Consider the following 72,089-nt stretch of genomic DNA (forward strand, 5'->3'; position numbering starts at 1 on the left):
TTTGTTGAATTCTTCGGGGCACAATCCGTTGAAGAGAATATCACAAGCTTGAGCATTGTATTGCAACATCTTCAACTCATCCGCGGTAGCTTCACGGTTTGGTTCTCTCCCATAAAAGAAGTCACCTTGCAAACCAACACACACAATAGCCCAAACGGCGGGGTTATGTCCAAGAATATGCATTTTCATTTTATGCTTCCAACTGGCAAAATTAGTACCATCAAAGTAGGGACCTCTACGGTGGTAATTTCCCTCGCTAGACGCCATACTCTCCTAGGTTGTGAAACCAAGGCTATGACCACCAAAGCTATGGAGATCAAAGCAAATGGAGACCAAAGCTCTGATACCACTTGTAGGATCGAAAGTATGTCTAGAGGGGGGTGATTAGACTACTTGACCAAATAAAAACTTAACCTTTTCCCAATTTTAGTTCTTGGCAGATTTTAGCTATTTTAGGACAAGTCAAGCAATCATCACATAATTCAAGCAAGCATGCAAAGAGTATATTGGCAGCGGAAAGTAAAGCATGCAACTTGCAAGAATGTAAAGGGAAGGGTTTGGAGAATTCAAACGCAATATGAGACACGGATGTTTTTCCCGTGGTTCGGATAGGTGGTGCTATCCTACATCCACGTTGATGGAGACTTCAACCCACAAAGGGTAACGGTTGCGAGAGTCCACACAGGGCTCCACCCACAAAGGGTAATGGTTGCGCGAGTCCACACAGGGCTCCACCCACGAAGGGTCCACGAAGAAGCAACCACCCACAAAGGGTCCACGAAGAAGCAACCTTGTCTATCCCACCATGGCCATCGCCCACACAGGACTTGCCTCACTAGCGGTAGATCTTCACGAAGTAGGCGATCTCCTTGCCCTTACAAACTTCTTGGTTCAACTCCACAATCTTGTCGGAGGCTCCCAAGTGACACCTAGCCAATCTAGGAGACACCACTCTCCAAGAAGTAACAAATGGTGTGTAGGTAATGAACTCCTTGCTCTTGTGCTTCAAATGATAGTCTCCCCAACACTCAACTCTCTCTCATAGGATTTGGATTTGGTGGAAAGAAGATTTGAGTGGAAAGCAACTTGGGAAGGCTAGAGATCAAGATTCATATGGTAGGAATGGAATATCTTGGTCTCAACACATGAGTAGGTGGTTCTCTCTCAGAACATACGAGTTGGAATGGTGTATGTGTTCTGATGGCTCTCTCCTCGAATGAAGAGGAGGTGGAGGGGTATATATAGCCTCCACACAAAATCCAACCGTTACACAGTTTTCCAATCTTGGTGGGACCGAATCACAAACTCGGTCGGACCGAAAATGTAAACCTAGTGACCGTTAGAGATTTTCGGTGGGACTGACATGCAACTCGGTAGGACCGATGTGGTTAGGGTTTGGGCATAAAGTAATCTCGGTGAGACCGATTACACAAACTCGGTGAGACCAAATTTGGTAATTAGCTAACCAGAGACTTGGTCAGGCAAACTCGGTGGGACCGATTTGCTCTTTCGGTGAGACCGAAAAGTTACAAAGGGGAAACACTGAATTTACATTGCAATCTCGGTGGGACCGATTCGCTCTTCCGGTGAGACCGAAAAGTTACGAAAGGGAAACAGAGAGTTTGCAATCCCATCTCGGTGAGACCGAGATCCCTATCGGTAGAACCGAATTGCTAGGGTTTGGCAGTGGCTAATGACAAGTGAAACTCGGTGGCGCCGGATAGGAAGAATCGGTAGGACCGAGTTTGGCTTAGGGTTTAGGTCAAATGTGGATATGGGAAAGTAGTTGAGGGTTTTTGGAGCATATCACTAAGCACATGAAGCAAGAGGCTCATTAAGCAACACCTCATCCCTCCTTGATAGTATTGGCTTTTCCTAAAGACTCAATGTGATCTTGGATCACTAAAATATAAAATGAAGAGTCTTGAGCTTTTGAGCTTGAGCCAATCCTTTTTCCTTAGCATTTTCAGGGTTCCACTTTCACATCCATGCCATGCCAATCATTGAGCTTTCCTGAAATAATCATCTTGAAATAGCATTAGCTCAATGAGCTATATGTTGTTATGAATTACCAAAACCACCTAGGGATAGTTGCACTTTCAAGAGGAACTCATCTGTTGGCAGCCCCAAGTCCTCAAGTATATATAGGGGAGAGGGAGGGGTGCGCCCCACCTAGGGTTCCACCCTAGGGGCGGCGGCCAGCCCCAATCCCATCTAGGGTGGCGGCCAAGTGGAGGGGGAGAGGGAGGCGCACCAGGCATGGGCCTTAAGGCCCATCTGCCCTTAGGGTTTGCCCCCTCTTCCCCTTAGGCGCATGGGCCTTAAGGCCAATCTGCCCTTAGGGTTTGCCCCCTCTTCCCCTTAGGCGCATGGGCCTTGGTGGGGAGGCGCCCCAACCCACTTAGGGGCTGGTCCCTTCCCACTATTGGCCCATGTAGGCCTCCGGGGCTGGTGGCCCCACCTGGTGGACTCCCGGACCCCTCCGGTGGTCCCGGTACACTACCGGTGATGCCTGGAACACTTCCGGTGGCCAAAACCATACTTCCTATATATTAATCTTTACCTCCGGACCATTCCGGAACTCCTCGTGATGTCCGGGATCTCATCCGGGACTCCGAACAACATTCGGTAACCACGTATATCTATTCCCTATAACCCTAGCGTCATCGAACCTTAAGTGTGTAGACCCTGCGGGTTCGGGAGTCATGCAGACATGGCCGAGATAACTCTCCGGCCAATAACCAACAGCAGGATCTGGATACCCATGTTGGCTCCCACATGTTCCACGATGATCTCATCGGATGAACCACGATGTCGAGGATTCAATCAATCCCGTATATAATTCCCTTTGTCTAGTGGTACGATACTTGCCCGAGATTCGATCGTCGGTATCCCGATACCTTGTTCAATCTCGTTACCGGCAAGTCTCTTTACTCGTTCCGTAACACATCATCCCGTGATCAACTCCTTGGTTACATTGTGCACATTATGATGATGTCCTACCGAGTGGGCCCAGAGATACCTCTCCGTTTACACGGAGTGACAAATCCCAGTCTCGATTCGTGCCAACCCAACAGACACTTTCGAAGATACCTGTAGTGTACCTTTATAGCCACCCAGTTACGTTGTGAAGTTTGGCACACCCAAAGTATTCCTACGGTATCCGGGAGTTGCACAATCTCATGGTCTAAGGAAATGATACTTGACATTAGAAAAGCTTTAGCATACGAACTACACGATCTTTGTGCTAGGCTTAGGATTGGGTCTTGTCCATCACATCATTCTCCTAATGATGTGATCCCATTATCAACGACATCCAATGTCCATGGTTAGGATACCGTAACCATCTATTGATCAACGAGCCAGTCAACTAGAGGCTTACTAGGGACATGGTGTTGTCTATGTATCCACACATGTATCTGAGTTTCCTATCAATACAATTCTAGCATGGATAATAAATGATTATGATGAACAAGGAAATATAATAATAACCAATTTATTATTGCCTCTAGGGCATATTTCCAACAGCTAGCTATTTTGGTTTTGTCTGTTTCACGTACGAGTGACCCGGTTTCTTTCATGCGCCACTGAATCGTCCTATGCTTGTCCAAAGCATTGGAACAACACGTGCTAGCCAAACAACCACACATCTAGTATTAATTTTGGACAAATAGAGATGAAATGTATACAAGATGATGCTCTTTTTATCACCAACGAAGGATGAAATTAGGTCGGCGCATATAGGGCAACTCCATTTGAGTTGTTTCTTCCAGCCCAAGACCCAGGCGGTGCAGCATAGCAGCCTATAATAGTCTTTCTATTTTGGATCATCAATTAAATAGTACCACATAGTTTTCTTACTTTTAATTCTACAAGTTTATATACGATAGCAAATTGCCATGGGAATCAATAAGCAGCCTAAAAAACATTAAAAAAACTCAGAGAGTGAGGTATGCAATGAGGACGCATATTTTGAGGGTGATCAGATCTGAGTATGGGCCAATGAGAGCAATACAGACACGATTAAAGATCTGCGATTATGGGCCAATGGAACTAGTGAAAACCCAACTAAATATCTGAGATTATAGGCCAATGAAAGAAATGAAGACCCGATTAAAGATTCAAGACTATTATGGGCCAATGGAAGAAATAAAGACGTGATTAAACTTGCAAGCTCATGCCGATGTGTATGGTGCATAATTAAAGGAGCCATGGGCTAAATCATTATAATTTACACCAAAGGCGAGAAGCAGATGGGTAGGGTAGACTGAGGAGGCATTGAAGGACGAGGAGGAACTCGCAATTTCCACACTTGACGCATACAACCAGCTCGTCACCACACTCACGAAACATGAGATCATTGGTGATGACACGCCGAGGTGTCCACCAAAGCCCGTGCCACCAAGGAGCTACCTCTCTCACTAGGAATTTTTTTACTTGCAATTAATTTTGATGATAAAATACTAATGTTTGTCTCCCATTGCAACACACGGACATATGTGCTGATAAATCCAAAGGAAAAAAGAAAACTGAAAGAAAAATCAAAAATAAAAACCTCAAGGCAAAAAACCCAACAGAAAGCCCAAGAAATATCGGAATGGAATCAAACCTTGGAAGAAAAAACCAGAAAATCAGCACAACAGAAGTCAGACCAAACACAACGAAAGCAACAGAATAAAAAGGGAGCAACTAGTTGACGAGGGCTCCTTCGGGGGCCTCACAATGATCAGCGCCACTCGGCGCGCTCTCAGCCGCCCCACCCCGTGTCGCACTCTGGGCGCTTCCTTCGTAATTTGTTTTTTTTTCGCACGCATTTTTGGCTTTTTAAATGGTTTTTTCTACTTTTTTGTTTTCCATAGCTTTTAGGCCAAAAAAATTGCGCGAAAAAGCATGTTTTTTTCTTCCGCGGGAGGCATAGTTTTGCTTCCGTGAGAGGCACGGTTGTGCTTTCGCGAGAGGCACGGCTGTGCCTCTCGAAAACGGAAAAAAGGCATTTTCTGTTTCTTTTCCTTCCACGAGAGCACGGTTTTGCTTCCGCAAGAGACACGGTTGTGATTTTGCGAGAGTCACGACCGTGCCTCTTTCGAAAAGGAAAAAAACGCATTTTTCTTGTTTTTTTCCTTCTGTGAGAGACACGGTTTTGCTTTAGCAAGAGGCACTATTGTGATTCCGCGAGAGGCACGACCATGCCTCTTTCGGAAAGGAAGAAACCCATGCTCCCGGTTCGGTTTTTTCGTCCAGCTTTTTTGTGAGAAAAGTTCGTTAAAACCTATAAACGTGTATCTAGTTTTGAACATCTCGACGCGAGGAATCCAACAGTGAAAACGGTTCGAGATTTGGACGCACGCTTTAAGAGATAAAATATTTTAAATAAACGGATCTACGAAAAAAAGAGAAAACTCACATGTTGTGACAAAATGGCGCGTGCCATTTGTCACAACCTGAGAAGGTGAGGTGATCTTTGCGACGAGTACTCCTCAATTAGTGATATCAAAATAAAAAGTCTGGTTGAAAATAGATAGATGAAAAGTTTTACCTCTTAGTTTTACTTTCTTATGTGTTTTCTCTTTGATGTACTCCCTCCGTTCCTAAATATAAGTTTTTATAGAGATTTCACTATGGACTACATAGTGAGCAAAATGAATGAATCTACACTTTAAAATATGTCTATATACATCAGTATGTAGTTTGTAGTGGAATCTCTAAAAAGACTTATATTTGGGAACGGAGGAAGTACATAGCTTTCCAGGTTGGGTTTTAACTCTATATTCTCCTGGCTCTGTCAGCTTTATCTTAATGAATGCAAAGTATCCCGGAAAAAACCCTGCCTAGAAGTTTGACTCATGAAAAAAAGTTCCTGCAGTTTCCCCTACAAAATGCAGAATTCTGGGCAGGGCTTTTACTTTACTTGCTCTGTCTTTTAATTGTAGCTTTTATCTTATCTCTATTACTACATCTATTCCAAAATAATTTCAGTTGTGGATTCGTCCTAAGTCAAACTTCTTTAAGTTTGACCATAACTACAGAAAAATATATTAACATCGGGGAACCACTTGGGATCAGACTTCTGATCCCTAGCTTTTCGTCAGACTGGTGGATAGCCATTGGATGAAACAGTGCTGGACGTTGGATGCATCCCTTAAACAACGCCCCCTTTCCTTGACGGTTTCTAAAACCATTTCCTATATACACGTAGTTTCCATAATATGAGGTCCATATAATCACGTATGATAACTACCTTGGCAGTTTCCAAAAAAATAGTCCTTTACTCACGCTGCTTCCATATATGCAGTTTCTATAATCACGTGTGTTTCTGTAAACAAACAATGCTTCCTTCCATTTGATGCCTAATTGCATGATGTGATAAACATGCTTCCCACAGTACAAGCCAGGCTTCATAATTCTTTAAGTCATATTTTTTCAAGTAGTATCATAATTCGTCTTGTGCTATGAAGCAGGTGTGGATGTACGTTGAAACATAATTTTATGGTAGTTGAAGCATCAAAATGTAGTACCAAAACATTGCTATGATAGTGTAAAGAACGAAGCATGCAAGTGTCATTCAAAACGTATTTTATTTATGTGAGAAGCATGTCACATGTAATAGTGAGAATTAATGCGTATTTTGGTGAGAGGTCAAGAAAGGTGGGGTTTTCCTTCGCGGAATTAATCGATACAAATCCTCGTTTCACGTGTCAATTAATGCGTATTTTTTCTCCAAAGCCCAAAGAGCTAACCATCTCACTCCTCATTGCTTGATTAATGCAGTGCCATGCAAACCAACCTTCTCACTTCCGCATGCATGCAGGGGATATTAATGTCCTTGTTTGCTAGTACGAGGCAAACCCCATCAATTTTGCCTCGATTAGTGTTAGTGGCCTTTTGCAAATTGTAATTTTGATATACTGGCCTTGTGTACAAAAAATGGAGGTAGTAACTATATTTGACTTCCTTCCCCATTGCGGTGACGTCGACGATATCTTGAACGTTGTGATTTGGCGAAGTGCGTTCGACGGAGAACACCATTGAGGGAGACCACGGTAAGTCGTTCGCAAGTGTCGCCTGCAAGCCGAGACAACCGCCTTATTTGCATCCAGGAAGTCCGTTGAACCAAAGGACGCATAAATGTACTAGTACTACTAGTACACAATAGCGTCGTCCGTCCAGCTTAGTGCGGTGAGATGGTTTCTCGAAGAAGACGATGGAGAAACGGAGTCAGTGAAGAGTGAAATGATGGTTGCTTCATCCGTGCTTTGTGATTTGATGCCTCACTGCTTTGTGATTTGTGATAGAAGGGACAGGGGAGTAGACTCTGTCCTCTATACTGTGCATGCATCCAAGCACGGGAGAAAGAGGAGAGACGTTGCATTTTTCTATTCCTTCAATCAATCAATCAGGGAGCTTCGGTTCCATCCTTTTGGCTTTGGCAACATCGTCCACAATGGTTCCCACGATGCCAAAAGTTATTTTCACATTTGGCTACACATTGTGGATGCCCTTAACCATACCACTTTGGTTTTGCTCCTGTGTGCTATCTATACAAATCTCAATTATATTGATCTAAAAAATTATAGAATCAAGATTAGTAAAAAGGAGGTGATTTTGCCGCGCGGATGGCGGGGGCGGTTTCTTATTTTTAGAGGACGTTGTCCTGGAGGTTTGCTAACATGCGGTCCCATGTGTCAGTGATTTACCAAGCCGATCCGCTTCCCACATGAGGCAGAACAACGGCAGAAGCAACACGTGGTTAACTTGAAGAAGATGAGGGAGAAGCAGATTCAGCAACGAGTGAAATGATGGTTGCTTCATCCCTCCAACTTCTTTTTCTTAGCATTATTACTTCATCCCTCCAACTTAACTACGGGAAAGGTGCAACTTTGTGATTTGATGCCTCATTGCTCATTACTACGGCGCCATGACTGGGTGCTTCACCCCGGCTGCTCTGCACTATATTCCGGTATGGCACGTGGACCCGGTAGCTTGATGCCCCACATGTCGGCGAAAGGGACTAGAAGATTTATGAAAGCGAGCGCTCCACTCTTATGACAGAGGAGTACATGACACGACGGCCCAGTGAACTGTCACTTGTACTGTATATAGTACTATAGTTTTGCTGTTTCGCACGATCCATCGATACAAACCCGATTAAACAGGAAAGGGCGGGATTTTTCCCGCGCGGTATATGATACTAGCCATACATTTCAAAGGCAATTTTAATGTATGCAAACTGAATAATTAAGTAACAATATGATATCTAGTAAAACTAAAAACACATACTATGATTTATTGTGTTAGAGTGTAGTAGTAGTGTTGTATTGCATAGTTGTTAGACGTAACATGCGAGAACGTGTAGAGATGTAGTTTTGGAGGGCCTACAGAGAGAAAAGCGTAATACGTTCACCGAACTTCAGAATAAGCTGATTACGGTCACTATATACGTTTTGCGATGATTATACGGTCACTTACTCACAGTTCAGCATTGGATTGCACTCTGTTGACCGGCCAAATAGTCTGCGTGGCACCATGTTGGCTAGTTAAATTGACCATGTTCCTTGTGGGTCCCCCCTGTCATTTCGCATAGGGAAAAGGTCAGATAAACACAAATTTACGCAGGCGCGATAAGACTCCACCCCGTGCGCGGGAATCACCTGGTTGTGTATGTGTCTGTCAGGTCCTGATGTGTGCGCATGCACGTGTAGGTTAAGCACTTGAGCATGAGAGTGTGTGTTGGTCGTGTGGTGTACTGGTGTGTGCATGCATGCGTGCGTGCGTATGTGTGTGAGTGTTGCGTGCGTGCGTGGCTGCGTGTGTACGTGTGAGTGTTGCGTGCGTGTGTGGGTGCATGTGTTCGTGTGAGTATTGCGTGCATGCAATTCGTGTGCATGCGTGTGTGTGTATAATCACCACACCAGCTCCTGTGTGTTAAAACAGACGGCTCAACATACCAATACAAGGCCACCTTGTTCATTGTGCCCGCGGTCATGACTTCGAACCACCGTCCAATATTTTTTTGTCGTTTGTTTTCATTCTTACTAGCAAGATGCCCGTGCATTGCACGTAACATCAAGATGCATTTGTATGACTAGTTTATCTTGTGAGAGAAAAGGATGAACAAGGGAAGGCCTTATTTGTAAATGTGGAGAGGTGTGTGGGTACCTTTTTGCAAAATTGTCATAGTTTATTTCCTATCCGTCAGATATAAGTCGGACGGCCTATATTGCAGGATGGCAGGCACACCATCATCACCAACTCTGTTTTTTATAAGAGTGTATTTTATCCCTACTCTTATAAAAAGCATAGTCGGTGATGATCGTGTGCCCGCCATCCTGCAATATAGGCCGTCCGATCTATATCTGATGGATAGGAAATAAACTATGGCAATTTTGCAAAAAGATACCCACACCCCTCTCCACACTTGCAAATAAGGCCTTCCCTTGTTCATCCTTTTCTCCCACAAGATAAACTACTCATACAAATGCATCTTGATGTTCCCTACAACGCATGGGCATCTTGCTAGTATTTCATAAGAGTGTAGATGTAGAGTAGATACAAGCCGACAGGTGGGCCTGATGGTAGTGAGATAATGTGACGCAACACTAGAGGTGCCACGTGGAGCGTTTAACCGGTCAACTAGTCGTGTCTTGAGCAAATACAGAGTTGCACGGTGAGCCCGTGATTGTATAATAACCACAAAACATAAATGGTGACCGTAATGAGTGGATTCTGAAGTCCAATGTATGTATCGTGCTTTCGCTTCAAATACAATGATCGTCACTGTATATATCGCGAGAGAAAGATGAAACATGTGTGAATGTGATGGGGGCTTACTTTTAGAGGACCTGGAGATAGTTTGTGTGCGTACGTGAAAGGGGCGTAGAGGGGGGGTATGCGATGGAGAGAGATGCTCTTCATTTCTCTTTATTATGACTAACTTTATATATAGTATAAAAATATACAAATTCACAGTGCGGAATAAATATCATTGTGGGCACCATGCAATGCAAGCGTTCATACTCCTCCATATAACTTTGTAATGTAGAAATTCTAAAATATTTATTTGGCCATACTTTATTCAAAAGGAATGTTGTATGCGAAATAAACGTGAAGAGAGGGATTTTTAGATCAATGGGGTACGTGATGTAACATGTGTGAATGTGTAGTTGATGCATTTGGCAGGGCCTAGAGAGGTATGTGTGTGTATTACGTATTCGAGAGAGGCATGGATAGAGGGGCCGACAAGGGGGCGTGGGAGAGATAGCACGAGGAATGAGAGTGGTCTAGAGAGAGAGACGAATATGACGTCACGGCGAGAGATTCCCTTGAGTGTGTATATGCAAGGGGGGAGTGGATAGAGGCACCAGGAGAATATATTTTTTATGTGTGGTGTCTGTGTTGGTATGTGTGGGTGTGAGAAGATAACGAGACGTGGGGGCAGAGGGTGTGTCACCGCGTGAGGTCCGGTGGGTCGAGGTGAGGCCCTTCGTTCGATTCCGTCCTGCGCCAAATTGGTCGGCCCGTGACGCATTTAGGGAGACCCATGGGTGACTAGTCATACAAGACAAAGATAGCATAATTGTGAAGGACTATGTCCACGGACAAAGCCAACTAGGATTTGTAACCCTAGGTTGTCATACTAAGGTAACCCCTTTATCTCTGATATTACTATTCATCCAACCTAACTTTAAGGGGCATCCTACAGAATGCTCTGCTAGAATCATACTCATCGATTAGGAAGAGAGGTGTGAGACAATGCGTGCGAGACAGGCCTAAAGATAATGTGCGTACAGGAGACACGTAGGCAGGTCTATGTATATAGAAAGGGTCGATGGGGATTGTGCGTGTATATGCTTGCGAGAGGAAGAGTGCTTGTGATAAAAGTTAGTCAAAACAGTCGTAAATGGTTACGAGAGGGAGGGAGGGTTATATCGAGAGCATGTGTGCGAGAAAGACACCTCGGAAGAGAGTGTGTGAGCATGTGTGAGAGACCACCGATGGAGAGTGAAACTACACGTACAAGACTGTTGTACACATTGATTAGAGATATAAATTGTATCCAAATATTAGGATGGGATCATGATATTTGCAATTCGCGTAAGGAACGGTCATTGATCCATCAGACATCTAGATTCTATCGAATTTGAGCATGTCTATGTTATTATTCGACACAATTGATCCACATAGTTAGTATTTTGAACTCCAGACAATGCATCGCTTTAGCAATCAAAAATAAACGTGAGCATAGTTCATGTTGTGTGTGTAAAGCACATTATACATACGAAAGTTACACAATGAACATTATAAATAGCTACCTATGAACCAGCATACATTTGAATTCAACTTAAGGTGGTTTTAAAAATCGAATTCAACATGAAGTCCATTCAATTATTTGAATTTGATATCATGGCATTTGTAAATCATACCTAAATTATGGGGGCACCAATCTTTTCTCTAATTTTGTACATAATAGCATATGTAGTTGTGTACAAAATATATTCTAATTTAGCTCCCCCATTCCAAAATAATTGTAGTTATATGATTTTCAAGTGTCAAAATTTCAAAAAGAAGCAAATAATTTAATGAGGTTTTCAAACATACAAGGTCAAATTTAACGTTGTCTATTTAGGTCAATCATCAAAGTTCAAGAGTACTCTAAACGTGAATGCTTGTGCTTCAAAATTTCGAACAAAGCGCCAAAAGAGCATCTACTCGCCCGAAACCGCGTGAGACCAATGTTTGGTAGTACAAGGAAATTACTTTTCTAATAACTCCGACTCGTGAAACCTACCGGCCCAACGTCCAAAGGTCTAAACCAGGGTAGGTTTGTAGCTTCATCTAGATGCCACACAACCGCCTCCGAAAAACATCCATACACAATGGCCGTCTAAGCACACATGCGCGCGGCAGAAATCGCTCCCGCCCTATATTTGGGACACCTGGGATTACCATCCTACCCCCGACCCGCAGTAGGTCCGAAATTTAAGAGGGGGCAAAGTTTGTACTTTCCCCAAATTTCAAACAAGCGCGTCCCATTTTCTGTTCAAAAAAGCCAAAAACAAGCGCGTCCCAGACCGAAACATGGTTCTCCCCCTCCCACCCGTCTGATTCCCCATTCGTACTCTGTGGGCACAAAAACTACCTCTCCACCAGCGGCGAAACCCCGGCGTCCTCCATCCGCCACCCCATTCCACCCATCAACCGCCGCCCTCCTCCATCACGTCGGAGCCCATACCCTGACGTCGTCATCCACCGCAACCTCAACCGCAACGCCCTCCACAGCTAGTAGTTGAAGCCGAGGCCGAGCCGTCCATACCCGAGCCAGTTCAACCACGTCGTCCTGCGCCTCACCGCTGCCGCTCCAACTTCGCCACCCTCCACCGCACCGGAGATGTTCCTGCTACGCCATCCTTCGCCGCCTCAGATCTGCTTCCCCTCCACCGACATACGGCCATGGCAACACAGTCAACAATTTGTCCATGGGTTCGTCCAATCCTGCACCCTCCTCCAGAACATCAGTTTCCCCGGCAAAAAGAAGAAGATCGGCGCGACATGTGGAGGCGACCACACCGGCAACCAAAAATGGTACTCCTCTTCCCTTATTCGTGCAAATATTACGTGTCTGCTTGCATGGTATTCATCCCACATAAGACACTAGTTGACTGCTTCTTCTTGATACTAGATGTTCCTAGTAACTCGTGATGCACAAGGTTTCTCCTCATATACTATTTCACCTTAACTAGAGGTCCGTCGCCCCCCTGAATTTCAATTCCCGGTCAGTTGATTCCCAATTAACGGAAGCATTCCCCGGCGTAACAGGCGCTAGTCCGCCTATTACGCCGGGGAAGCAGCGCCTCGGTGTTTAGGAACAATATCTTGGTCAGAATTATGAACCATTTGACATACTCTATTGAGGATCTGCTCAGTGGTTCACATGTGGCTTGGCACTTGAGTTTTGTTCTGTTTGACATGATGAAGATCTGGAAAGTTCTGCCATCTCTGCAGCCAAAGGTGACATGGTTCTTATCTTCTCAAGTAATTTTATTGGAAGTGGTCATTGTAATTTCTCCTGTAAGAAAATTGTGCTCCTCCTATGAGAAAGCAGTGTTACTTTGTGTTCATCATGTATTGAAGAAAATTGAGTTATGGCAATGGAGAGCTAGTCCTGGACAATGGGAACTGCACATGTCTGACAGGTTGCATACAATTGCTGTTGTTGAAGGCATCACAAGCAGCATGTTTATTGCAAGCCTACTAGCGCATTTGTCCAGTTATGAGGAGCTAGGATATACCTCTGATGGCCAGTTGTCGAATGTTCCCTATGACCTGGTGCAGATTGGCTTGCTTGCTAGGTTTACTACTTCTACAGTATTCCTGGGAGTTACTTTGCTGAATTTCTATGGGTGTTGTTCGTTAGCATTGGTAGCTACGACCTATTGTTTACTTTACAATAAGAGGTCCTCTTTTTAGGAGCTGAATTGATTGCCTACTCACGCATTTTAGCGTTCAAGAAAGCACATTTCTCTGTGAGACCATGGGATCCCGGCATTTTACATTTTCTCTCTCGAACTGAGGTCATAACTATCAGGAAAAGAAATGGGTGTTATTATGGTGGACTAGCACATAGTCAGAAGTCTGGTATTGAGCAAGATTGCAACTTGTTCCATCAGATGCTGGTTAACATGAGTCCCACAACATGTCCAAGTCTAAGAAGTTTCCATTGCCAATAGTTAGCATTTCTTCTCTATAAAATCTGGTGGAAGCGTATGCAACCTGCAGGGACGCGCTGCGTGTTATAAAGGCCTCAAAGGCCGAGGAGTTTACAGGAGATATGATCTGGACATAGCTAGCTTGATCTCCACGTTTTACAACAACCTACACAATATTATGGACGATGGAGACCAAGCCGAACTAACCCAGATCAGATTACAACTCACACACGCCAAACACCCTACGTTACATATTTCGACATCCCCTCTCAATCACAACTTATCTAAGTTGAGATTGCGCCTGAAAGCTTCTAGCTGTTTTACAGACAATGCCTTGGTGAAACCATCTGCAACTTGGTCACCTGTAGGAATAAAACGAATGTGCAACAACTTATTTGCTACTCTTTCTCGTACAAAGTGATAGTCCACTTCTATGTGCTTTGTCCTTGCATGAAACACTGGATTAGTAGACAAATACGTTGCTCCAAGATTATCACACCATAACGATGCAGCCTTTGGATGATCCACACCCAATTCTTTTAGCAATGTTTGAACCCAAATTACCTCGGCTGTTGCATTGGCAAGAGACTTGTATTCAGCCTCTGTACTAGACCTAGAGACCGTCGCTTGTTTTCTAGCACTCCAAGAAATAAGGTTACACCCAAGGAATACTGCAAAACCACCAGTTGATCGTCTATCATCTAGGCACTCGGCCCAATCAGCATCTGAGAAGGCACTAACAAGTGTGGAGTCTGACTGCACAATCCTTAAGCCAAGACTTGAGGAATACTTCAAATATCTAAGAATTCTTTTTACCGTGTTCCAATGAACAGTAGTAGGAGAATGCAAAAACTGACATACTTTGTTCACAGAAAAAGATATATCAGGTCTAGTTAGAGTAAGATACTGTAAGGCTCCAACTATACTCCTGTACCTGGTAGAATCCTCATTTCCAAGTGCATCTCCCTCTGTTAATGACAATTTCTCAGAGGTAGACATGGGAGTTGTAACTGGTTTGCAGTTTTTCATACCAACACGTGTCAATATGTCTCCCACATATTTCTCTTGAGTAAGCAAAACTCCACTTTTCACCTTTTTTACCTCTATACCAAGGAAGTAGTGAAGTTCCCCTAAGTCCTTTAATGCAAAATCTTCTCGAAGATTCCGAAGAAGTGCCTCAACAGCCTTTGGTGAGGAGCTAGTGACAATTATGTCATTACATAAACAAGCATGAACATGACTATACCACTTTTGCTAAAAAAGAACAATGATGTATCACCCTTTGAAGGAACAAAACCTAAGGACTGCAATTTTTCAGACAACCTAGAGTACCATGCACGTGGAGCTTGTTTCAGTCCATACAAGGCCTTATCCAATCTGCATACATACCCTGGTTTCTCTGGATCTTCATATCTAGGTGGTTGCCTCATAAATACTTTCTCTTCCAGAACACCATGAAGAAACGCGTTCTGCACATCTAACTGTCGCATACACCAGTTTCTTGATACAGCAATAGAAAGAACCAACCTGATAGTTGTAGCTTTGACAACAGGACTAAACGTGTCCTCATAGTCAATTCCATACCGTTGCTTGAATCCTTTTGCTACCAAGCGTGCCTTGTACCTATCAATAGTACCATCAGATTTTTTCTTTACCTTATATACCCATTTGCAATCTATTAAATTACTTCCCCTCTCAAAAGGAACCAAATGCCAAGTTCTGTTTCTGACAAGTGCAGAATATTCTTCATTCATTGCCTCTATCCACCTCGGATCACCCAATGCTTCTTGCACGTTCTCAGGTTCACCTGTACTGCAAAAATTGCACCATCGTACTGTACCATCAGTAGATTTTTTTGGTAGAGATATACCACTTTGTAGACGTGTACGTCCCCGTGCAAACACAAGAGGCAATGGAGATTGTGGTGGTGTGGCCGCAGGGGATCCGAAATCCATAGAGGATCCGGATGGAGTGGAAACGGCGCCTGACACCGCACCTGACGCAAAGGAGGCCTCAACATCCTCCACGCGTTCGCCAAGTGGAGTGCTGGCGCTGGCTGGGGAGCCCTCCCCCGCGTCGGCCCATGGGCCGTCATCACGTGGCGAGGCGGGTCTGGGAGAACCGCTCGCCCCGACCGAATCCTGTTGGCGCGTGGATCCCAGCGGGGACTTGTCTCCTGAAACGTCAGCGGCGCGAGATCCCGTGCCAGAAACGGCGGGAGAAACAGCTTCGTGATTGGCACCTTGATTGCCTGTGGTGGAATTGGATCCCTGCATAAAATCATGATTCTTCACACTAATATGCTCCAAATTTTGATCAGTGGCATTAGAAATTGACATATTGTCATTAGGCAGATCACCCCTATGATCAAAAATAGGAGAATTTAATAGGTCTGGTGGTAGACGGAGTTAAGCGCCGACATTTGGATGAAGTTCGAAAAAGGGGAAAACGGACTCATCGAAGACAACGTCACGTGAAATATAAACGCGACCAGAAGAGATGTCTAGGCACTTGTAGCCTTTATGCATGGGACTATACCCTATAAACGCACACCGGATAGAGCGAAATTGGAGCTTATGTGTAACGCCCCCGATGCGGCTATATCTCCCACGTGTCGAAGCACGACTTAGAGGCATAACCGCATTGAAAGCAATGTCGCAAGTGAGGTAATCTTCGCAAACAACCCAAGTAATACATAAGGGAAAAGAGATACATAGTTGGCTTACAATCGCCACTTCACACAAATACATGAATAAAGCATTACATCAACCAGATACAATCAAGGTTCGACTACGGAACCAAAATAAAAGAAGAACCCCAAATGCGACAAGGTCCCCGATCGACCCCAACTGGGCTCCACTACTGATCAACTAGAACGAAACAACACAAATGACAAGAGCTTCATCGAGCTCCTCCTTGAGCTTGGTTGCGTCATCTGCACGATTCAACGACACCTGCAAGCTGGTTTTGGAAGTATCTGTGAGTCACGGGGACTCAGCAATCTCGCACCCTCGCGATCAAGACTATTTAAGCTTATAGGTAAGACAAGGTATATATGTGGAGCTGCTGCAAGCGACTAGCATATATGGTGGCTAACATACGCAAATGAGAGCGAGAAGAGAAGGCAAAGCACGGTCGATAAAAGTATGATCAAGAAGTGATCCTAAATCAACCTACGTCAAGCATAACTCCAACACCGTGTTCACTTCCCGGACTCCGCCGAGAAGGGACCATCATGGTTACACACGCGGTTGATGTATTTTAATTAAGGTCAACTTCAGGTTTTCTACAACCGGATGTTAACAAATTCCCATCTGCCCATAACCGCGGGCACGGCTTTCGAAAGTTCAAATCCCTGCAGGGGTGTCCCAACTTAGCCCATCACAAGCTCTCACGGTCAACGAAGGATATTCCTTCTAGCGGGAAGACCCGATCAAACTCGGAATCCAGGTTACAAGACATTTCGACAATGGTAAAACAAGTCCGGCAACACCGCCCAAATGTGCCGACAAATCCCGATAGGAGCTGCACATATCTCGTTCTCCGGGCACACTCAGATGAGATTAGCTACGAGTAAAACCAAACCTCAAGTTGCCCCGAGGTGGCCCCGCAGGCAGCTCAGTTCGGACCAACACTCAGAGGAGCACTGGCCCGGGGGGGTTAAAATAAAGATGACCCTCGAGAGAGCGACTCCCAAGGGAAAAGTAGGTGGTGGTGAGGCAAATGGTAAAACCAAGGTTGGGCATTGCTGGAGGAGTTTTATTCAAGGCGAACTGTCAAGGGGTTCTCATTATAGCCCAACCACGTAAGGAACGCAAAATCCGGGAACATAACACCGATATGACAGAAACTAGGGCGGCAAGAGTGGAACAAAACACCAGGCATAAGGCCGAGCCTTCCACCCTTTACCAAGTATATAGATGCATTAATTAAATAAGAGATATTGTGATATCCCAACAAGTAAACATGTTCCAACTAGGAACAACATCTCCATGTTCCAACAAGGAACAAACTCCAATCTTCACCTACAACTAACTATGCTATAAGAGGGGCTGAGCAAAGCGGTAACATAGCCAAATAGCGGTTTGCTTGGACAAGGTGGGTTAGAGGCTTGGTTCAAAAATATAGGAGGCATGATAAGCAAGTGGTAGGCATCGCAGCATAGGCATAACAGAAGAGCGAGCATCTAGCAAGCAAAGATAGAAGTGATTTCGAGGGTATGGTCATCTTGCCTTAATTCCCGCAAGGAAGAAGAACGAGTCCATGAAGAAGATAAACGGACGTAGTCGAACGGATCCTCACACACACGACGTTATCGGAACCAACCCGAAGAAGCAACACCGGAAAGAAAGCAAACAATATAGTAAACAACCACGACATGAACATGGCATGATGCACAATCGAGTATGATGCATGTCCGGTTAATGAGGCATGGCATGGCAAAATGCACAAACAATCCTACAAATTAAATGGAGCTCAATATGCAAAGATTTGCATATTGACGAAACACCACGTTCAAGTTATTTAGTTCGATCTCGTTTATGTACCCAACAATATTAAATGTTGTTAAACATGGCAAGTGGGTGAAGCAAAGTAAAACTACCTATCTAGTCAAGGTTAAATGAGGCCGGAAGCAACGAACAACAATTCCGGTAAATCCCCATATGCATATATTAGGTTTGGTACTGTTCTGCCCTAAACACAATTTTAGAGTTGTTAAACATGCAAAGATGAGTGCACCATGGTAAACTAGGCATTTTTCTACCCCATTTACATATAAAGTTTATTAAAATCCGAGTTACGGTTATTTAGTTATGAAATAAATCATTTTACCATGGCATTTATGCAAATTAAATGCAAGCAACATTTTAAACATGGATGCAAGCAGCATATTATGAAACTAGATGAAATTCTAAGCATTTTACATATATGGTTCGTTTAGTTTGGATGCACGTATATTTAACTATAGACAATGTAAAACAGTGGCAATTCTGTAAATATGCAATGCACTGGAAATTAAACAAATCCACAGGCAGAAAAAAAACATGAACGGGCCCGAAGCATCAAGGTGCGGCGGCCCGGATGAGGATTCGGCCCAAGTGGCTGGCTGTGTTGTGTGCAAAAGATAAATAAGAGGAAACAGGGGCAAAAATTAGGGTACCTAGGAATTGAACCCAGCACATCACCGTTGAAAACAGAGCGGGCTGACCAGCTCTCCTGGAAGATGTTTGTGATGGATACTGGGCTTGGCCAAACAGGAACAAGAACAAAGCTTGATTTGGTAAGGCAAAAATTGATGAAAAAGAATGTGGCCGTGGGGATTTGATCTCTGGTTGCCTGGGTGCAAACCTGCTAGCCTAACCAGTAGAACCAAGAGTGCACCTGAGATAATTCACAGGCAAAATATAACTGAACCAACAGTTCGAGCGAGCCTGACAGAAACAAGGCACAAATTGGGGCACCTGGGAATCGAACCCCAGACCCCTCGGATGGATACTGGCTGCGCTAGCCACTGGGCTAGCTATGTGTTGGTGGTGCATATGGAGATCGACAAAAGATAACTAGCATCGCGACCAGGACCAAAACTGAAGCGCTAACCACTGCAATGGATGAGTGTTTATGGCACAAGGAGGGCTCGGTCCAAGATGAAACAGTTGTGCGTGTGAGCGAATTAACAGAAACAACACAAAAAGAAAAAAAAGGGGGGCGCTGGGCTTGAACCCAGGTCCTTTTGGATGGATGCATCGCTACTAGCCACTGCACTAACTGCTTTGTTTATGACTAAACAGGGAGATCATTTCTTCTGAATAAACAAAAGGAAGGAGCCTTCTTCATGGATCACGGGAGAACTGGGTGACGACGCCGGCGAGCAAGACGGCGACCGTCGCGACCACAGGCCGACGGCGGGGGTGCGGAAAAGGCTTGCGGTGGCCGTGGTGGGATGTGCGCATGTGTGGGTGCAGCAAGGGGCGGCCGTGTGCATGCAAAGACTCGCGCTCGATTCGAGCGCGGCCATGGCGGGAGACGGCGACATGCGCTAGGTGGGTATGGGGAGACTTGGGGCCGTGATGATCGACGGAGCCGCTCGGGTCCGTGAAGCAGAGGAAGACGATGTAGATGACGTCGAGGAACTTGGCGATCTGGGCTCGGGGAGTCGCGGGGAGACGTTGCCGGAGTCGTGGGACTTGCTGCGGAGGAAGACGACGCCCGGGAGATGCTGGCTACGCCGGGCTCGAGCTTAGCTCGGCTGGTAATGGCGATGCCGACGGCAGGGCGTGGGGAACTTACCTCGGCGGCGGGAGGAGGCAGAAGAGGGAAAAACGGAGCGAGGAGGAAACCCTAGGTTTGGGACAGGATTATATAGGAGGAAGGGAGCAGCTCCGGCCGTAAAATCAACCGGACTGCCGACGTGGATGTGCTGGATGTCCTGCCGTATAGTACAGGGAGAAGACGATGAACAGAGGAGGTGCTGGTGGGCTTGGCTGGGCTGAAAGGTGAGTGCAGGTGGGCTGGGGGCCGGGAGGAACAGAGGGATATGGCTCTCTCCTCCTGATATGAAATTCTTTCTCTTCCTTATTTCTTCAACCAGACTTTAGGAGAAAAGAAAGAGGTGCTAGAGGTGGAATATTTCAGAAAAGAAAAAATATCCTTGGAGTCTTGAGAATATGCAAAATTAGAATAAATTGGTTTGGCAATTTTTAGAGGAAGAAAAATAATTCAAGTTTGAATTGACTTCAAACTTGAGCCATTTTTGAACCCAACCAAAACATATTTATATGAGCCGAAAATTTGCACAGAGCGTGTAGGCAATGAGCAGGATTTATAGGAAAAAATTGAACATTTATGGAGGACAGAAAAATGGCACTAGCAAAAATGAAAGGAATAATAAGGAAGAAGGAGGTGTTGATGCATGGGTAGATTTGAGAGACATAGCAAGGGGTTTGGTCACATGCAACATGCATAGAGCAAGACAACATCATGAAGAATGTGATGCGCATGGTGATTATGATGAAATGCAAAAAGACAAAAGGCACAATGCAATGAAACCAATGGTGTTCATGAAGCAAGAGGCAAATATGTCAAGGCACTCAACATGATCATGGCATAAACATATATGAATGAAATATGCAGAACAATTATGATAATGCAACAAACATAATAAACACGTCAACAACTAAAATAAAAGGAAGGCATCTGGAGTATCAGCCTCGGGGCGTTACAACACTCCACCACTACGAGAGGATCTCGTCCCGAGATCTAGGATGGCACCGGAGGGAAAACGGAAAAGAAAGAGAAGAGGTAAACTAAGTTGCTTCTTTGACAAACGAGTGAGACCAAAGAACCCTGAAAAGGTTAAGCCATTTCGAAGAATAGAATAAACGGAGATGAACGAAGTTGAAGACACTCCGTTATGAAAGAGGAAAAGAAAGAACAACTTCGGGCAGCACTCTGATTGAAAGGAAATGGAATTGAATAAGAACTTTATAAGATGAGAAGATACTTGATGAAAACACAAAACACTGCCTCCGTAACTATTGAATGAATGGAACAAGGGGTAAGAAAGATCTCGGACAGCACTCCGGTTTAAGAGAGATGAAAATTGATAAAAAGAAAGAGCTTGAGCAAAGGGACACAATACTCCAGTTAAAAGGATAAGCACGATCAAAACATGGTCCCGACAAAGCGAGAAGACGGGTTGAGGAGAGCAACATCACAATGCCTTCGGAACGGAGGAATAGAAGATAGATAATTGAAATAGGAGAAATGAGGAGAAAATGCCAACTTCTGCCAAAAAGAGCTTGAGAAGGCATCCTTAGGAGAAGGGTCGAACGGAGTTGTTGGAAACCCAAAAAAGAAAAGAATAAGCTTGATATGGTCTTATGGAATACATGTCAAATTATGAGGTGACAAACTGCCACTCACGGGAAAAGAATTTGATTGGTATGACCGATGAGACGAGAGAATTATTTCACGGGGAGGATAGATGAAGAACTTGGATCATATATTATCACCATTAATAGCAAAATCCTTAGGGAAAGATTTAGGTGAAATATAACCCAAGATAACTCAAATGACGAGATTGATGGGTTTAAATATCTCAATCTTGTGAATGAAGAATGATATATTACCACCTCAAAAGATAAGGGAGAAACAATTGCACTCCGGATAGCAAGATGAAGAATGCTTGAGCTCCTTAGAAAAAATCTCAATGAACACTTCGAGAATGAATTAAATCATAGATGAACCATCATGTAGAACCTCCGGTAATAAAATGATGATCAAACAAAAGGAAAGAGAAATTGAAAACACAAGGTGAAACCTTGTAATGATTAGATGGAGCTTTGCGACGAGATAAAGAGAAAACTTGGAACTCCGGAAAAGAAAGATGAACACATGGAAACAAGAATTTGATGAACCTCCGGAATAAGGAATTAATCGCTTGGATGAAACAAGAATAAGAATTATGTTATGCGTATCCTTCACCAATTTAATTGATGACGAGCAAATGGATTTGGCACACAACTTATTCTCGTAGCAAGGATAGCGCAAACTTGAGAAGGTCTTCAACGAACCACCGGTAGGATTCGAAACAACGAATGAATTGGTATGATAAAGAAGGAAGAGAAACTCTTGAACGAACCACCATAAGAATTGAAAATGAACGAAGAGAAGATAAAGAAACTCCGGGAAGAATTATAAAATGAACGAAGATGCTTGAGAGGATTTAGATACATGAGAACGAGGAGATCACGAGCCGAATAGAGATCACTTGAACGAAGCACCGGTAAGATTGGAGAATGATAACTGAAAGGTGAGAATGAATAAACCTGAATTGATGGACTCCAGATAATCAACCTGAAAAGACTCCTGAATTGTACCGGATGGGTGAAAAGAATTCCCACAATCGAAAATAATTATGAGAGGATGGCAACAAGCTAGAATCACGAATCTTGAAGAGAATGGAGCAAGATTTAAAAGAAACTCTTCTTCGGTCTTCAAAATATGAGAATGACGATGAGAAACACCATCAAGAATCGTTTAGGCACTCCGGAAGAATCAAAAGCAAAGAGATTGAGTCAACGATGAAAAGAATTTGAAAGATCTTGAAGAAAAACATTTGACTGATGACAATTCATTCTTATGTCAAAGTTTAGAAGATTTGAGAATAACTCCAGGAGAATAAGAAGAGTCAGGTAAGATCCTGGAAAAAGACCTGTGGGTTAGGGCCCACTCAAAAGAAACACCGTTGAAAAGGTTGCTTGGAAGATAGATTGCACCGGTTGAATTAAAAGACTTGAATGAGAGAACATCCTCGAAAGATCTTGAACGAATGTAGAGTGAAAACACGAATCTTCAAGATATCTTGAACACTCCGGAACAATTGAATAGCGAGAAATGAATGAATATGAGGAGCACCATCAAGAGAAGGTATTTGAAATGAGGAAAGGGGATATAATCGACAAATCTTGACTTGAATCCACCGGAGAAGAAAAGAATGAAGAAAGATGAACTTGAAGCTCCGTTAGAATCTTCATGAGAATCACCGGGTACGAACATTCAAAGACAAGAATGAAGAGACTTCACACGAATAAAATGGATACTAGATTGAGATATAAGAGTCTTCGGAGAAAACAAGGGAGGGAGGGCGGGAAAAACAAATGCAACTTGGGATGAATGAAACAAACACCGTTGAGAAATTTGAGAAGAGAAGAGTCAAAACTCTACGTCAGGATGCCTTACAAGAGCGATGAAGGGACTGGGGAGTAAAAAGAATTCCTAAACTCTCCGATATAATACCTAAATGACTCAAAACATTTTTCTAGACTCAACTCGTCCGCTAATTCGATCAAGCAGTGGGGGCTCCTATGGTCGGGGAAGGCTCTGATTACCAACTTGTAACGCCCTCGATGCGGCTATATCTCCCACGTGTCGAAGCACGACTTAGAGGCATAACCGCATTGAAAGCAATGTCGCAAGTGAGGTAATCTTGGCAAACAACCCAAGTAATACATAAGGGAAAAGAGATACATAGTTGGCTTACAATCGCCACTTCACACAAATACATGAATAAAGCATTACATCAACCAGATACAATCAAGGTCCGACTACGGAACCGAAATAAAAGAAGAACCCCAAATGCGACAAGGTCCCCGATCGACCCCAACTGGGCTCCACTACTGATCAACTAGAACGAAACAACACAAATGACAAGATCTTCATCGAGCTCCTCCTTGAGCTTGGTTGCATCATCTGCACGATTCAACGGCACCTGCAAGCTGGTTTTGGAAGTATCTGTGAGTCACGGGGACTCAGCAATCTCGCACCCTCGCGATCAAGACTATTTAAGCTTATAGGTAAGGCAAGGTATATATGTGGAGCTGCTGCAAGCGACTAGCATATATGGTGGCTAACATACGCAAATGAGAGCGAGAAGAGAAGGAAAAGCACGGTCGATAAAAGTATGATCAAGAAGTGATCCTAAATCAACCTACGTCAAGCATAACTCCAACACCGTGTTCACTTCACGGAGTCCGCCGAGAAGAGACCATCACGGTTACACACGCGGTTGATGTATTTTAATTAAGGTCAACTTCAGGTTTTCTACAACCGGATGTTAACAAATTCCCATCTGCCCATAACCGCGGGCACGGCTTTCGAAAGTTCAAATCCCTGCAGGGGTGTCCCAACTTAGCCCATGACAAGCTCTCACGGTCAACGAACGATATTCCTTCTAGCAGGAAGACCCGATCAGACTCGGAATCCCGGTTACAAGACATTTCGACAATGGTAAAACAAGTCCAGCAACACCGCCCGAATGTGCGGACAAATCCCGATAGGAGCTGCACATATCTCGTTCTCAGGGCACACTCAGATGAGATTAGCTACGAGTAAAACCAAACCTCAAGTTGCCCTGAGGTGGCCCCGCAGGCAGCTCAGTTCGGACCAACACTCAGAGGAGCACTGGCCCGGGGGGGGGGGGGGGGGGTTAAAATAAAGATGACCCTCGAGAGAGCGACTCCCAAGGGAAAAGTAGGTGGTGGTGAGGCAAATGGTAAAACCAAGGTTGGGCATTGCTGGAGGAGTTTTATTCAAGGCGAACTGTCAAGGGGTTCCCATTATAGCCCAACCGCGTAAGGAACGCAAAATCCGGGAACATAACACCGATATGACGGAAACTAGGGCGGCAAGAGTGGAACAAAACACCAGGCATAAGGCCGAGCCTTCCACCCTTTACCAAGTATATAGATGCATTAATTAAATAAGAGATATTGTGATATCCCAACAAGTAAACATGTTCAACCAGGAACAACATCTCCATGTTCCAACAAGGAACAAACTTCAATCTTCACCTGCAACTAACTACACTATAAGAGGGGCTGAGCAAAGCGGTAACATAGCCAAACAACAGTTTGCTAGGACAAGGTGGGTTAGAGGCTTGGTTCAACAATATAGGAGGCATGATAAGCAAGTGGTAGGCATCGCAACATAGGCATAGCAGAAGAGCGAGCATCTAGCAAGCAAAGATAGAAGTGATTTCGGCGGTATGGTCATCTTGCCTGAAATCCCGCAAGGAAGAAGAACGAGTCCATGAAGAAGATAAAGGGACGTAGTCGAACGGATCCTCACACACACGACGTTATCGGAACCAACCCGAAGAAGCAACACCGGAAAGAAAGCTAACAATATAGTAAACAACCACGACATGAACATGGCATGATGCACAATTGAGTATGATGCATGTCCGGTTTAATGAGGCATGGCATGGCAAAATGCACAAACAATCCTACAAATTAAATGGAGCTCAATATGCAACGAGTTGCATATTGACGAAACACCACGTTCAAGTTATTTAGTTCGATCTCGTTTATGTACCCAACAATATTAAATGTTGTTAAACATGGCAAGAGGGTGAAGCAAAGTAAAACTACCTATCTAGTCAAGGTTAAATGAGGCCGGAAGCAATGAACAACAATTCCGGTAAATCCCCATATGCATATATTAGGTTTGGTACTGTTCTGCCCTAAACACAATTTTAGAGTTGTTAAACATGCAAAGATGAGTGCACCATGGTAAACTAGGCATTTTTCTACCCCATTTACATATAAAGTTTATTAAAATCCGAGTTACAGTTATTTAGTTATGAAATAAATCATTTTACCATGGCATTTATGCAAATTAAATGCAAGCAACATTTTAAACATGGATGCAAGCAGCATATTATGAAACTAGATGAAATTCTAAGCATTTTACATATATGGTTCGTTTAGTTTGGATGCATGTATATTTAACTATAGACAATGTAAAAACAGTGGCAATTCTGTAAATATGCAATGCACTGGAAATTAAACAAATCCACAGGCAGAAAAAAAACATGCACGGGCCCGAAGCATCAAGGTGCAGCGGCCCGGATGAGGATTCAGCCCAAGTGGCTGGCTGTGTTGTGTGCAAAAGATAAATAAGAGGAAACGGGGGCAAAAATTAGGGTGCCCAGGAATTGAACCCACCACATCACCGTTGAAAACAAAGTGGGCTGACCAGCTCGCCTGGAAGATGTTTGTGATGGATACTGGGCTTGGACAAACAGGAACAAGAACAAAGCTTGATCTGGTAAGGCAAAAATTGATGAAAAAGAATGTGGCCGTGGGGATTTGATCTCTGGTTGCCTGGGTGCAAACCTGCTAGCCTAACCAGGAGAACCAAGAGTGCACCTGAGATAATTCACAGGCAAAATATAACTGAACCAACAGTTCGAGCGAGCCTGACAGAAACAAGGCACAAATTGGGGCACCTGGGAATCGAACCCCAGACCCCTCGGATGGATACTGGCTGCGCTAGCCACTGGGCTAGCTATGTGTTGGTGGTGCATATGGAGATCGACAGAAGATAACTAGCATCGCGACCAGGACCAAAACTGAAGCGCTAACCACTGCAATGGATGAGTGTTTATGGCACAAGGAGGGCTCGGTCCAAGATGAAACAGTTGTGCGTGTGAGCGAATTAACAGAAACAACACAAAAAGAAAAAAGGGGGGGCGCTGGGCTTGAACCCAGGTCCTTTTGGATGGATGCATCGCTACTAGCCACTGCACTAACTGCTCTGTTTATGACTAAACAGGGAGATCATTTCTTCTGAATAAACAAAAGGCAGGAGCCTTCTTCATGGATCACGGGAGAACTGGGTGACGACGCCGGCGAGCAAGACGGCGACCGTCGCGACCACAGGCCGACGGCGGGGGTGTAGAAAAGGCTTGCGGTGGCCGTGGTGGGATGTGTGCATGTGTGGGTGCAGCAAGAGGCGGCCGTGTGCATGCAAAAACTCGCGCTCGACTCGGGCGCGGCCATGGAGGGAGACGGCGACATGCGCTAGGTGGGTATGGGGAGACTTGGGGCCGAGCTGCGGTGCTGCAGTGCGGCGGGTGGCGTGTGTGAAGCAACGAGCAGAGCAACTGCATGAACACAAGCACGAAATCGAGGCCGTCCATGGCGAATTTGGAATAGGCGGGCTCGGGAAGACGACTACGGCGGCAGAATTGAACCGGGGAGAGGCTGGGAGGAGCGACTGCTCACCGAGGGGGTGCTGCTGGAGTTGAACACGGTCGCGTGTGGCCGGAGACGGCGGGAGGACGTGATGATCGACGGAGCCGCTCGGGTCCGTGAAGCAGAGGAAGACGACGAAGATGACGTTGAGGAACTTGGCGATCCGGGCTCGGGGAGTCGCGGGGAGACGTTGCCGGAGTCGTGGGACTTGCTGCGGAGGAAGACGACGCCCGGGAGATGCTAGCTACGCCGGGCTCGAGCTTAGCTCGACTGGTCATGGCGATGGCGACGGCAGGGCGTGGGGAACTTACCTCGGCGGCGGGAGGAGGCAGAAGAGGGAAAAACGGAGCGAGGAGGACCCTAGGGCTGGGACAGGATTATATAGGAGGAAGGGAGCAGCTCCGTCCGTCAAATCAACCGGACTGCCGACGTGGATGCGCTGGATGTCCTGCCGTACAGTACAGGGAGAAGACGATGAACAGAGGAGGTGCTGGTGGGCTTGGCTGGGCTGAAAGGTGAGTGCAGGTGGGCTGGGGGCCGGGAGGAACAGAGGGATATGGCTCTCTCCTCCTGATATGAAATTCTTTCTCTTCCTTATTTCTTCAACCAGAATTTAGGAGAAAAGAAAGAGGAGCTAGAGTGGAATATTTCAGAAAAGAAAAAATATCCTTGGAGTCTTGAGAATATGCAAAATTTGAATAAATTGGTTTGGCAATTTTTAGAGTAAGAAAAATAATTCAAGTTTGAATTGACTTCAAACTTGAGCCATTTTTGAACCCAACCAAAACATATTTATATGAGCCGAAAATTGGCAGAGAGCGTGTAGGCAATGAGCAGGTTTTATAGGGAAAAATGAACATTTATGGAGGACAGAAAAATGGCACTAGCAAAAATGAAAGGAATAACAAGGAAGAAGGAGGTGTTGATGCATGGGTAGATTTGAGAGACATAGCAAGGGGTTTGGTCACATGCAACATGCATAGAGCAAGACAACATCATGAAGAATGTGATGCGCATGGTGATTATGATGAAATGCAAAAAGACAAAAGGCACAATGCAATGAAACCAATGGTGTTCATGAAGCAAGAGGCAAATATGTCAAGGCACTCAACATGATCATGGCATAAACATATATGAATGAAATATGCAGAACAATTATGATAATGCAACAAACATAATAAACACACGTCAACAACTAAAATAAAAGGAAGGCATCTGGAGTATCGGCCTCGGGGCGTTACAACACTCCACCACTACGAGAGGATCTCATCCCGAGATCTAGGATGGCATCGGAGGGAAAACGGAAAAGAAAGAGAAGAGGTAAACTAAGTTGCTTCTTTGACAAAAGAGTTAGACCAAAGAACCCTGAAAAGGTTAAGCCATTTCCAAGAATGGAATAAACGGAGATGAACGAAGTTGAAGACACTCCGTTATGAAAGAGGAAAAGAAAGAACAACTTCGGGCAGCACTCTGATTGAAAGGAAATGGAATTGAATAAGAACTTTATAAGATGAGAAGATACTTGATGAAAACACAAAACACTGCCTCCGTAACTATTGAATGAATGGAACAAGGGATAAGAAAGATCTCGGACAGCACTCCGGTTTAAAAGAGATGAAAAACTTGATAAAAAGAAAGAGCTTGAGCAAAGAGACACAATACTCCGGTTAAAAGGATAAGCACGATCAAAACATGGTCCCGACAAAGCGAGAAGATGGGTTGAGGAGAGCAACATCACAATGCCTTTGGAACGAAGGAATAGAAGATAGATAATTGAAATAGGAGAAATGAGGATAAAATGCCAACTTCTGCCAAAAAGAGCTTGAGAAGGCATCCTTAGGAGAAGGGTCGAACGGAGTTATTGGAAACCCAACAACGAAAAGAATAAGCTTGATATGGTCTTATGGAATACATGTCAAATTATGAGGTGACAAACTGCCACTCACGGGAAAAGAATTTGATTGGTATGACCGATGAGACGAGAGAATTATTTCACCGGGAAGATAGATGAAGAACTTGGATCATATATTATCACCATTAATAGCAAAATCCTTAGGGAAAGATTTAGGTGGAATATAACCCAAGATAACTCAAATGACAAGATTAATGGGTTTAAATATCTCAATCTTGTGAATGAAAAATGATATATTACCACCTCAAAAGATAAGGAAGAAACAATTGCACTCCGGATAGCAAGATGAAGAATGCTTGAGCTCCTTAGAAAAAATCTCAATGAACACTTCGAGAATGAATTAAATCATAGATGAACCATCATGTAGAACCTCCAGTAATAAAAGGATGATCAAACAAAAGGAAAGAGAAATTGAAAACACAAGGTGAAACCTTGTAATGATTAGATGCAGCTTTGCGATGAGATAAAGAGAAAACTTGGAACTCTGGAAAAGAAAGATGAACACATGGAAACAAGAATTTGACGAACCTCCGGAATAAGGAATTAATCGCTTGGATGAAACAAGAATAAGAATTATGTTATGCGTATCCTTCACCAATTTAATTGATGACGAGCAAATGGATTTGGCACACAACTTATTCTCGTAGCAAGGATAGCGCAAACTTGAGAAGGTCTTCAACGAACCACCGGTAGGATTCGAAACAACGAATGAATTGGTATGATAAAGAAGGAAGAGAAACTCTTGAACGAACCACCGTAAGAATTGAAAATGAACGAAGAGAAGATAAAGAAACTCCGGGAAGAATTATAAAATGAATGAAGATGCTTGAGAGGATTTAGATACATGAGAACGAGGAGATCACGAGCCGAATAGAGATCACTTGAACGAAGCACCGGTAAGATTGGAGAATGATAACTGAAAGCTGAGAATGAATAAACCTGAATTGATGGACTCCGGATAATCAACCTGAAAAGACTCCTGAATTGTACCGGATGGGTGAAAAGAATTCCCACAATCGAAAATAATTATGAGAGGATGGCAACAAGATAGAATCACGAATCTTGAAGAGAATGGAGCAAGATTTAAAAGAAACTCTTCTTCGGTCTTCAAAATATGAGAATGACGATGAGAAACACCATCAAGAATCGTTTAGGCACTCCGGAAGAATCAAAAGCGAAGAGATTGAGTCAACGATGAAAAGAATTTGAAAGATCTTGGAGAAAAACATTTGACTGATGACAATTCATTCTTATGTCAAACTTTAGAAGATTTGAGAATAACTCTGGGAGAATAAGAAGAGTCAGGTAAGATCCTGGAAAAAGACCTGTGGGTTAGGGCCCACTCAAAAGAAACACCGTTGAAAAGGTTGCTTGGAAGATAGATTGCACCGGTTGAATTAAAAGACTTGAATGAGAGAACATCCTCGAAAGATCTTGAACGAATGTAGAGTGAAAACACGAATCTTCAAGACATCTTGAACACTCCAGAACAATTGAATAGCGAGAAATGAATGAATATGAGGAGCACCGTCAAGAGAAGGTATTTGAAATGAGGAAAGGGGATATAATCGACAAATCTTGACTTGAATCCACCGGAGAAGAAAAGAATGAAGAAAGATGAACTTGAAGCTCCGTTAGAATCTTCATGAGAATCACCGGGTACGAACATTCAAAGACAAGAATGAAGAGACTTCACACGAATAAAATAGATACTAGATTGAGATATAAGAGTCTTCGGAGAAAACAAGGGAGGGAGGGCGGGAAAAACAAAGGCAACTTGGGACGAATGAAACAAACACCGTTGAGAAATTTGAGAAGAGAAGAGTCAAAACTCTACGTCAGGATGCCTTACCAGAGCGATGAAGGGACTGGGGAGTAAAAAGAATTCCTAAACTCTCCGATATAATACCTAAATGACTCAAAACATTTTTCTAGACTCAACTCATCCGCTAATTCGATCAAGTAGTGGGGGCTCCTATGGTCGGGGAAGGCTCTGATTACCAACTTGTAACGCCCTCGATGCGGCTATATCTCCCACGTGTCGAAGCACGACTTAGCGGCATAACCGCATTGAAAGCAATGTCGCAAGTGAGGTAATCTTCGCAAACAACCCAAGTAATACATAAGGGAAAAGAGATACATAGTTGGCTTACAATCGCCACTTCACACAAATACATGAATAAAGCATTACATCAACCAGATACAATCAAGGTCCGACTACGGAACCGAAATAAAAGAAGAACCCCAAATGCGACAAGGTCCTCGATCGACCCCAACTGGGCTCCACTACTGATCAACTAGAACGAAACAACACAAATGACAAGATATTCATCGAGCTCCTCCTTGAGCATGGTTGCGTCATCTGCATGATTCAACGGCACCTGCAAGCTGGTTTTGGAAGTATCTGTGAGTCACAGGGACTCAGCAATCTCGCACCCTCGTGCTCAAGACTATTTAAGCTTATAGGTAAGGCAAGGTATATATGTGGAGCTGCTGCAAGCGACTAGCATATATGGTGGCTAACATACACAAATGAGAGCGAGAAGAGAAGGTAAAGCACGGTCGATAAAATTATGATCAAGAAGTGATCCTAAATCAACCTACGTCAAGCATAACTCCAACACCGTGTTCACTTCCTGGACTCCGCCGAGAAGAGACCATCACGGTTACACACGCGGTTGATGTATTTTAATTAAGGTCAACTTCAGGTTTTCTACAACCGGATGTTAACAAATTCCCATCTGCCCATAACCGCGGGCACGGCTTTCAAAAGTTCAAATCCCTGCAGGAGTGTCCCAACTTAGCCCATCACAAGCTCTCACGGTTAACGAAGGATATTCCTTCTAGCGGGAAGACCCGATCAGACTCGGAATCCCGGTTACAAGACATTTCGACAATGGTAAAACAAGTCCAGCAACACCTCCCAAATGTGCCAACAAATCCCGATAGGAGCTGCACATATCTCGTTCTCAGGGCACACTCATATGACACTAGCTACGAGTAAAACCAAACTTCAAGTTGCCCCGAGGTGGCCCCGCAGGCAGCTCAGTTCGGACCAACACTCAGAGGAGCACTGGCCCGGGGGGGTTAAAATAAAGATGACCCTCGAGAGAGCGACTCCCAAGGGAAAAGTAGGTGGTGGTGAGGCAAATGGTAAAACCAAGGTTGGGCATTGCTGGAGGAGTTTTATTCAAGGCGAACTGTCAAGGGGTTCCCATTATAGCCCAACCACGTAAGGAACGCAAAATCCGGGAACATAACACCAATATGACGGAAACTAGGGCGGCAAGAGTGGAACAAAACACCAGGCATAAGGCCGAGCCTTCCACCCTTTACCAAGTATATAGATGCATTAATTAAATAAGAGATATTGTGATATCCCAACAAGTAAACATGTTCCAACCAGGAACAACATCTCCATGTTCCAACAAGGAACAAACTCCAATCTTCACCTGCAACTAACTACGCTATAAGAGGGGCTGAGCAAAGCGGTAACATAGCCAAACAACGGTTTGCTAGGACAAGGTGGGTTAGAGGCTTGGTTCAACAATATAGGAGGCATGATAAGCAAGTGGTAGGCATCGCAGCATAGGCATAGCAGAAGAGCGAGCATCTAGCAAGCAAAGATAGAAGTGATTTCGAGGGTATGGTCATCTTTCCTGAAATCCCGAAAGGAAGAAGAACGAGTCCATGAAGAAGATAAACGGACGTAGTCGAACGGATCCTCACACACACGACGTTATCGGAACCAACCCGAAGAAGCAACACCGGAAAGAAAGCTAACAATATAGTAAACAACCACGACATGAACATGGCATGATGCACAATCGAGTATGATGTATGTCCGGTTTAATGAGGCATGGCATGGCAAAATGCACAAACAATCCTACAAATTAAATGGAGCTCAATATGCAACGAGTTGCATATTGACGAAACACCACGTTCAAGTTATTTAGTTCGATCTCGTTTATGTACCCAACAATATTAAATGTTGTTAAACATGGCAAGAGGGTGAAGCAAAGTAAAACTACCTATCTAGTCAAGGTTAAATGAGGCCGGAAGCAACGAACAACAATTCCGGTAAATCCCCATACGCATATATTAGGTTTGGTACTGTTCTGCCCTAAACACAATTTTAGAGTTGTTAAACATGCAAAGATGAGTGCACCATGGTAAACTAGGCATTTTTCTACCCCATTTACATATAAAGTTTATTAAAATCCGAGTTACAGTTATTTAGTTATGAAATAAATCATTTTACCATGGCATTTATGCAAATTAAATGCAAGCAACATTTTAAACATGGATGCAAGCAGCATATTATGAAACTAGATGAAATTCTAAGCATTTTACATATATGGTTCGTTTAGTTTGGATGCATGTATATTTAACTATAGACAATGTAAAACAGTGGCAATTCTGTAAATATGCAATGCACTGGAAATTAAACAAATCCACAGGCAGAAAAAAAAACATGCACGGGCCCGAAGCATCAAGGTGCAGCGGCCCGGATGAGGATTCAGCCCAAGTGGCTGGCTGTGTTGTGTGCAAAAGATAAATAAGAGGAAACGGGGGCAAAAATTAGGGTGCCCAGGAATTGAACCCACCACATCACCGTTGAAAACAAAGCGGGCTGACCAGCTCGCCTGGAAGATGTTTGTGATGGATACTGGGCTTGGACAAACAGGAACAAGAACAAAGCTTGATCTGGTAAGGCAAAAATTGATGAAAAAGAATGTGGCCGTGGGGATTTGATCTCTGGTTGCCTGGGTGCAAACCTGCTAGCCTAACCAGTAGAACCAAGAGTGCACCTGAGATAATTCACAGGCAAAATATAACTGAACCAACAGTTCGAGCGAGCCTGACAGAAACAAGGCACAAATTGGGGCACCTGGGAATCGAACCCCAGACCCCTCGGATGGATACTGGCTGCGCTAGCCACTGGGCTAGCTATGTGTTGGTGGTACATATGGAGATCGACAGAAGATAACTAGCATCGCGACCAGGACCAAAACTGAAGCGCTAACCACTGCAATGGATGAGTGTTTATGGCACAAGGAGGGCTCGGTCCAAGATGAAACAGTTGTGCGTGTGAGCGAATTAACAGAAACAACACAAAAAGAAAAAAGGGGGGGCGTTGGGCTTGAACCCAGGTCCTTTTGGATGGATGCATCGCTACTAGCCACTGCACTAACTGCTCTGTTTATGACTAAACAGGGAGATCATTTCTTCTGAATAAACAAAAGGCAGGAGCCTTCTTCATGGATCACGGGAGAACTGGGTGACGACGCCGGCGAGCAAGACGGCGACCGTCGCGACCACAGGCCGACGGCGGGGGTGCGGAAAAGGCTTGCGGTGGCTGTGGTGGGATGTGCGCATGTGTGGGTGCAGCAAGGGGCGGGCGTGTGCATGCAAAGACTCGTGCTCGACTCGGGCGCGGCCATGGCGGGAGACGGCGACATGCGCTAGGTGGGTATGGGGAGACTTGGGGCCGAGCTGCGGTGCTGCAGCGCGGCGGGTGGCGTGTGTGAAACAACGAGCAGAGCGACGGCATGAACACAAGCACGAACTCAAGGCCGTCCATGGCGGATTTGGAATAGGCGGGCTTGGGAAGACGACTACGGCGACAGAATTGAACCGGGGAGAGGCTGGGAGGAGCGACTGCTCACCGAGGGGGTGCTGCTGGAGTTGAACACGGTCGGGGGTGGCCGGAGACGGCGGGAGGACATTATGATCGACGGAGCCGCTCGGGTCCGTGAAGCAGAGGAAGACGACGAAGATGACATCGAGGAACTTGGCGATCCGGGCTCGGGGAGTCGCGGGGAGACGTTGCCGGAGTCGTGGGACTTGCTGCAGAGGAAGACAACGCCCGGGAGATGCTGGCTACGCCGGGCTCGAGCTCAGCTCGGTTGGTCATGGCGATGGCGATGGCAGGGCGTGGGGAACTTACCTCGGGGGCGGGAGGAGGCAGAAGAGGGAAAAACGGAGCGAGGAGGAAACCCTAGGGTTGGGACAGGATTATATAGGAGGAAGGGAGCGGCTCCGGCCGTCAAATCAACCGGATTGCCGACGTGGATGCGCTGGATGTCCTGCCGTACAGTACAGGGAGAAGACGATGAACAGAGGAGGTGCTGGTGGGCTTGGCTGGGCTGAAAGGTGAGTGCAGGTGGGCTGGGGGCCGGGAGGAACAGAGGGATATGGCTCTCTCCTCCTGATATGAAATTCTTTCTCTTCCTTATTTCTTCAACCAGAATTTAGGAGAAAAGAAAGAGGTGCTAGAGGTGGAATATTTAAGAAAAGAAAAAATATCCTTGGAGTCTTGAGAATATGCAAAATTTGAATAAATTGGTTTGGCAATTTTTAGAGGAAGAAAAATATTTCAAGTTTGAATTGACTTCAAACTTGAGCCATTTTTGAACCCAACCAAAACATATTTATATGAGCCGAAAATTGGCAGAGAGCGTGTAGGCAATGAGCAGGATTTATAGGAAAAAAATGAACATTTATGGAGGACAGAAAAATGGCACTAGCAAAAATGAAAGGAATAAGAAGGAAGGAGGAGGTGTTATGCATGGGTAGATTTGAGAGACATAGGAAGGTGTTTGGTCACATGCAACATGCATAGAGCAAGACAACATCATGAAGAATGTGATGCGCATGGTGATTATGATGAAATGCAAAAAGACAAAAGGCACAATGCAATGAAACCAATGGTGTTCATGAAGCAAGAGGCAAATATGTCAAGGCACTCAACATGATCATGGCATAAACATATATGAATGAAATATGCAGAACAATTATGATAATGCAACAAATATAATAAACACATGTCAACAACTAAAATAAAAGGAAGGCATCTCGAGTATCGGCCTCGGGGCGTTATATTATGTTTATTGGAAGGACGAAGATTGGGCCAAACAGCACACCCAAAGACACGCAAAAAAGTATTGTCTGGTTGAAGATTGAAGAGGTGCTCTAAAGGTGTTTGTGATTGGATAACTTTACTAGGAAGACTATTAATCAAATATACTGCTGTAGTAAAAGCTTCATCCCAGAATTTCAAGGGCATAGATGCATGGGCAAGTAAGGCAAGACCAACTTCAACTATGTGTCTATGTTTGCGTTCAGCAGAACCGTTTTGTTGATGTGCATGGGGGCACAAAACATGATGTGAAATGCCAATGCGCTCAAAAAAGGAATTTAACTTGCGATACTCGCCACCCCAATCTGTTTGGATGGCAAGAATTTTTCTACAAACAAGCGTTCAACGCGTTGTTGGAAATCATGAAATTTCTGAAAGACATCAGACCGGTGCTTTATCAAATAGATCCATGTAAATTTACTGAAGTCATCAATAAATCTAACATAATAGGTAAATCTTCCAACAGAAGGAACAGCAGGACCCCAAACATCCGAAAATATGAGCTCTAAAGGAGCACTTGAGACACTAGTAGACCGAGGATACGGAAGTTGATGACTTTTCGCCTTTTGACAGGCGTCACAAACAGACTCATGACTTTTATTTGACACAGGAAGACTATGTTTCTTGACAACTTGATCGACTATGGTGAACGAAGGATGCTCTAAGCGTCCATGCCACCGAGAAGATGACACCCCAAGAGCATGCTTTTGATGGATGGATGGTGTATGACGTAGAGGATAAAGGCCACCCCTACTCCGAGCGCGCAGCAGCGTTCTCCCCGTTCCCTGTTCCTTGATAGAAAAGAACTTCGGGTAAATTTCAAGGAAAGTATTGTTTTCATGAGCAAGTTTGTGAGCAGAAATTAATTTTTTGTGGAACTTGGGACATGCAAGAAATTTTTAAGATGAATGGGACGATCATGGATATGAATCTGAGAATGGCCAACATGTGCAATTTCCATACCTATCCCGTTTGCTACGTGGACTTGTTCATGGCCGGTGTAGCGTTCACGAACAATAAGCTTGTCCAGATCGCCCGTGACATGGTCCGTTGCCCCGGTGTCAAGATACCAATTGGTATCAACACCATAGGAGGTAGCCGCTGCATTGGCGGATTTTTCTTTCCTCTTGTAGTTTTTCTTGAACCTGTTCCAACAGTTGTATGCATCATGGCCCTCCTAGCCACAAATCTGACACACAACGGTGTTCTTATTGCTGGAGAAGTTGGAGGAGCCGCCACCATGGTGCTGCTGCTGGTAGTGGTTGGGCGAGTAGCCGCCGCCACCGCCGCCGCCGCCGCCTCGGCTATCACGGCCATCACCGCGGTTGTTGCTGTTGGAGTAGCTGCCCCCATTGCGGCTGTTGTTGGAGTAGTTTGGGGGCGCGCCGCGGTTGCCGTAGTTGGTGTAGTTGCTGTTGCGGCCTCCTTTTGCAGCGAGGTTCATCGAGTACTGGACGTTCTGCGCTTCCAGCCGTCCCTCCGCCACAAGGAGCTGAGAGAAGAGGGCAGGGAGCGTGATTGGCACGGTGGCGTTGTTGGCGGAGATTGCCTGCATGAGAGGGTTGTAGTCTGCATCTAAACCTGCAAGAATTTGTGAGATTAGATCATCTTCGTCCATCTTCTTGCCCGCTGCAGCAAGTTCATCCGCCAAACCCTTCATCTTTGTGAAGTAGGCGGAGGCAGACAAGTCTCCCTTCTTGGTGTTGGTGAGCTGCGTCCGAAGCTGGATGACACGGGCGCGAGACTGCGACGAGAACATCTCCTCGATCACCTCCCACAAGCTGCGTGAGGTGGTTTTGTCCATCACTTGCAGCAGGACATCGCGGGAGAGGGAACGGAACAGGTAGCCAAGGATCTGCTGATCCCAAGCCACCCACGCCAAGTACTCTGGGTTTGGCGCCTTGGCGACGGTCTTGTCCGCCTGGGTTTGATCAATCTCCTCTGCCGGAGCCGCTCGTGTGCCATCAAGGTATCCCATCAGATTGGCACCATGGATCGAGGGCAACACCTGAGTCTTCCATGGCAGGAAGTTATCACGGGTTAACTTTTCCGTGACTTGGTCGCTGAAGGGGTTGGGGAGGGCTGCCGAGGAGGACGACGAGCTATGCGACATGTTCGTAGATGAGGAAGAGACGTGGCTCTGATACCATACAAAATCTGGTGGAAGCGTATGCAACCTGCAGGGACGCGCTGCGTGTTATAAAGGGCTCAAAGGCCGAGGAGTTTACAGGAGATACGATCTGGACGTAGCTAGCTTGGTCTCTACGTTTTACAACAACCTACACAATATTATGTATGATGGAGACAAAGCCGAACTAACCCAGATCAGATTACAACTCACACACGCCAAACACCCTACGTTACATATTTCAACATTCTCGATGGTCATGCTATTCTGGTGACTTCATGGTTTGTAGTTGCCGAGGCCAGCTTCACTAGAGTATTGCACTTGAGACAAGCACAATTTCGACGGCGGGGAAGTGTCATGTCCTGGGTACATGACCCGTCAGTCTGTAGACTTGGTGTATAAGGAGTGAGGCCCAGAGGGCAGTGTGTGTCGTGGCATACTTATAAGCCAACCATGTATCCAGATGTATTATCGAATTAATGAATGAACTGAGCTGCTCAAGCTCCTTCGTTCTCGGTCAATCCCCTTCCCATTACCTCACTTCATCCTGTGATTCTCGAGTTGCTGCTCGGGACATCACAGAGGCGGTGAAGGGCGGCGGTGGCGGCTCCTTGCTCCCTCGGCGGCGCCGCGCGCAGCACGCTGTGGACGGCACAGCGGGATTCCAAGGTCACGACGGCTCCTGCTCCCTCGTGGCACGGCGGCGCGGCATGTTGCGGGCGGCACGAGGCCGGGGGCGCAGCGGCTCCTGCACCCTGGGTGGCACGGCGGTGGCTGGGAGGGACCGCGGGGATGAGCGATTTTCCTTTTGAAGTTTAACTGAGGGTGCGTGATTACAAGAGATCGTTGCCTGATTATCCGAGGGGTGGGTGATTTCTTTTTTGCGTGCCTCCCGTGATTATGGGGATTTGTTTGCGGATGCGGGACCTGCAATTTCCAGTCGTTGGAAATTGTTAAGTGTACACCATAAAAGTATTACATTAATAATAACGGTTAGATTGAGAGTTGTGGGCCTAATCGTGTGGTACTGATTGGTTCATGCGGTGTTGTGGGACTAATGGTGGGGTGCATTTAAGAAAGTTCTTGTTTGTTTATTTAATGTAAATAAAAATAAATAATAGTAGTAGAGATATGGGAGCATGCGTACCAATCATAGCCGAGTGCTCCTCATGGCACCGAAGTTTGCTAGTATCACTTTTGATCTCCGTAGTAGAGAGGCCAATTCGGTTGTGGGTGATTTAGCAAAATATTATATTAGTTCTGGCAAGTCTGAAGTATGGAAATTGTCATCCTTGACTTTATTTTTAACCATTATGTAAACGATCTGGCTATCATTTGATGAATAAAGTTTATGATGCTAAAAAAATCAAGGGAAATCTGCCGTCCGATTAAGCATGGGGCGTTCGCCACCTCCCTTACTCAATACGTGGCCTACGGCACAACGTCTTCTTCCTCATTTTATCTCTGCAACAACGGTGGTGTCGCAGAACGATGACAACAAATGATGACTGCGCAAGTGCATGACGTGGTCAGAGATGTTGTTTCAGTTTTTGCAACATGGATCTTGTTGTAGAAATTTAGATGCGGTGGATATGCATTTGTAACATTTGCAATAAGGGTTTTGTTGGAGAAAATTGAAGAAGAAGAAGAAGAAGAAGAAGAAGAAGAAGAAGAAGAGGTTTGTGTAATATGGGTCTTGTTGCAGAAATTTAGAGAAGAAAAGGTTTTCTAACATGGCTCTTATTGCCGAAAAATAGAGAAGAGAATGTTTTGCAACAAAGGTCTTATTAAAGAAAATTAAAGAAATAACGATTTTGTAACAAAAGACTTGTTGCAAGAGGAACGATATATACAACTTGCATCAACACATCCAACGGCTCGCTGCCGGCCGACACGTAGCACGCCTCTAAAAACAAACTTACGATTCCTCGTTTTGCTTCTCTAACCGCACATAAATAATCTTTCAAACTGTTAGAGGTGGAAACAAAAAATAACAATCCGCGGCAAAAGGTAGCCAACTCTCTCAAATATACTCAACCAATCCCTCTCAAAGTAAAACTTCATATCCTCTCCCTTCCCGCCCAAACGGCCACCACTTTCTGCCCGCTTCCGCTGCTAACACTAATGCCTTCGATTTTGGTCGGAATGGAACTGCAAGATCCTTCTGCCACCCCGCCAGCCATCGCTGACACGACATCATCAAAAACGACCCACGCGCCGCCGCCTATACAAAATAAGAGATTTGGAAACAAAAACCTCTTTTGGGCAACCACACCGGCAACAAAGGCCGGTAGCAAGGCCACAAACGACATCGGGCAATTGGTAGTCCTCCCGCTGCTCCAACTGTCGGCAACCGCGATGGTGCTCGTTGAGCAGGAGGCGAACGAGAAGAAGAAGAAGAAGAAGGCTCCGACGCCTCATTCTCGCCAATGTCTTGTACCCTTTCTCCGGCCACCCCTACGCCCGCTCGTCCGGCACGACCGACCGCCGTTGCCATCATCGTATGTGGCCACCAACTGGTTGATGAAATGCCATCAAGGTAAAAATTGTTTATTTCTACTGGTGCGGTGTCCCGGCTAAGGGGTCTCTCACCATGTCAACTCCCTGCCTAGTGGGCCGGGTTGAGGACCCCTTGTCGGTACCATCTTGGGCCGCATCGAGCAGCACATGAAACATAAAAGGAAGATCCAAAAGACTTGACGTATACTACTAGACGCTAGATTGCTGGAGGATTCTATGTCCTCGTAAGTAGCTGGCGGTGTCCTGGCCTAGCTGGTCTAGTCCATGGGCCGGACTGACAGCCCGTTGATGAGGGAGGACTCTGGAGGCTTCTAACCTATGGCGTTAGCATATCGGGCTTCACTGAGGACTTGGTGTGTACTCCAAGTATATCTATTATGATCAACGTGTAACCCCTAGATGGCAACCGACCATGTGCAACCTTAGATAACCCTGGTGTCTATATAAGCTGAAGGGTTTAGTTCGTAGAGACACATTGATCATCGTCACCATTACCCTTAGGGTTTAGTCCACAACTTATGATCTCGAGGTAGATCAACTCTGTACTTTGATACATCCACAATATAAACAAGAGCAGGACGTAGGGTTTTACCTCTTCAAGAGGTCCAGAGCTGGGTAAAAACACTGTGTCCCTTGTCTCCTGTTATCCATCGATCCAATCTCATAGCTCAGGCCCCCTACCCGAGGTCTACCAGTTTTGACACCGACATTGATGCTTTCATTGAGAGCTCATTGTTGGATCGCCAAGGATTGATGGCTCGCTTGTAGATTGATAGCAGTATTGGTTGCGGTGACATCTTTGTCCCCGACCAGCTTTTCGCTTTTGGCAGCATCATGTTGCACGCTGATATGACCGGCCGCTTGGGCCGTTTTGAGAACTTCGCCCTAAACCAGGTCATCATGTTCGGAAGCCTGGATTACATCACGAACGCCTGAAGTGATCTAGTCCTCTCAGGACGGATCTTAGATCGGCTCAAAGATCCCTCCGACGTAGGAACTCCGGAACAGCGAATCCGACCTCCTGATGGAACCAACCCTGTAGATAGATCTGGTGGTCACCACCGCCAACCTAACCCCTACCTCCTAGGATGACGGCCTTGATCCGAACTTGTCCTCAGACCCATCAGCGGCCTTTGATGCAGCTTCTCCGCTTGTTGACTAGGGGTCGGCCCTGAGCGGCCGAGATGACGGGCCTGCATCAAGTGGCCCAAACAAACTATTTCACATTAGCCCGACTTATAGCTAGGCCCTTGACACCAAGGAGCTCTCGCATATAAATGAGGTGCTAGATCGAATCCAAAATTTGGTGATCTCCTCTGCCGTTTATGATCAGATCGGATGTAAAGTCGATGACCAGGAAATTTTCATCCCTCTCACCATGCGTGTTCGCCGCGTCCGCCCCAAACTGTATATTTCCATGCGTCATCCAATCATTCATGCATGAACCGTCTTTTGTACTCCGTATGTATTTTGTTTCAGTATACTGGTTATTTATTAGCTAATTAATTCGCTATGCTATGCTATGCATGCGACGCCGACCATGTAGCTAGCTCGAGTGACGAACGTTCGGATCGACATATATTTGACCCGCGCCGGCCGATTAATTAGTTGCCGTGTTAATAAGACGGTCCGGGTCATATATAGATATTATTCACCCAATCTATTTAATTAGCAAACACGTAGCCACACGCACCGGAAGTATTACGTGTGTTCATGTACTCCCTCTATAAATGTTACAGAGATTGTACTGTAAAACTAGTACTCCCTCTGTCCCAACGCTCTTACATTATGAGACGGAGAGAATACAACTTTTGACATCGATACACATTTGGCTACAACTAGCAAATTCGACAACCTTTGATAACTTTGGCGCCATTACGTACAAATTAGGTAGTTTTCGTGACAGCGCTAGACATACACTACACGCACGCATGAAACCCTCTCCATTTGTGCTGATCAATGGATGGACGGCCGTGATCATGCATGCACATAGTAGTAGGAACATGACCAGTAACTGCTGGCCGCACGCACTGGAAGTACAAAGGTTTACTTGAAGATTTTACGTACAAACTTATGTGAAGGATTATAATTGTTAGTAGGGGGATGAGGGGGTTCATCCCACTTAAAACCAGGGGAGAGAGGGAAAATAAGTTTGGAAGGTTATGCAAACCTTTGTAGATCTTTGTAGGTGTATCATTATTGCTAATTAATTGTACCACTCTTCCCCGATTTGGAAAATGATGTATACTCCTGCCCTACTGCTTAATAGTGTGTTGACAAGACAAACGCCTTTTTTTGGCGAAATGTACCAGACAAACACTTGACAGAATTGAAAAGTTCGGACAAGGATCAGTTGGTCTGTGCTTTGATTAGTTGGGTGAGTGTCCTGACAGCTAGCTAGCGCTAAACACGCCAACTGTACTGCTAATCGAACGAGATCAGCACTAATTAATGTACTACTCTGTCTGTGTGTCAATTTGGAAAGCCACACCTACTCTTGTGAGAGCACAAGAAATTAGTAGTACCACGTACTTCTACTGACTGCGATGCTAGTAAATTTTACTGCTGCGAATAACCGAGATGGTAATTAATAGTAACCGAGATAACGTCTCTTCCCGTCGATGCATGCATGCAGTATATGGAACGAACAGTATCCCATGCATCCATTTTTCTGATGTGTCCTGGTCATTTCTCTAGCTACCTAGCTAGCTTGTTCTTCTTGCACTGATTAATAAGTTCCTGCCTAATTGTTTTTTTGATGGTAATTAATTAAATAAATTGTTGCAGGGAGATGTGGAAGAAGGTGAACCCGCGAGTGCTGGGTTGGATTTCCCTCAACGCAACGCTCGGGTTCGCACTACAACCACTCCCAATCTATTCTTACAACTACCCCTAACAAAAAATCTATTCTTACAACTAGTAGTAGCTAGCTTGTATTTTGCGCAGCCAGCAGTTCTATATTTAGAAATGCATTTGTGATTTGCCCGTTTGCAAACTTCTGCAAAGACACAAGTCACCTTAGTTATAATTAAACAGCAAATCTGAAGAAAAAAATACATCATGTTTTCAAGGGAAAAAGCATAATCTTGTTCTGAGTAGAAGAAAAGTAATACCTTCATCTCGAAATGTAAGACATTTTTGTAGGCTAATTAGCACTACCTTCGTCCGGAAATACTTGTCATCCAAATGCATAAAAGGAGATTTATCTAAACATATTTTAGTTTCAGATACATCACTTTTTATCCATTTTGATGACAAGTATTTTCGGACGGAGGGAGTACGTATAACTGGAATTGAGATGTACAGAGGCGTACATATTGTGCATAAACTCATTCTTAATTATTTTTAATTTATATTAATATTCCTCTCGCAAGCTTATATATGTATACGTCTTGTAGAGTGCTGCTGGCGATGGGGCTGTACTACTGCGGCCTGCGGGCCACCAGCGCCGCCTACGCCGTCAACTTCCTCAACCTCGTCCCCACCGCTACCTTCATCATCGCCGTTGGGCTCCGAGCCGAGCGCCTCTCCCTCGTCGCTTGGGCCAGTAGGATGAAGCTCCTCGGAGCTGTCGTGGGCGTGGCCGGCACCATGGTCGTCCCCCTCTGCAAGGGCACCCATCTCCTGCTGCCGCACCTCCGGCAGTCCTCCCACGCCAACCCCGACGTCGCCTCGCCCCACGGCGGCCGCGACATGGCCGTCGGCACGCTGTTCCTGTACGGGAGCTGCGTCAGCTACGCGCTCTGGTTCGTCGTGCAGGCCAAGGTCACCAAGGTGTTCCCGTCCCGGTACTGGGCCACGGCGCTCACGTGCGCCGCGGGCAGCCTGCAGTCTGCCGTGGCCGCGGCCGTGGCGGTCGTCCTCGCCCCTGCCGGCGACGGACATGGATGGGCGCGCACGTGGACGCTGCGCTGGGACCTGCAGCTGGCCACGGTGGTCTACTCCGGGGTGTTCAACACGGGCGTCACGTTCGTGCTCGTGTCGTGGGCGGTGGAGCGCCGCGGCCCGGTGTACCCTCCCATGTTCAACTCCCTGTCGCTCGTCGGCACCACCGCCGTCGACGCCGTCGTGCTCGGAACCGACGTCTACCTCGGCGGCGTGATGGGAGCGGCGCTCGTCGTCGTCGGCCTCTATGCGTTTCTGTGGGGCAAAAGCAAGGAGCTCGCGGCCGCCAAAGCGGTCAACGCCGAGCAGGAGCTGCGGTGTGCAGGAGACACCGACGATGGCATTGCCTAGCGATTTTATCCAGCTTGGGTACAGATATCGATGGAATTAATTGAACTATTGACCCGTATCGGAATCTGAGATCACATCGCACACAGTTATTCCAATGCGTCCGGGACATAAGACAAGGCAGAGTTATACTGTTACTACCTCCGTCCAGATTTATTAAGGCTTCTAATATTTTGAGCCAAACTTTAATCATTTATAAGATTAATGAAATATACTCTCCCCGTTTTTAAATATAAGGGGGTGTTTGTTTCTAGGGACTTTTTTGTGTAGGGACTAGAAAAAGTCCCTTTTAGAGACTTTTTTACCAAACGGGAAGGACTTTTTAGGGACTAAACTAGGCATTTGGGACTAAATGAAGAAAACTCTCAAGGAGAGTCTTTTTGGGACTTTTTGGGACTTTTCCAACAATGCCCCTCCATGCACTCATTGCCCGTCACCACATGGTGTTGTTTGATTGTTATTTTTCTATATACCAGGGGCAACATGGTCATTTAATAACCTTTAGGAAGGGACTAGGAACTTTTTAGTCTCTGCAAACAAACAGAGAGAGACTTTTTAGAGACTAGGGACTTTTTAGTTGGGACTAGAAAAAGTCCTACGACTAGAGAACCAAACACCACCTAAGTCTTTTTAGAGATTCCGCTATAGACTACATGCTGAAATTTGAGATGGGCTTTATGCCCATATGGCAATTTCTGAAAATCTCTAAGGGCCCATGTGGGTTTATTGGCACTAGGTGGAGTTGGGAAGTGATTTCTCAAAAAAAAGGTGGAGGTGGGAAGTTTAGTCCCATCCCAGAAGTGGAAGAGGAGTTGGACCTCCTTATAAGGAATGTTCTTTCACATGCTATTGGAGCTTGAGAAGAGAAGAGACCCTCGCGCGCTCCTCCTCCGCCGCGCGGCTACACGCTTATTTTTGCCAGTCACTAATGAAGAGTTTCTGACAGCTAGGCCACGATCTGAGACGTCGGGTCATGGGCTGTCATACTTGGATTTTTTCTCAGTGAAATTGAAATTGCACATCTTCAGATTCATTTGAAAAGATGGTGATGTATACCAATTTTTTCTCAGTGACTATACTGTTTTACTTTGGAAAGATGGTGTGTATGCCAACATTTTCTTAGTTACTATAACACATCATCAACTTTATTTGCGCGTATTATATATGTTTACTGCCACTAAGAAAAGTTGATACCCTCATGCCATGGTATAGTCAATGCGTGCAGCAATCTTAGCAACACAGTACAGGGAGGTAATGGCCCCAAAAAATTGGTATTCAGAATAATATATGGAGATAGTGAACCCCATACAACAAAGATCTTACAACTAACAAACACAACTTGTTGTGACACTATGCATATCATTCAATATCTACATTAAGATGGACATGGCTGCGCTGGAACTTGTGAACAACATAATGGTAAGTATATGCATACGTTGGACAACCCAACCCTCAAAGTATATGATGCAACAGGTGAAGAACAAAATGAAAAATGTATATATGAGACAAAGACAACGTTCAAAAGGCAATTGGAGGTATTGATCTGAGACGTCTCTCCACGCGGCTGCGCCTATATAAGTGTGCGGTGTCTCCCAACCCTAGCGGCCACGAACAGGTCACATCTGCTCCACGTGCACGCCCACCGTCGTTCCCTTGCTGCTGCCGCCGCCGGTGACTCCATCCCGTCCGCCGCGTACACGATCGACGGAAGAGCAGGTCTCCGAAACCACGCCCTTCTGGTTCCTGTATGGGGTGAGGGGCGAATAGGTTTTTGGGCAGCGATTACGCGACTGCTCGCTTCCGATCGTCTACTTCCTCTACGTCCGCGTCGCCTTCATCGATCATCACCATGTCCACTGACGCCGAACGTGCCGCCATCGAGAAAGCTGAAGCCGACAAGAAGGCCGCCGAGGACGCTGCCGTGGTTCTAAGTCTGACAGTAGAATGGTGGGTAGGTATGTAGAGGCAAGATCTTAGCTATGGAGGAGTTGTACACGCGAGTTTTACGAGTTCAGGCCCTTCTCGGAGGAAGTAACAGCCCTACGTCTCGGAGCCCGGAGGCGGTCGACTGGATTATATGCGTGTGAGTTACAGGGGGTGTGAACCCTTGTCCATAAGGAGGGGGGTGGCTTATATAGAGTTCGCCGGACCCCTCCCGCCCTCAGTTACAAAGGGTTTAAGGTACATAAAGGTAGGGACGTTACTCGTAACGCCTGTAATAAAGTACATAAATGACCATTAAAGCTATGACTTAAATACCGACCGTTGCAGAGTGAGTGGCTCTTAATCTCCTGGTAGTCGAGTGGTTGTTCGTATGGTCGAGTGTCTTCAAGACAGTCGAGTGGAATATGGCTTTATGGTCGAGTGGAAGATGATTTTTCTTCGACTGCTTCTGGATCTTTTAGAGATGTCCTTGGGGAGGGTATCTTGATCAGATCCATGACCCTACCCTAGGTACATAGCTTCATCATTAGCCCCCGAATGGATCAGGGTTTGAGTGAGGAAGGAGTTGAGAACACTTCCGACTCATTCTTCATGCTATGAGTATATCTTGCTCTGGGTCAATGAACTAAGGGGATAACATCAACTTCTTTTTCAGTCGCCTTGGTCCATTCTTGGTTTTTGTCAAGTGAACTTTCACGGTAAAGTTCCGAATGATGATGTGGAGGATGTTTTCAGTCTGGCGAGCTGCTCTGCTCTCCGTGGATTTTGCGGGGTTCGAATTTTGGGAAGCGCACCGGACGGGCGAGGCCGTGGTAATCGGGGCGGATTAGGCAGGTCGCCTCGATCCCCGCGCCACCTTTTTCGCCACGTATCGCGCGCGCGACTGTTGCGGGATTTGTTTAGATCGTCTGGGAATGACCTTATAAAAGGCACCGGACCGGGCCTTTGAACAGTGCGCTCCCGTTCTCTTTCTTCATCCTCAGACTTCTCCGCTGCGCCCGCTTCCGCTCTCGGCGTCGTAACCTCGCTCGGACTTGATCCGCCGCCATGGGAAAAGAGAAGATGGTGGCGTTGGAGCACGCGAAGAAGGCGACCGCGAAGGCGAAGGGCAAGAGGACCAGCCGGGGCGGGTCCTCGTCAAGATCCATCCTGCCGCCGGGCTGGATCCAGGGCGACTGGATCCGCTCGACGATCAGCCAGGATGACCTCGACGACCTGGTGGAGGGGGGACTGATCCCCCACGAATCGGCGCGGCTTCCGGGGAATGAGACCGAGCCGCAACCGCGGGAGGGTGAGTGTGTTCTCCTCGCCACTCACGTCGACCGCGGGTTTTCTTTGCCTCCCCATCCTTTCTTCCGTGGCTTTTTGAACTTCTTCGGGGCTCAACTCCACCACTTCACTCCAAACACCATAGTTTATCTGGCTGCTTTTGTGTCAATGTGCGAAAATTTCTTGGGCTGTCGACCGCACTGGGGTCTCTTCAAACAAATATTCACGTGTCGCTCCCAGTCGGTCAAGAAGGCCAACCCGAGTGATGATAGGACGCACGTGATCCAGATGTGCGGGGGCCTTGGGATCTAGATGAGGAACAAGAGTACCTTCCCAGCGATGATCCTTCCCGACTCGGTCCGGGGCTGGCAGTCGACTTGGTTTTACTGTAAGGTCCAGCCGACCCCGGGTCAGTCGACTAGACTTCCCCCCTTTTCCCTGGCTCGAGTGGAGAAGCCCTCCTCCTTGAGGGTGATCCCAGAAGAGAAGGCGCAGGTCAAGGCATTGGTCGAGCGGGTCGTCCAACTTGTCCGCGACGGGGTGACTGGGATGGACCTGCTGGAGGTCTTTCTCAGTCGACGCATCCAACCGCTTCAGGCCCGTGACCATCCGATGTGGATGTACTCGGGACTCGAGGACTCCACTCGGATCCACCCGGAGGACGTCAGCGAAGACACGATGGAGAAGTGGCTGAGGGGAATCACCGGCAACAAAGACAATCCCAGGGGGTCTAGGAGGGTGATTCCATTCGACCACTTGCGCCAGCCGGAACAGGTATGACTCTGCTTTGTCAAGTATCTTCTTGATTCACTGTGTGACACCTTGTTGATGGTCGATTGTCTTTCTTTTGCTCGTTGCCCTTTCAGGCTCTCATTGATATGTACTCGATGCCCAATGGAGTGCAGGGGCAAGACGTCGAGGAAGGAGCGAGCGGGGGCGAGAGTGGCGAGTGGCACTCGGATGCAGAGGAGGACGAGGAGAGTGATGACTCGAGTGATGACGAAGATGTCAACTCGCCTCCTCGCAGAGAGAGAAGATCCAAGCACGCTCACGACCTGGCGAGCACCCCGGCCCTGGCGACCACGCCGACTGGACAATCTTCGAAGCGCCCCCGGACGTCTTCCCCAGCACCGATTGAGAAGGCTCCGAAGCAGCTCAACATTGTGCCGCCTCCTGCGCCAAAAGCATCGAAGGCCACCTCCTCCAAACTACCGAAGGCTTTGCCCAGAATCAAAGTGACTGTCCCCACCATCTCCGGGTAATCATCTGACCTGTTCTTTTTGTTGACTCGAGCAACAGAACTTAACCGACTGAGTGCGGACATTTGCAGTGCTGCTACATTAGAAACCTCTTCCTACCAGTACCGAGACGAGGAGATGGAAGATGCAGTTACCTCCAACCCAGGTAAAAACTCTTATGATCTTGTTCTTGATTACTCGGTCGATTGAATTCTAGTGGTTCACTTGGGGTCGACTGATCTTCTCTGCAGCTCCACCCAACGTCATCGATCTCCCAGATGACGATGAAGATGTGGCTCCTAGGCCCAAAAAGAATAAAAAGGTAGCGGTTGGTAAGGCGTATCAGTAGGGACCAACGACAACACCAACCATCCGTCAATCTGAAGACGCGGGCGGGGCCTCTGTAACCTTCGTTGTACCCTTGTCGAATGAGCGCCCTGCACCGTCGACTGCGCCAGTGACTCCTTCAGTCGTCCAATCTCACGCCCCGGAGCTCGTAGCAGCCGCACCTGGGTCGTCTGCCCTCTTCTTCACCAGCTACCCCGTTCCGGAAAACCAGTTAGATGCGGCTGCGGAAGCCATCCGTCAGGCTAACATGATGATGGAGCGGATGAAGACGGTGCACGAGAATAGCCAGGCTGCTTACGACGCCAGCGCTGCTCTCCGGGCCAATGTCCAGGTGAGTAAACTTTCGACTGACCTTGTTCTATCAGGATATGCTACCTGAAATATTTTCTTCCATACAATCTCTTATTGTTTGCGTCGAATCTGTACACCCACTAGGCGTTTTGTTGTTTTTGGTATTTGCGCTCTTCCGCTCGGTCTGGGCGAGTAGGATCTGAACCGGTGGGGGCACGCTAAGTGCACCCACTGGGTGTAGTCCCCGAGACCGCAGTCGACTGGGGTCTGAGTTCTTTTTCTTTTCTTTTCTTCCATTCAACCCGGGCGGACCGGTCGAATGAGATTCAAATCGGTGGGAGCACGTCAAGTGCACCCACTAGGTGTAGTCCCCGAGACCGCGGTCGACTACTGGCAGTCGACTGGGGTCTGAATAGTTTTTTTACTTGACCCAGGCGGACCGGTCGAGTCGGGTCTGAATCAGCGGGGGCACGCCAAGTGCACCCGCTGGGTGTAGTCCCCGAGACCGCAGTCGACTGCGTGCAGTCGGCTGGGGTCTAAGTGAACTCTTTAAGTTTTATTCACTCGAAAGTAAATAACCTTTGATCTTGTCGATTGACACGTCTTTTGCCTCCTGCAGAAATCTTGTACTCTCATTTCCAAGTTTGCTGAAATTGAGGAGAAGCAGAGGCAACTGAACCTTGACTTGGAGCTGGCCCAACAGAATCTAAAGAAATCTCAAGATGAAGCTACTGGTATGGAAGGTAACTGCCTGTCGACTGTTCACGTCGACCGTCTTTTTAAAATATTTCTTCGAACTCTTGTTTGATCTGATTGCTTCTTTTGCAGAGAAAATGAAGTTGGCTCTGGAGAAGAAGGACTCGGACCTCGCAGCTGCGCAGAAGGAAGCCCAAGATAAAATTGCCCTTGCAGACCAGAAGCTGGCTTCAGTCAGAGCGCTGGAAGGGGAGGTGAACAAGATGAAGTCTTGCCTCAATGAATCTAACCGAGAAGTGACTCGTCTGAAGAAGGATAAACTTGTCCTGAATGAAAAGCTGGAGTCTGCGGTCCACAAGAGGAATGATACGGAAGCTTATCTGAGGACTCTTGCCAAGAAGCTCTATCTTATGCTGGAATGTACTCCTTTTAAACCGACTATGTTGATGTTTGCAAATGAATCCTGTCTGGTCGACTCACTAATTTTTTGACTGCAGAATTCTGTCAAGACTTTGACGAAGAAACCGGAAAGGTCGAGACGGGTCTGGACCCTATCGCTTCTCCAGTTTGCGACGAAACTGCCATGAACGTGCTCCGACTGGAGTCTCGTGTCGCCAGCGTCACAAGTTACCTCGCGCGTCTGAAGGTGGCAGTCTCACGAGTCGACTCATTGCTCTGGCCAAAGGCGACGCTTCAAAATGACCTGGAATCTCTGATGGCTCGACTCGACGAGATCCCTGACCAAGTGCAAGAATGGAAGAAGTCCTCTGCCCGGTGTGGTGCTGACGTGGCGATGTCCTTGATGCGAGTCCACTGCAAGGAAGCTCGTGAAGACAAGCTGGCGGCGATCAAGGTCGCCAACACCAAAAGGCATGACTTCCAGTCCTTTATGAAGACTTTCATCGCTGCTGCCACTCGGATCGCGGATGGAATCGACTTGGACGAATTCGTCGAACCTGCCAGCCCTCCTCCTGCCGAATGAACAAACTTATGAGACTTGAATATGTCTTAAATTTGCCTCGGAATGCCGAGTGATTGTTGTAACCGTTAAACTCCTTCGGGCTTGATGCTCGAATACTTTTGATTTGCTGCTTGGAACTTTAGGATTTATCCGAATTGGGTTTATTTCCGAATATGCTTGCGTTTTGCCTTTAAGTGGACTTTGTTCTTTGCTCGGAATAATCTTTGTGCTTGAGATGTAGCTCTGAGGTGGTGACTCCAGTCGACCTACACTTCATCGTCCTTGCGGATAGGGACGGAGCACGCATTGCAGTCGACCTGCACCTTGTCGTCCTTGCGGATAGGGATGGAGTGCACGTTGCACTTGTGGCGTAGCTCCGAAGGAGAAGGTTGCAGTCGATCTGCACCTCATCGTCCTTGCGGATAGGGATGGAGCGCGCATTGTACTTGTGGCGTAGCTCCGAAGGAGAAGGTTGCAGTCGACCTGCACCTCGTCGTCCTTGCGGATAGGGATGGAGCGCATATTGTACTTGTGGCGTAGCTCCGAAGGAGAAGGTTGCAGTCGACCTGCACCTCGTCATCCTTGCGGATAGGGATGGAGCACATATTGTACTTGCGGCGTAGTTCTGAAGGAGAAGGTTGCAGTCAACCTAAACCTCGTCGTCCTTGCGGATAGGGATGTGTTTCGAACTTAGGCGAGTACTCGACTGCAGCTAAGCCCCCGAGTGGGAGGATTGCTCACCACTCGGTAGGATTTTACAAACTTAGGCGAGTACTGGACTGCAGCTAAGCCTCCGAGTGGGAGGATTGCTCACCACTCAGTAGGATTTTACAAACTTAGGCGAGTACTGGACTGCAGCTAAGCCCCCGAGTGGGAGGATTGATCACCACTCGGTAGGATTTTACAAACTTAGGCGAGTACTGTACTGCAGCTAAGCCCCCGAGTGGGAGGATTGCTCATCACTCGGTAGGATTTTACAAACTTAGGCGAGTACTGGACTGCAGCTAAGCCCCCGAGTGGGAGGATTGCTCACCACTCGGTATGATTTTACAAACTTAGGCGAGTACTAGACTGCAGCTAAGCCCCCGAGTGGGAGGATTGCTCACCACTCGGTAGGATTTTACAAACTTAGGCAAGTACTGGACTGCAGCTAAGCCCCCGAGTGGGAGGATTGCTCACCACTCGGTAGGATTTTACAAACTTAGGCGAGTATTGGACTGTAGCTAAGCCCCCGAGTGGGAGGATTGCTCACCACTCGGTAGGATTTTACAAATTTAGGCGAGTACTGGACTGCAGCTAAGCCCCCGAGTGGGAGGATTGCTCACCACTCGGTAGGATTTTACAAACTTAGGCGAGTACTGGACAGCAGCTAAGCCACCGAGTGGGAGGATTGCTCACTGACGGTGTCCTTGACTAGGGGGTACTCACCACATCGTCTCCCGATCTATTAGATTGGGCTGAGGCCCCCCATGTCCGTATACTCATGGGCCAGTTCGGACAGCTGCCGCATACAAGGAAGATTCCACAAAGACTTGGCGATCAAGACAAAGACTTCTCCCCACCGGCGTATTCGGCTAGGACTCTTGTTAACCTAGGCCTCTGGTGCATTATATAAACCAGGGCCAGGCTAGTCGATACAACATACAGAACAACAATCATACCATAGGCTAGCTTCTAGGGTTTAGCCTCCTTGATCTCGTGGTAGATCTACTCTTGTACTACCCATATTATCAATATTAATCAAGTAGGACGTAGGGTTTTACCTCCATCAAGAGGGCCCAAACCTGGGTAAAACTTCGTGTCCCTTGCCTCCTGTTACCATCCGGCCTAGACGCATAGTTTGGGGCCCCCTATCCGAGATCCGCTGGTTTTGACACCGACATTGGTGCTTTCATTGAGAGTTCCGTTGTGTGATCGACAAAAGGATCGATGGCTCGCCTGCAGATCAACTGCGACTTTGGCGTCTTCATCACCAGTTCGACTGGTCACCTTGGTTCGACCAAGAATTGTGCCCCGTGTTTGGATCACCATGTTCGAATGAGGGCCTTCATCAAACATCAACTCCGATCTCTATCAAGATCACAGAGGAATCATCTATGGAGCTCGGGGGCTCAACGTCAACATTGCCCTCAAGCGACCGTGCTGTTTTTTTTTGGACAGCGAACTCGTATCTGCCGCCACCACCTCCTCGAGTATCGCTTTGACGATCGCTTTGGTGGAATTGTGCGGAATTGAGTCTATAACAACCCTGGAAAATTTCGTCGAGTTCCGATGGAGGAATCTCTGGCAATCCACGATATACCGGAGCCCTGTCAAATCTGGATGGGAATTTGGATGAGTATAGGGCATGGTGTCCAGCTTCTAGCTCGGATGTCCTTTGGAAGATCCAACCGTTGATCGGCTGAGGAATTCCTATATCTACCACATCTCAAAATTTCAGCTCGATCCGACCGTCCAAACTCCGGGAACCTTCCGATTAGTGCATCACTTTTCGGATCTGTTTTCTGCGCGAAAACGAATCCGACCCGAGTTCATCTTTTTTATGAACGGGATTTCGGACATCCCTTTTGAAGGAAGTTTTGTATGGGATATTGTGTTTTGTTCCCGAACACATCCCACTAACCTTTAAGATCTTTTGAACATGATCTTCAACATCATGCTAGTGTCAAATGAGTCTGGCAATATTACTTCACGGCTGCCGACCTGCGCTAGACACGTCGTCACTTTAGCCGAGCTCAACTTCTTCGGGTCATCATATCGGCAAGCCGAACAAGAGTCCGGCATTGCGAAGGATAAATCATCATCAACATCTCCGCCCCCCGGATTACACGGAGCGGGCATACCGGCATCGCCGCATGGTCGCTTCATCAAGCCGGCATCGACCACATCACGACCTGCATCGACAGGGCCGCACTATTGCCTCTTCAAGCTGGTGTCCATCACGCCGACCTACTTCGACTTATTGGCTGATGTCGAGGCTTCGACATCTTGGCTGGACCGGGGGCTTCGCCATCTCTTCATCAACCTACTCCGGACACTTCGGCGTCACTAGCCGACCAGCTCCGTCACGTTAGCTGGGCCGAGGGCTTTGCCTCGGCGAGTCAACCTTTACCAGCATTGCCATACCGTCGTTTTATCGCCCATCAGGCAATGGGTGTGCGGAGCGAGTCCCAATTTTGGGAATCACCTTCCTTCGGATTGCTACAATAAATAAACCAGGTGCTATTAATCCCAGTATTTTTTGCTTGTTTGGGTTCATTTTTCCCAAGGAATTATTACTCTGGTTTGTCCATGATATGTACACAGGTCTATCAAATGGTGACCGCATTAACGACGGTCGCGTGGTGGTTCGATCAGTTTCCGTACATAGTCCGGCGAACACCGCATCCGGAGCTCGGACCGGCCTGTGAATTCAGGCTTTGCCACGCCTTTACTACATCATGCCGACGCCCTGCATCGACATTGACTTCGGCGCCAGGCCATATTTCTTTTATTACTCACTTTGCATAAATTATTTATTATGCAACGAATTTTTTAATTATTATTATTACTATTATCTCCGGTTTGCACTACTTTTTGTGCACAGGAAAATGATCAAGGACTTCGGCATCACTGTGCCAGTCTGCATTGACTGTGCTGTCACCACTTCGGCGTGTCGAGCTCTCCGCTCCGCCACCTCGGGACCGGCTTAGGGGATGGAACCTTGTCCCGCATCAAGCTCGGACCGCGTCATCAATGCCGAACACATTAACCAGCTAAGTCGCTTTCATGCTCAAAGTTTTAATTTTTAACTTGTGCTCGGTTCGACCAAGCATTATACTTTTTTGGAAAAAAGTTGCTTGTAAAAAATTTCCTTTCCCAAACTTTGTTTGTGACGCATAAATTCAAATACCCAATTCATTTGGGAGCTTCCTTCATGAAGCTTTTCCACTTGCATATGATTATACTTGTACGACTTCGTTCCTTGTTCGTGTATTACGCCACAATATGCACCATATTGACTTAAGCGATTTGCAAGCTGGGTTGCCTCGCTCCTGTGTTTACCCCTACGTTCCCGATTGTTCGGCTAGGGAGTAAAGGGAGCACCTCTGCGATTGTCACGATCGGGTCGCCCGAGCCGGACCTCAGACTGGGTGAAGCCGAAAGCTAGCTCTCTTATAGTTTTCAATGATGGTCGGCACACAACGGAACTCATGAGTACAAAAAATCTATTGCACAAGTCTCATAATAACAATGAGCACCGAAGACAGGTATCGGTGGGGTACTATTTTCTTCGAAGGTGCTTCTTACACTTCACGGTAATATAACATAAGTTCCCTGAGCGCGCTTTGTCTGTTACAGCCTTATGGCCTGATTGCCTGGTTATTGGAAACACCGTCGATATTCTCGACCGATGAAGTACATAACACTTTTCGGTCCTTGACCGAAGAGGGAGAAGCTAACGGTCGGTTAAGACGCATTTAAAGTTCGGTTGAACATAGATATGATATAAGTACTTCGGTACATGCAATCATTCTTCTACCCAAGTCACTTGGGGGCTCTTAAGTTTATTTGAGCCATTTTATAATAAGTGTTCTTCTTCTTAGTCGTTGCAAAGTTTTATTATTATTATTTATCACTCCTTTTTTCGACACGAGTGTGCGGTCACTAGCCGGGGAGCCTAATTTCTCTCTCAAAGCCGCTAGAGTTTAGTTTGCTAAACTGGCCTGATGAGAAGTACTCCGCCCTCGGGATAGGAGGTTGAAGCCGTAGGCTGACCCGCTCGAAGTCTTGAGATAGGATGTATCATGTTAAAGCACGATAGAAGCACTTCTTTTTTCTAAGACCAACTTTCGGATTGGCACCGAACACTTGATATTGTTCGGACGTCATGTTTTTACTGATGTTTCTTGGTTTTCCAAGCTTTTTGGCACTTTTAAACTATTTGTGCTTTTCCAGCATTAGTCTCGCAGTGCAACGCCGGACACCTTTAGGGATTCGGCAAAAACATTCTCAGATATTGCTATATATGCATCGGTTTCTAATTGTGTCTTCGGTCAATAGTTGGGTTGCCCGGCTCCTGCACTTGCTTCCTACGTTCCGTTTTGTTCGGCTAGGCGTGCAAAGGGAGAACCACTGTGATTGTGCTTCCAGCTCACATGGTTAAGCACCTCAGTGGAGAAAGCCGAAAACTGACTTTCACAATAAGCGTAAACTGGTCAGCGATCCGATGACTATGTTAAATGATGGGCCGTACATAACATTGGCCGAAGTGTTCACGGCTTGACCCCGACTGTCGCCGAACACTACCGGGGGCTATTAACTGGCCTCCCAAACTAAATCCTCAATATTTTGCTCTTACATTAGAGCTGAGGTTTAATGATCATGCTTAGCATGACAACCCAAAGAAAGGAACCGATAGCGGGACTATTTTCTTTGGAAGACATTTCTTCTGTTAAACAGTAAAATAACTCTCTGCGTACCTTTGTTTATAAAACCGTATGGCCATATTACCTTGTTTGTTGTAAATCTTTGCCCTCATAAAGGCTTTATAAAGTAGGACAAACACTCCTTGGCTACTGGCCGAGGAGGTGGAAGCCGATGGTCGGTCAACAAAGTTTTGTACAATGCGGATCCGAGCATTAATGACGTAAAGTACTTGGATACATAGAGTCATTACACATAATTTGTGATTTTACTATGGATATTGATCCTTAATTCGGCCACCCGTGCCCGCATTAAGGCTCGGGGGCTACTGGGCTTTGGGCTTATTATTTACAAATATTAAAGGGGCACATTGATCCCCTAATCTGGTGTTACCACCCGACCAGTGTCTCGGGGGCTACTGCATTGCTTGTCCAATGCAGAAAATTTTATGTGCAATATAGTTTCCGAGGAGATTTTGATCCTCAGGATGGTCGGCCGCACCCAACCTGAGTCTCGAGGACTGAGCACGTCGCTTTTAGTGTCCCGAAGTATTCTGCCGAGCTTGGACTTGATCCTCAGGCCGATTTTGCAAATCAACCTGAGTCTCAGCGGCTACTGGGATCAGCGGTCTTACGTCATCCTTCAGGTGCATCTCGGGTTTTAGACCGATACACACCTTGGAGGCTACTGGCTATATATCTCGGCAGAGAATAAATTGCACCAATAAAAAATATTCATAGAAATCGGCCCACATTCAGGGTGGTGCACCACCTCGGAAGCAGCCCGGCATAAAGCTCGGGCGCTAGTGGCTGGCTCCATAGAGGGCATTTCCGGCATTAAGCTCAGCTAAACTCCTTCAACTTTTTTGAACCAAGGTGATATGACACCTCGGATATAGTCCGACGTTGGAGCTGGGACACTGTCCGGCGTTGGAGCTCGGATATAGTCCAACGTTGGAGCTCGGATACAGTCCGGCGTTAGAGCTTGGACATAGTCCGGCGTTGGAGCTCGGATACATTCCGGTTGGAGCTCGGAAGCGGTCCGTCATTGGTGCTCGGCCGCAAAAGATACCTCGAATGCAGTCCGGCGTTAGAGCTCGGACGCAAGAGGACACTGCCTCCCGGGAACAACTTCAAACCCGAGGTGTGGCATAAAAATAACAAGGCATTGGTAAAGGCCAGAAACTTAAAGGGGCTCCTCGGATACCCGACGTGTAAACTCGTCGAATGCATTTCGGCGATCCTCAAGATCAAAGATAAAGAAGATTTGTTGAACCAGTTTTCAAGACCGACGACCGAAGATGAAGAATAGTTCGGAAGAATCGAGGAGCGTCCCTAACTTGAAAACCGGTTCAGGGGGCTACTGATGGCGTCCTAGACTAGGGGGTACTCACCACGTCATCTCCCGATCTATTAGATTGGGCCGAGGCCCCCCATGGCCGTATACTCATGGGCTAGTTCGGACAGCTGCCGCATACAAGGAAGATTCCACAAAGACTTGGCGATCAAGACAAGGACTTCTCCCCACCGGCGTATTCGGCTAGGACTCTTGTTAACCTAGGCCTCTGGTGCATTATATAAACCAGGGCCAGGCTAGTCGGCACAACATACAGAACCACAATCATACCATAGGCTAGCTTCTAGGGTTTAGCCTCCTTGATCTCGTGGTAGATCTACTCTTGTACTACCCATATTATCAATATTAATCAAGCAGGATGTAGGGTTTTATCTCCATCAAGAGGGCCCGAACCTGGGTAAAACTTCGTGTCCCTTGCCTCCTGTTACCATCCGGCCTAGACGCACAGTTCGGGACCCCCTACCTGAGATCCGCCGGTTTTGACACCGACACTCACCACTCGGTGGGATTTTACAAACTTAGGCGAGTACTGGACTATAGCTAAGCCCCCAAGTGGGAGGATTTCTCACCACTCGGTAGGATTTTCTTTCAAGCTTAGGCGAAACGGATTCGCGGCTAAGCCTCCCGAGTGAGAGGCTTGCTCATCACTCGGTAGGATTTTCTTTCTAACTTAGGAGAAATGGATTTGCGGCTAAGCCCACCCACTGGGGGATTTCGGAGGTAAATAGAAACAACAACAATCATGCGATAAGACCGCAAAGCTCTTGTCTTTGACGAACAAATTGCAAATGTACTTATTACATTTTATTCGAACGAGTGCTTAAGTATAAAAGGGGCGAAGCAGCTCTGCGTTCCAGGCCCGTGGCTCGTCCTTCTGATGTTCAACGATGTAAAGATGGTATGCTCCATTGTGGAGAACTTTGGTGATGATGAAGGGACCTTCCCAAGCCGGGGCGAGGTTGTGTGGTTTCTTTTGATCCACTCGAAGAACCAGGTCTCCTTCTTGAAAGGTTCAACCCCTCATGTTTCTGGCGTGGAATCGACGCAAATCTTGCTGATAAATGGTCAACCGAATCAAGGCCATCTCTCTTTCTTCCTATAAGAGATCGACTGAATCTTGCCGGGCCTGCTCTGCTTCCTCTTCGGAGAAGAGCTCGACTCGGGGTGCGTTGTGGAGCAGGTCACTTGGCAGAACAGCTTCGGCTCCATAGACCAAAAAGAAAGGAGTTCGTCCAATCGACCAATTGGGAGTTGTTCTCAAACCCCAAAGAACTGACGGAAGTTCATCGACCCAAGCGCCTGCTGCGTGTTTGAGATCACGCATCAGTCGGGGTTTCAGTCCTTTGAGAATTAGGCCATTCGCCTTTCTGCTTGTCCGTTCGACTGCGGGTGAGCGATTGAAGCATAGTCGACTCGTGTGCCTTGAGAAGCGCAAAAAGCTCTAAACTCATCAGAATCAAAGTTCGACCCGTTGTCAGTGATGATGTTGTGTGGAAATCCATATCTGAATGTCAATTCTCTGATAAAACTAACATCGGTGCTGGCTTCGAGATTCTTGATAGGTTTAGCTTCGATCCATTTGGTAAACTTGTCGACTGCTACGAGCACATGAGTGAATCCGCTCTTACCAGTTCTCAGTGGTCCAACCATATCCAATCCCCAAACAGCAAAGGGCCAGACGAGGGGAATGGTCTTCAGGGCTGACGCTGGCTTGTGAGACATGTCAGAGTAAAACTGGCAGCCTTCACATCTGTCAACTATATCTTTCGCCATTTCATTTGCTCGTGCCCAATAGAATCCGGCTCGGTATGCTTTAGCCACGATGGCCCGAGAGGACGCATGGTGACCACAGGTCCCCGAGTGGATGTCATTGAGGATCATTCGACCTTCTTCTGGCGTTATGCATCTCTGACCGACTCCAGTCACGCTTTCCCTGAACAGTTGTCCTCTTATCACAGTAAAGGCCTTGGATCGATGGACGATCTGCCGAGCCTATTCTTCGTCCTCTGGGAGTTCCTTCCTAAGGTTGTACGCAATGTACGGCACTGTCCAGTCGGGAGTAATGACTAGAACCTCCATGATTAGGTCGACCACGGCTGGGACCTCGACTTCAGTCGGATCTGTGGCGCTCTTAGGCTGTGGGGGCTCTTCAGTAAAAGGATCTTCCTGAACTGTCGGTGTGTGAATATGTTCCAAAAACACATTGTTGGGGATGGCTTCTCTCTTGGAACCTATCTTTGCCAAGTCATCGGCTGCTTGATTTTTCAGTCGGGGTATGTGATGGAGCTCTAACCCCTCGAACTTCTTTTCCAACTTCCTCACCGCATTGCAGTAACCAGTCATAGCTGGGCTTCTAACGTCCCATTCTTTCATCACTTGATTGACCACCAAATCTGAGTCACCGTAAACCATGAGGCGATGGATGCCGAGTGAAATGGCCATACGTAACCCATATAGGAGTGCTTCATATTCTACTTCGTTATTGGAGGAATCGAAGTGAATCTGGAGGACGTATCTGAGCTTGTCTCCTCAGGGGGACACCAGTACCACCCCAGCACTAGAACCATTCAACATTTTGGATCCATCAAAGAACATGGTCCAGTGCTCCGAGTGAACTTGAGTCGGCAGTTGTTGTTCGATCCACTCGGCGAGGAAATCTGCTATTGCTTGGGACTTAATAGATTTCTTTGCCTCAAACTTGATATCTAAGGGAAGGAGTTCAATCGCCCACTTTGCCACTTGACCGGTTGCATCTCTATTGTTCACAATCTCTGATAATGGGGCGTCACTGACGACTGTGATGGAGTGATCAGAGAAGTAATGTGCAACCTTCTTCGCGGTCATATAGATCCCATAAACAAGCTTCTGATAATGTAGATATCTTTGCTTTGATGAGGTCAAAACTTCAGAGATATAGTATACTGGGCGCTGAACTTTGTAGATTTTTCCTTCATCTTCCCGCTCGACCGTAAGTACTGTAGTGACGACTTGTCCAGTGGCTGTGATGTAAAGCAGTAAAGGCTCTTTGCTGATTGGAGCAGCAAGCACTGGCTGGGTGGAAAGCAGGGCTTTAAGCTCTGCAAACGCTGCATCAGCTTCAGGAGTCCACTCGAACTTATCTGACTTCTTCATCGGTCGGTAAAGAGGCAGTGCCTTTTCACAGAGGCGAGAAATGAATCGACTTAGGGCGGCCAAACAACCAGTAAGCTTCTGGACATCGTGCACACGCACATGGCGTTTCATCCAGAGTATGGCACCCACTTTCTCTGGGTTGGCATCGATCCCTCGTTCGGAAACGAGAAAACCGAGTAATTTTCCGCCTGGAACTCCAAACGTGCACTTTGATGGATTATGCTTGATATCATACCTTCTGAGGTTGGCAAAGGTTTCAGCAAGGTCAGTTAGTAGGTCAGAACCTTTAAGTGACTTGACCACAATGTCATCTATGTATGCTTCCACATTCTGACTGATTTGAGTGAGCAGGCACTTATGAATCATCCGCATGAATGTGGCTCCAGCGTTCTTCAAGCCGAATGGCATGGTGACATAACAGAAGCACCCAAATGGGGTGATGAAAGCTGTTTTTATCTCGTTGGGTCCGTACAGACGGATCTGGTGGTACCCAGAGTAGGCGTCCAAAAAGGACAAATGCTCGCACCCCGCAGTCGAGTCGACTATCTGGTCGATGCGAGGGAGAGGAAAGTGATCTTTCGGGCAGGCCCGATTGATATGTTTGAAGTCGATGCACATGCGAAGTGAGTCGTCCTTCTTTGGGACCATGACAACATTAGCTAACCACTCGGAGTGGTAAATCTCACGGATAAACTTAGCTGCCAAAAGCCGAGCCACCTCTTCATTGATTGCCTTCCTCTTCTGTACGGTGGACCGTCGAAGATGTTTTTTGACTGGTTTCACTTTTGGGTCGACTCGCAAACGATGCTCAGCCAGTCCCCTAGGAACACCTGGCATGTCCGAAGGTTTCCATGCAAAGATGTCCCAGTTCTCACGGAGGAACTGGGTGAGCGCTTCTTCCTATTTGGAGTCGAGTGTTGTTGAAATGTGAGTCGGAGCAGCATATGGATCCGCTGGGTGAACGTGAATCGACTTTGTTTCACCAGACGACTGGAATGCTGAATCCGTTGCGGGCTTCTTGGCTCGCAACAAATAACTTGGATCTGCATTTTTTTGATATTACTGCAATTCTACTACGGCCATCTGTGCATCGGCGATCTTTGAGCCCTTCTGGAAGCACTCTTCCGCCTTCTTCCGACTACTAGTGATAGTGATCACCCCTTTGGGACCAGACATCTTCAATTTGAGGTACACGTAACATGGTCAAGCCATAAAACGTGCATAAGCTGGCCTGCCCAGAATAGCATGATAGGCACTCTGGAAATCCACAACTTCAAATGTCAACTTTTCTTTGCGGTAATTCTTGGAATCACCGAAAACCACGTCGAGTGCAATCTGGCCGAGTGATGCAGCCTTCTTGCCTGGAATGATCCCATGGAAACTCATATTACTTTAACTGAGTCTGGACATTGGAATGCCCATTCCTTTCAACGTCTCTGCATACAGTATATTCAGGCCACTGCCACCATCCATTAGAACCTTTGTCAGTCGGGTGCCTTTGACTACTGGGTCGACCACCAACGCTTGCCTCCCGGGGGTGGCTATGTGCGCTGGGTGATCGGACTGGTCGAATGTAATGGCAGTCTGGGACCACTTCAAATAACTGGGTGTCACCGGAGCGACCATGTTCACTTCTCTGTTGATGACTTTCAATCGGCTTTTACTCTCAACGTCAGCAAAAATCATCAGAGTGGAATTCGCGTGGGGATATCCATCATCATCCTCTTCCTCATCCTCAACCTTGTCTGCTTCTTTCTCCTTTCCCTTGGGCTGTTTCTCTTGGAATTGTTGGATTAGGAGTCGACACTGCCGAGTGGTATGCTTCAGGTAAATGAAATTACCCTCTTCATCTTTTTTGGTGTGGATGTGGCATGGCAAATCCAGCACATCATTCCCATCTTGATCTTTTACTTTCTTGGGGTTCCACGGCCCCTTGGGCTTCCCCTTGAACTTTCCTTGAGTTACGGCTAAGGCTTCACCAGGAGCAACTGGCTCGGCTTTGCGCTTCTGTTTCCTACTGGAGTTTCTTCCTCCGGTCTCATGGGCGACTGTTTTGTGCTTGCCACTCCGGAGTCGGTCTTCTTCTTCACCGTTGGCATACTTGGTGGCAGTTTCCATCATCCGAGTCAGAGTCATATCTCCTGTCCGACCGAATTTCAGATTCAACTCTTGATACTTGACGCCTTCTTTAAAGGCACAAATTGCCTGATGATCAGACACATTCTCCACTGTGTGGTGCAATGTGATCCATCTCTGGATATAATCCCTCAAAGTCTCATTCGGTTTCTGAACGCAACACTGTAATTCAGTCAACCCTGCTGGCCATTTGCAAGTACCTTCGAATGTTCTGACAAATACTCGGGCAAGATCTTCCCAAGTATAAATACTACTAGGTGCTAACTGATTCAACCACGCTCTAGCCGAGCCCTCCAACATCAGAGGAACATGTTTCATGGCCACTTCATCATTACCGCCACCAATCTGGACAACCACTCGGTAGTCTTCAAGCCAAGTGTCAGGCTTGGACTCACCAGTGAACTTACTAACTCCAGTCGCCAACCTAAAGTTGGGGGGAATCACTGCAGCCCTGATGGCTCTGCTGAAGCACTCTGGACCTGAGACATGCACCCTGCTGCTGGCTGGTAAATCTCTGTCACGACCCTCTCGGTGAGCTCTATTTCTATCGACCAAGCCCTGAACAAGAATAGATCTCGCATCAAAGCCTGGCTCCCTGGGGTCGACTGGAATCCCTCACCCAATACTGTGAGGGCGCCTGTCATCATGTTGCCGAGGCACGTACGACCCACTCCTTGGGGGAGGCGTGGGCACTCGACGATGATCATCGCGATCGACTCGGGGATCATACTGCTCACGGTTTCTGTACTGATCTTGTCGATCTCCACGTCCCTCACGCCTCGGGGGCGATCTTGGGCTGTGAGCCGACTGAACTATGTCTGCAACCACAGATCTGCTATGGATCCTATTCCGTGACTGAGATACTGCTGTATTCTGCTCTCCTATCGCACGGAGCAAAGCTCGGATCTGCACCAAACCTCGGCCAGCTTCTGACTGGGAAGGTTGGATCGACTCCGCTATACGGGCTGCAGCTGCGAGATTCTGGATCGGAGTTCGGTATACCTGAGTCGGAAGCGGAAAAAGTTGACGTCGACTGGATTCGAGAGCACGCTGTCGAGCACGCTCGTCGAGTGCGCACTGAAGGTTTTCCAGTCGAGTGCGCTCAGCCAAGTTTGCCAGGCGCGCCTCCTCCAAGGCCTGGGCCTCAGGGGTTCCTCCTATGATAGGAGTGTGCAGTGCATCCATGTTCCGGCGGCGAAGTTCTTCTCTCCGCTGCGAAGAGAGGGGTTCGGGGCGGTACTCTTCATGAATGCGCGACGGATCGCCGTCCCCATCGCCTCCGTCTTCACGGGTGAAGCCAGGAGGACTGCGTGGTCCATTGACCATCAAAACTTCCGCCGCAAGGTCGCCGCTGTCGCACTCGGATGCAGTCTCTACGGAGCCAGTCGACAGATCGAACAGGCCGTAGAGGGTTTCGTCGGGCTCGATTGCCGCGACTTGAGGGGTGGCCGATTGGCGAGCCACCGCATGCTTCACCCACCGCTGAAGCCTCGATCGACTGGAACGTTTGCCCCAGGGGGCCGCAGGGAGGGGAAAAGCTACATGAGCCGACTGATACTGGGTCGACGGCTACCGCAGGAGGACGCCATGGACGCACGCGCGGAAGTGCGTTGCTCCGCGGGCGGGGAGTGCGTCGACGTCGAGTGGAGCCTCCTGAAGCCAAGCGGAGTCGTCGACGACAAACATGAGCGCGCCGAGACGAATCTCGCGGCCCTCAGCCAAACCTCCGCCTGAAACCATGATGAAGGGGATCGGAAAAATTGCAACCTCTCCAACAAGTCGCTAAGACACCTGCCCCGCGGTGGGCGCCAACTGTCGTGGTTCTAAGTCTGACAGTAGAATGGGGGGTAGGTATGTAGAGGCAAGATCTTAGCTATGGAGGAGTTGTACACGCGAGTTTTACGAGTTCAGGCCCTTCTCGGAGGAAGTAACGGCTCTACGTCTCGGAGCCCGGAGGCGGTCGACTGGGTTATATGCGTGTGAGTTACAGGGGGTGCGAACCCTTGTCCATGAGGAGGGGGTGGCTTATATAGTGTTCGCCGGACCCCTCCCGCCCTCAGTTACAAAGGGTTTAAGGTACATAAAGGTAGGGACATTAATGGTAACACCGGTAATAAATTACATAAATGACCATTAAAGCTATGACTTAAATCCCGACCGTTGCAGAGTGAGTGGCTCTTAATCTCCTGGTAGTCGAGTGGTTGTTCGTATGGTCGAGTGTCTTCAAGACAGTCGAGTGGAACATGGCTTTATGGTCGAGTGGAAGATGATTTTTCTTCGATTGCTTCTGGTTCTTTTAGAGATGTCCTTGGGGAGGGTATCTTGATCAGATCCATGACCCTACCCTAGGTACGTAGCTTCATCAGACGCAGCTGCTGCCACCAAAGCCACGGACTCTGCATGGCCTATTGGAGGGTATAACTCGTTTATCCCGCTTCTACTATTTTCTGTTTTAGCATAGTATGTGCTAGCTTCACTGAATATCAGTATGAGTTTATTTGTGTCAATGCCATGCTAGTGATTTACTCGTGGATTAATTTAATTGAGAAATCGCCTATTTACTCAAAAATACATACGGATGTATATAGACATATTTTAGAATGTGAATTCACTCATTTTGCTCCGTATGTAGTCTATAGTGAAATCTCTAAAAAGACTTATATTTACGAACGGAGGGAGTAGAATACTGAGACGGACATTTAAGAAACTAGATGGCGGGCTTCCATATCACTCTCCGTGGACTGGTTGAGTAGATACCATGTCCGTTTTAGGATTGGCCTTAATCCACGCTGAGCATGACGAACTACTACCTCCATCTGGGTTTATTAGGCTCACTCTCATTTTGGGCTAATATTTGACCAAAAATTTTAACTAATAAAATGTAAAGTACTCCCTCCGTCCCATAATATAAGAGCGCTTTTTACACTAGTGTAGTGTCAAAATGGCTCTTATATTATGAGACGGAGGGAGTATATGTCACAAAAATTATACCTTGGGGAAACGCTTTCAAATAGAAATCCAACAATGTACTTTCTCAAATAGAAATTCAACAATGAATTAACCAACATGTACACAAAGCAAAATTTACGATCTCTGCGGCTGACTAGCCCGATGGCCACATTGCCTCCACTGCAAAACTTCATGACGGAGTTGCAGATGGTGGACCGTCTATGCGATATCGACTTCACTTGCGTTCATGGATGACATGCATGTCATAGAGCGTGAAATACTTTCGCCCATGAAATGAAGCATGCATGTGCTGCCAAAACATCGAGCCCCTTGAGTTCCTTCCTACAAAGTCCGCAAATACGACCAACCATGCATCCCACAACAAGTCATCCTCCTTCACTGAGTACCCCCACCATCATGCTTACTCTAGAAAATAACAAGAAGTTAGAAAAAAAGCTCAATGGCATTTGACCGAACACCTGCTGGGCATGGTATTCGCCATGGACGTTGTCAGCAGGGGCAGAGGGACCTTGGGTGGATGGTGGCGTAGTCCAAGGAGGGCAGGCGCGTTGGTGTGGGCTGCATACGTCCTGTGATGCCTAGGCGGCATCCGAAGAGGTACAACCATAATGTTGGATGAGGAGGGTGACACTAGTAGAAAAATGGTCAGATGTGAAGCACATTAGTGCCGGTTTGATTTTGAGCCGGCACTAACGTGTGCATTAGTGCCGGTTCCAATGGCTAGCCGGCCGCTCTCATTAGTACCAGTTCATGGCTAACCTTTAGCACCGGTTCGTGCCACGAACCGGTACTAAAGTGAGTGGTGACAGGATGTTGTCAGTCTGAGGCCCCTCCGGCACCTTTAGTACCGGTTCATATCACGAACCGGTACTAAAGGTCGTCCTACATAAACCCTTCGTCTACCCGAGCTCACTCTGTTCTTCCCCTTTCCCCTCTCCTCTCTGTTCTTCCCCTCTTCCTCTCAAGCTCATCACACATTTTGCCCAAAATTTGTCAAGATTTGAAGGCCCCCATCCATTCAAATGATCACAAAGGTTAGCAACTTTGTCCTTTCATCTCTCATTGCTAGATTAGCTCTTGCAATGCTTTATATAGTGATTGATTTGTGAGTTTAGTAATTTGGGAGGAATTATATGTGCTAGTATTTGATTTATATGAAATTTGAGGTCAAAAATAACACTTAGTTTGCATATGTAGGTGTGGTTTACTTAGTGCCTTCTAAATCTCCGTCGTAACCACCGTTGATCGCCGGCACCGTCCCGTCGCCGGCACCACCTTGTGGTGAGCCTCTTGTTCATGAATGTTTTACATTACCAAATTGATGTTTGTGTGATTTGGATATATAGTTACTCGTATAATTATCTTACCCGTACGTTGTTTGTTATACATAGTGCCATGGTTTTGATATCCGTCCGCGTCGTCCCTCGTCCTTGTTATGATTCAGATGTGGTATATTCTCTTTTAAAACTAGTTGTTGCATTTCGTGTTTATGACAAATTATGCCCATCAAGTTGACATAGATATTTTTATGTAGGAGGTATGTGAACCAGAAATTCCAACCGACCCTATTGTCGAGAGGTTAAATTTAGTTGAAAGAGAAAACGAGTATCTGAAAGAAAAATTGAAAAGAATTGAGGGGGAGAAGGTGGAATTGGAGTTGCATGTTGCCGATGTCGTCGATGGTCACAAGATCAAGATGGAGAAAATGCGCTTGAAGATTAGAAAGATTAGAAAATATGCCATTGATAGTGAGGCTTGGTATCATTATGTTGTTGGATCAATTGTTACCTTAGTTGCGATCTTGATCGCATTTGTTGTTGCATTTAAATGCTTTAGCTAGAGAGTTATTTGTTTGTTGCATTTAAGTGTTGTATGAACTATATATATGTATGAACTTCATGTATGAACTTGTATTTATTTGGTCTTTTCGGTGTTGTGTAATGAAGATGAGCCGACAATGGATGTATGATGACTGATGCTCTCCCGAGTTCATTAATGGCGTGCATACTTTTCTGCTTGCGGCTGAGGCAAATAAGCGGGCAGATGGTTTTATGTCTTGTCCATGTGCTGGCTATAAGAATGATCACAATTACTCTATGCTACCTCTTGAGCACTTGCGTTGGTTTTCCCTTGAAGTGGAAAGGGTGCTGCAGCAAAGTAGCGTAAGTATTTCCCTTAGTTTTTGAGAACCAAGGTATCAATCCAGTAGGAGGCTACGCGCGAGTCCCTCGCACCTACACAAAACAAACAAATCCTCGCAACCAACGCGATAAGGGGTTCTCAATCCCTACACGGTCACTTACGAGAGTGAGATCTGATAGATATGATAAGATAATATTTTTGGTATTTTTATGATAAAGATGCAAAGTAAAATAAAAGCAATGAAAATAACTAAGTATTGGAAGATTTAATATGATGAAGATAGACCCGGGGGCCATAGGTTTCACTAGTGGCTTCTCTCAAGAGCATAAGTATTTTACGGTGGGTGAACAAATTATTGTTGAGCAATTGACAAAATTGATCATAGTTATGAGAATATCTAGGTATGATCATGTATATAGGCATCACGTCCGAGACAACTAGACCGACTCCTGCCTGCATCTACTACTATTACTCCACACATCGATCGCTATCCAGCATGCATCTAGAGTATTAAGTTCATAAGAACAGAGTAACGCCTTAAGCAAGATGACATGATGTAGAGGGATAAACTCATGCAATATGATGAAAACCCCATCATGTTATCCTTGATGGCAACAATACAATACGTGCCTTGTTGCCCCTACTGTCACTGGGAAAGGACACCGCAAGATTGAACCCAAAGCTAAGCACTTCTCCCATTGCAAGAAAGATCGATCTAGTAGGCCAAACCAAACTGATAATTCGAAGAGACTTGCAAAGACAACCAATCATACATAAAAGAATTCAGAGAAGATTCAAATAATGTTCATAGATAAACTTGATCATAAACCCACAATTCACCGGTCTCAACAAACACACTGCAAAAGAAGATTACATCGAATAGATCTCCACAAGAGAGGGGAGAACTTTGTATTGAGATCCAAAAAGAGAGAAGAAGCCATCTAGCTAATAACTATGGACCCGAAGGTCTGAGGTAAACTACTCACACTTCATCGGAGAGGCTATGGTGTTGATGTAGAAGCCCTCCGTGATCGATGCCCCCTTCGGCGGAGCTCCGGAACAGGCCCCAAGATGGGATCTCGTGGATACATAAAGTTACGTTGGTGGAAGTAGGGTTTTGGCTTCATATCTGATCGTTTGGGGGTACATAGGTATATATAGGAGGAAGAAGTACGTCGGTGTAGCAACAGGGGGCCCATGAGGGTGGAGGGCGCGCCTGGGGGGGGGGGGGGGGTAGGCGCGCCCCCCTACCTCGTGGCCTCCCTGTTGGTTGCTTGACGTAGGGTCCAAGTCTCCTGGATCTTGTTCATTCCAAAAATCACGTTCCCGAAGGTTTCATTCCGTTTGGTCTCCGTTTGATATTCCTTTTCTTCGAAACCCTAAAATAGGCAAAAAGACAGCAATTCTGGGTTGGGCCTCCGGTTAATAGGTTAGTCCCAAAAATAATATAAAAGTGGATAATAAATCCCAATAATGTCCAAAACAAAATATAATATAGCATGGAGCAATAAAAAATTATAGATACGTTGGAGACGTATCAAGCATCCCCAAGCTTAATTCCTGCTCGTCCTCGAGTAGGTAAATGATTGAAACAGAATTTTTGATGTGGAATGCTACTTGGCATATTTTCAATGTAATTCTTGTTAATTGTGGTATGAATATTCAGATATGAAAGATTCAAGACAAAAGTTCAATATTGACATAAAAATAATAATACTTCAAGCATACTAACTAAGCAATTATGTCTTCTCAAAATAACATGGCCAAAGAAAGTTATCCCTACAAAATCATATAGTCTGGCTATGCTCTATCTTCACCACACAAAGTATTTAAATCATGCACAACCCCGATGACAAGCCAAGCAATTGTTTCATACTTTTGGTGTTCTCAAACTTTTTCAATCTTCACGCAATACATCAGCGTGAGCCATGGACATAACACTTCAGGTGGAATAGAATGGTGGTTGTGGAGAAGACAAAAAGGGAGAAGATAGTCTCACATCAACTAGGCGTATCAACGGGCTATGGAGATGCCCATCAATAGATATCAATGTGAGTGAGTAGGGATTGCCATGCGACGGATGCACTAGAGCTATAAGTATATCAAAGCTCAACAAAAGAAACTAAGTGGGTGTGCATCCAACTTGCTTGCTCACGAAGACCTAGGGCATTTTGAGGAAGCCCATCATTTGGATATGCAAGCCAAGTTCTATAATGAAAAATTCCCACTAGTATATGAAAGTGGTAACAAAGGAGACTCTCTATCATGAAGATCATGGTGCTACTTTGAAGCACAAGTGTGGTAAAAGGATAGTAGCATTGTCCCTTCTCTCTTTTTCTCTCATTTTTTTATTTTTTTTATTTGGGCCTTTTCTCTTTTTTATGGCCTCTTTTTTTAGTCCGGAGTCTCAACCCGACTTGTGGGGGAATCATAGTCTCCATCATCCTTTCCTCACTTGGGACAATGCTCTAATAATGATGATCATCACACTTTTATTTTCTTACAACTCAAGAATTACATATTGATACTTAGAACAAAATATGACTCTATGTGAATGCCTCCGGCGGTGTACCGGGATATGCAATGAATCAAGAGTGACATGTATGAAAGAATTATGAACAGTGGCTTTGCCACAAATACAATGTCAACTACATGATTATGCAAAGCAATATGACAATGATGGAGTGTGTCATAGTAAACGGAACGGTGGAAAGTTGCATGGCAATATATCTCGGAATGGCTATGGAAATGCCATGATAGGTAGGTATGGTGGCTGTTTTGAGGAAGGTATATGGTGGGTGTATGATACCGGCGAAGGGTGCGCGGTATTAGAGAGGCTAGCAATGGTGGAAGGGTGAGAGTGCGTATGATCAATGGACTTGATGTCTACTACACAACCTTCTTCTTGTAGACGTTGTTGGGCCTCCAAGTGCAGAGGTTTGTAGGACAGTAGGAAATTTCCCTCAAGTGGATGACCTAAGGTTTATCAATCTGTAGGAGGCGTAGGATGAAGATGGTCTCTCTCAAGCAACCCTGCAACCAAATAACAAAGAGTCTCTTGTGTCCCCAACACACCCAATACAATGGTAAATTGTATAGGTGCACTAGTTCGGCGAAGAGATGGTCATACCAGTGGTATATGGATAGTAGACAATAGTTTTTGTAATCTGAAAATATAAAAACAGCAAGGTAACGAATGATAAAAGTGAGCGTAAACGGTATTGCAATGCGTTGAGACAAGGCC

At 46.3% G+C, this 72,089-nt stretch overlaps 1 protein-coding gene and 1 pseudogene across 1 annotated transcript; one reads left to right on the top strand and one right to left on the bottom strand.

Annotated features, from left to right (window-relative positions):
- Positions 1-37,612: 37,612 nt before the first annotated feature.
- Positions 37,613-37,696, bottom strand: LOC147966123 (small nucleolar RNA Z247; annotated as a pseudogene).
- A 5,817-nt stretch (positions 37,697-43,513) lies between these two features.
- LOC147966124 (WAT1-related protein At3g30340-like) lies at positions 43,514-45,168 on the top strand. The gene is made up of 2 exons (XM_087527115.1): positions 43,514-43,573; positions 44,122-45,168. The coding sequence occupies exons 1-2, from the start codon at positions 43,515-43,517 to the stop codon at positions 44,957-44,959; spliced, it is 897 nt and encodes a 298-aa protein (XP_087383241.1). The 5' UTR covers position 43,514; the 3' UTR covers positions 44,960-45,168.
- Positions 45,169-72,089: the final 26,921 nt, after the last annotated feature.

This window comes from Triticum urartu, chromosome 6A, assembly GCF_056163025.1.
Source record: "Triticum urartu cultivar PI428250 chromosome 6A, HENAU_Tu73, whole genome shotgun sequence".
Classification (NCBI taxonomy): domain Eukaryota; kingdom Viridiplantae; phylum Streptophyta; class Magnoliopsida; order Poales; family Poaceae; genus Triticum; species Triticum urartu.

Bases quoted from the DNA above. Each gene is read 5' to 3' on its own strand.
- LOC147966124 (XM_087527115.1), top strand. From the start codon at position 43,515: ATGTGGAAGAAGGTGAACCCGCGAGTGCTGGGTTGGATTTCCCTCAAC. The intron at 43,574-44,121 runs GTTCGCACTACA...TACGTCTTGTAG, and splicing joins TCCCTCAACGCAACGCTCGG to AGTGCTGCTGGCGATGGGGC.